Source organism: Parambassis ranga, chromosome 16 (genome assembly GCF_900634625.1).
Source record: "Parambassis ranga chromosome 16, fParRan2.1, whole genome shotgun sequence".
NCBI lineage: Eukaryota > Metazoa > Chordata > Actinopteri > Ambassidae > Parambassis > Parambassis ranga.
Window position 1 is genome coordinate 16,924,247 of NC_041036.1, and position 56,014 is coordinate 16,980,260.

At 41.2% G+C, this 56,014-nt stretch overlaps 5 protein-coding genes across 5 annotated transcripts; 1 reads left to right on the plus strand and 4 right to left on the minus strand.

The window, feature by feature from the left end:
- Positions 1–1,627: 1,627 nt before the first annotated feature.
- On the minus strand, positions 1,628–15,528 carry LOC114448612 (mitogen-activated protein kinase kinase kinase 5). The gene is made up of 28 exons (XM_028425669.1): positions 15,054–15,528; positions 14,819–14,958; positions 13,881–14,068; positions 13,611–13,779; positions 13,369–13,475; positions 13,017–13,187; positions 12,807–12,919; positions 12,414–12,573; positions 12,051–12,201; positions 11,858–11,956; positions 11,542–11,591; positions 11,038–11,133; positions 10,211–10,295; positions 9,863–9,996; positions 9,549–9,676; positions 7,210–7,346; positions 7,024–7,129; positions 6,775–6,932; positions 6,478–6,679; positions 6,164–6,332; positions 5,697–5,862; positions 4,473–4,658; positions 4,275–4,380; positions 3,938–4,184; positions 3,676–3,788; positions 2,762–2,859; positions 2,582–2,658; positions 1,628–2,459 (listed from the first exon to the last, which is right to left on the minus strand). The coding sequence occupies exons 1-28, from the start codon at positions 15,391–15,393 to the stop codon at positions 2,363–2,365; spliced, it is 3,993 nt and encodes a 1,330-aa protein (XP_028281470.1). The 5' UTR covers positions 15,394–15,528; the 3' UTR covers positions 1,628–2,362.
- A 364-nt stretch (positions 15,529–15,892) lies between these two features.
- On the minus strand, positions 15,893–18,970 carry snip1 (Smad nuclear interacting protein). The gene is made up of 4 exons (XM_028426602.1): positions 18,680–18,970; positions 18,338–18,467; positions 16,848–17,389; positions 15,893–16,749 (listed from the first exon to the last, which is right to left on the minus strand). Exons 1-4 carry the CDS (start codon positions 18,832–18,834, stop codon positions 16,494–16,496), a joined length of 1,083 nt encoding a protein of 360 aa, XP_028282403.1. The 5' UTR covers positions 18,835–18,970; the 3' UTR covers positions 15,893–16,493.
- A 1,365-nt stretch (positions 18,971–20,335) lies between these two features.
- Positions 20,336–22,024, minus strand: LOC114448856 (axonemal dynein light intermediate polypeptide 1-like). Its single transcript, XM_028426062.1, has 6 exons — positions 21,882–22,024; positions 21,437–21,573; positions 21,200–21,369; positions 20,919–21,097; positions 20,521–20,685; positions 20,336–20,398 (listed from the first exon to the last, which is right to left on the minus strand). Exons 1-6 carry the CDS (start codon positions 21,957–21,959, stop codon positions 20,366–20,368), a joined length of 762 nt encoding a protein of 253 aa, XP_028281863.1. The 5' UTR covers positions 21,960–22,024; the 3' UTR covers positions 20,336–20,365.
- An 11,894-nt stretch (positions 22,025–33,918) lies between these two features.
- On the plus strand, positions 33,919–35,816 carry LOC114448819 (axonemal dynein light intermediate polypeptide 1-like). The gene is made up of 6 exons (XM_028426017.1): positions 33,919–33,999; positions 34,377–34,513; positions 34,581–34,750; positions 34,853–35,031; positions 35,377–35,541; positions 35,664–35,816. The coding sequence occupies exons 1-6, from the start codon at positions 33,922–33,924 to the stop codon at positions 35,694–35,696; spliced, it is 762 nt and encodes a 253-aa protein (XP_028281818.1). The 5' UTR covers positions 33,919–33,921; the 3' UTR covers positions 35,697–35,816.
- On the minus strand, positions 35,781–43,282 carry gnl2 (G protein nucleolar 2). Its single transcript, XM_028426016.1, has 16 exons — positions 43,066–43,282; positions 42,366–42,450; positions 42,164–42,258; positions 41,586–41,725; positions 40,468–40,652; positions 40,285–40,351; positions 40,030–40,188; positions 39,831–39,944; positions 38,969–39,097; positions 38,202–38,306; positions 37,661–37,819; positions 37,382–37,489; positions 36,822–37,303; positions 36,530–36,612; positions 36,264–36,343; positions 35,781–36,161 (listed from the first exon to the last, which is right to left on the minus strand). The coding sequence occupies exons 1-16, from the start codon at positions 43,127–43,129 to the stop codon at positions 36,018–36,020; spliced, it is 2,199 nt and encodes a 732-aa protein (XP_028281817.1). The 5' UTR covers positions 43,130–43,282; the 3' UTR covers positions 35,781–36,017.
- Between the last annotated feature and the right edge of the window lie 12,732 nt (positions 43,283–56,014).

The following is a 56,014-nucleotide window of genomic DNA, read 5'->3' on the forward strand; positions in this document are numbered from 1 at the left end:
GAAATAAAACGATTCAGCCTTCGTTTAGCGTGCTGCTGAGAGATGAGGGCAGGACAGTGGGGGTCACCTGTCCTGTGGGAGCTGGCAAAGAAGAGGGTGAGCTCAGTAATCCCTGAAGGTTCTGGGCCTCCCAGTGTGGTGTCCTCAATCCCCCCCACCCCCAAAGAGCCTGCCAAAATCCCCCTGACAGCAGTCCTCATTATTTGCCTATCAGTGGTTTAGCTCCCCCTCCAGACAGAAAGGAGATGAAGGGAGTGAGAGTAGAGAAGGATGAACAAAGGGATATGATGACTTTAGAACAATATAAAGATGACAGAAAGACGATAACTAAGCAAAATGAAGGCTGACCACTGAAACAATAAGAGAACACTTTAACCTTCTGTAATCAGATCTGTACTCCTACATTACTCAGTTAATACTAACTCGGTGCATCAATGTCTGTTCAAAGCTAACAGTTTGCATCCTATTACCCGGACAATCCTAATGCTATTGTGTTATAAAGCTTATTAGAATAAGCAAGACTCAGAGGGATGCCCTCCCATTACATTCAATTATCTGTAATAGGAAATGAGTTTGAGGTGACAGCTGCTGCTTGCGTGGAAGCCATAATAGCATGTCGCACATGACAACAACCACATTGTGTCGATTACTTGGAAGATATGTAGAATTCTCTGTGCATCTATTATATATTAATCCATTAAACATATAACAAGTAAGCAGGAGACTGGAGTGGAGTCAACAAATTGAATTTGGTTGATAGCATCTCAGTAGTAAATTTCTCACTGACGACACAAGGACATAGGAGGAAGATGACAGCTTGAGTTACTGTCCCAGCCTCTTTTGATTTGTTCAGCTATTCTGGATTATTGCAGAGATAAATCACAGCTTATGATCTTTACTGTGGAGAGTCCTTATCAGTATTTTGGCCAAGGGTGGAGAGAGAGATGTTGATGAATAAAACAAGGAATGTGTGGGTACCCTGCTAAGGTTGCCCATTTGTCCTTGCAGGTCACCTTTAGTTCTGTGATATCACACACAGCATGTCTCACACCTACCCACATATTTAGTTAAAGTCATGGAGCTGTGAAGGTTGGTTCAGTTTTTAAATATCAGCTATGGCTTAGATCACTGATTCAGTTTTTTGACTGCTGGCATGACATTTGCAATATTTAATTTGCTGCCATTTGGGATGAATTAATTTTTCGCTCCAAGAATAGAAGGCTTCCTGTCATACAGCAACAAGGGTTCAATTTTAACAGCAATCCTGTGATGTAGCCCTGACCAGGCTGTACCCTGTCTCTCGCCCATTGGTAGCTGGGGTAGGTCCTGGATGTCAGTAGGATGTCAGTCTATTTTTTCTGTGTAATAAAATATGTCATTTGAGTTCTCAAAGTTTGGCTTATGTTAGTGAGTGCCATGGTTACTAGGAGCCAAACCCGGTCTCTCAATGAAGTCATTTCCCTACTGACACAGGATAACATGCACATGACATGTTGTAAGCTTCTGTAGAGCTTATCAGAACCAATAAAAGGTGACATCACTATGCAGTGATGAGAGGCTGGAAGAAGGTAATCAGAAGTCTTCGACACACTGGAAAGAGTTTCTGCATTCTTATGCGTTAACCCTTTAATGTTCTGCTCCTGGTTTTGGCCCTGCTTTTGATATCACACAAGACTAAAACTTTAACATCCACATGTATGATGAAGAATTAAAAAACAGACCTACACATAGACCACAGTAACACACAGCCAACATCAGTGTCACTGTTTCTATGGTAACTGTCAACATTGTGAATAACAGATGAGGAAACGCATGTGGAATCTGAAGGCTGTTCTCCACTTCCTCACTTCTTCCATCCTGCGTCACTCCCTTTAAAGAAATCTCTCTGTGTTACAGACAAATGCCTGCATGCAGATAACAATCTGAGAGATTCAACGTGCCTGTTTATTATTTTCAATGAGTTTTGAGTGAATACAGTAGTACACAAAAACCCATGTTTCCCCTCAGAAATGCTCCTAATAACTTAGATCCTGCTTAGTTTTCTGTATAATACAATAAAATATTATCTGAAGAACATTTAAAAACAGAATAAAACTTGTTTTTTTAAGACTCCTTAATACTTCTCAATCAGGCAATGTTATATGAAGAAATATTTACAGTCCCACTTGCAAAAGCCTTGAGAAAATGTAAAAAAGTCCTAAGATTTAGAAGAAAATATTTGGATGCTACCATAAATTCACAGTTGAACAAAGTAACAGAAATCTATCCCTGCAAAGTCAGCAAAGTTTACCACTGCCCTGCCTTTCTCTAGATCACACAGGTCCAGCCTGTCGGTGAACATGATGTGTCACATCAGCAGTCACTAAAGAAGAGTGTCCTCACAGTCCTCATTGTGCGTGCTGAGCTGGGTCTTCCTGTGAGCTTTAATGGCCGCCCAGATTCGACACAGCATGCCGCCTCTGCAACAGCAATTTTGGATGGATTGTGAAAATTTACAACTATTGTCAGGCAACCTAATGCTGCACCCATGGGACCAATCCCCTTCCTGTGACAGATTATGTGGTGTGTGGAGGTGGCTCACCTTATTCCACAGTACATCAAGTCGTCCCTGGAGGCCATGTGGAGGAGACAGTCCAAGGTGAACTCGTGAGAGAGCAACTAGAAAACAACAACACGCAGGTGTGGATTAACAGCAAGGGGGGGTGGGTAATACAAAACCAGTGTCAGGGGTTAAATGAGGATGACCATCAGCTGCTTTTACCTTAGTGATAGTGTCCTGATCAGCAGGGACAGACTTGAGCCAGCGTACTAAAGCCTTTGTCTCTGGTTTAGAGTTTGAATGTGAAGCCATCTCTCCATCTATAAAATACAGAGTTTACAACAATGAGTCTGTCCTTAACATCAAAAACACTTAAATAGTGAGACTGTATAATCATTACCCAACCTGACAAGTCAAGTTTGATCACATTACCTGCTGATCAGTCTACGCCTGACAGAAACCAGTCAGGCAGAATCCACCATCAGCCTGAAGCTGAGGCGTGGTAGGGATTGACTCATACAAATGTTAAGAAACAGTAATGACAAGAGTTAACTGATAATCCAAAGAGGGCTTGGTCCATGGATGTAATACTGGTCATGCTGCAGCGTGTGTGACTGGTGATGACGATAGCAGACTGAGCACCTAATAAATCTTTGCCTTTGTAAATAAGCTGAGGAAATAATATCAAACTGTCACTTTATATGGATTTACATGTTTAAAAGTGACACATAGCCCAGATCAAACAAGTGGCAATACATAAATGTTTGTTTTTACCAGCCTGGAATACAAAGTCAGCAGGTCATATGATGGCTGAAAAAAAGTACTAGATCTCTGAGATCCATCTACTAAATAAGAAAAAAAATGGGGCAAGATGCTGGATGAGGGAGATGTGGAGGTGTGAGGTAGGGATTTCTCCTTTATGTTTTATAAGAAATTCCTAAATAGAGCTGCTTTTGTCTATGTATTTATATTTCTGCTCAAATGGACAAAGGACAGTGTTTCTTTAAAAGATGCTGATTGGTCCATGCTGAAATCCTGATTTTAAATCCTAATCAGCAGACAGTGTATATAGATAGAATAGCAGTGCAATAGATATTCAGTGTATCTGATTCTCAATTTGTTTTCAGAAGTAATACCTTCAGTGACTGCTGCTCCCCTCAGTGCATCTATCTGTTCCTGTTTCCTCTGGACAGAGCTCCTCAACAGCTCCTGGTACTCTGTCTCCTTCTCGTTCAGCTGACTCAGCAGTCTGAAGCACAAACAGCCATCAATACTCAGCAAAAAACAGTGCAGCTCATAATCTAATGAGTCACAGCCTTAAAAGAAATGTCAGTGTTGTGATTATTCACATTTTTATATCAAACATTTAAAACCAGCTGTCAGATAATGTAGTTATACCTCCTGGTCTCTATTCGCATGTCTCTTAGTTTCTCGCTGAGAGGACAGTCACTGTTAAGCACGATGTCTGTGGGGGAAATAGGGCTGGCTGTAGGCAGGATCTCATGTGTGGGAGCTGACTGTTTTGTGTCAGGTGGCGCCACCAGCTGGTCAGGGACAGGAATGACGGGAGTGTCTGGGTCAGCGGACTGCTCGTCAGGAGTACTGTCCTCAATATCAAATGAGGACTGCAGCTGGAGTTTCAGTTCTGTAAGGGACAGTAGGAGCTGCTTCACAACATTTCTCTGCATCTTTCCATTACCTGATATAAATATATGTATATACACAGCAGCTCTACCTGGCAGTAGCACAGGTATGGCATCCTGCACTGCCTGTCTCAGCAGGTTGTCCAGAGCAAACATCCAATGAGGTTTCACCTGCTGCTGCTTCAACACCTTCTTCACCTACACACAGTGAGGATTGTAGTGATGTAAGATGGCTGATTCTCAAAAGCACTTTGAAGATGTCAGCAGGGTAATCACCAAAAGAGACTTACAGCATCTTGGAAGTTGAACAGCACCGCCTGCAGGCTGCTCACAGGTACTGTGGCCGCAAGCAGAATCCCGCGAAGGTCCTGCAGGCTGCTGGTCAGCTGCTTCCTGTCTGGAGAGCGAATGTTGTCTCGCAAGCAAGTGATGAGTTTGGTGATGTGGTCTGCAGTGAGCGGTGATCCCTCATCGCACTTTTGATAGAGAAAAGGAGAATTCAGTATTGATATAACAGGAGACAGTGCGTACTTTGTTCACTGATTATTTAAAGAAGCATTTAAAGGTTAAATTGAGCAATGTATTTGAATACAAGTAAAAGTCATGCATGACACTTTAATTAAAAGTACCACTGCTGTTTGTAGCCCTATGGTAAAATAAATTCAATTCAATTTTAAATGTATTGCATCTTACAGTTACACAAACCAAAGCCTGACCCAAAAGCCAACAATAGCAAAGAAAACTTCTGTTATTTTATCCACTGTGCCAGATATACAGTGGAGTAGAATGTATATTTCCTTCTGACATTACAGTATAAAGTAACTCAAAGCTGACACAATGAATGATTCCAAAGAAAAAAAGGAAACTAAAACAATGAACCATGATTATAGCTGTTTGTTCTACAGACCAAAGATGCTAGTTTTTAAGTGGAGAAAAAAGCCGGTGTTACATTCAATCTCTAGATTATGAACCTGGAAACAAACTTCAGTGATTAAGTTGACCCTCTCTTCAGGAAGACGTGCCTTGCTGCTGGATTTCATGTCAAATTTCTTTGTGCAAAAGAAGTTTGTGTAACATTAAAACTTGGTTAGTCAGGGGGAGAATGGCCTTTTCCCAGCCATGTACACTACACAAAACCAGTTGCATATCTTCATAACTTAATGTCTCCTTTAAGAAACTGGGCAGTGAGTGTGTGTGTGTATGAGATGAGAGAGAGGTTGTGTGCCCGTTAGTAGAGAGTTGTTTGTTGGTGGTATTAAATGTACAATACTTAGTAAAACAATAAAGCTGCAGCGTCTATGCATGCATGGATGTGGCAGAATTATTTATTTATTTATTTATTTTTGGGATGAAGTCAAGGCGGCCACTATAAAGCGCTGCGGGAAACCCTGCTCAGATTAAATCCAGACATTGTAGTCTCATTTGGTGGTTATAGTCTGAATAAATATCTTAAAACTAATTTTGAGGAAAAACCTGTAAGCGGTGCTAACTGTAACTACTGTTTCTTCACCCACCTGAGGCACAGACTCCTGTATACTAGAGACGACATGAGTGATGTACTCTTTGAGGACTCGGTGCAGTGTGGCTCTCCTCTCACTGTCTTTTCTCAGCATAAAAAGTCCCATGTTTTCCTCTGTCGCGGCCGGACTGCTCATGTCTGATGCAGAGTCTTCTGGTATTCTGAACAGCAGAGATACATCAAACAAAAATAAACAAGCTGTAAAGGAAATGAAACTAAAATCCCAGGGCATATTAATGGAGGTATGAGTATTATTAGATATGGAAACATATAGTGTAAGTGACACGGTTAACTATGCACTTTGATACAGTGGCCTTTCTTATCGAGGCAGGATGTAACCTCACCAGTCTGTCGACATGAAACCTCAGTGTGGTTTACCACTGATGTAACATTAAGATGTAAGTGTGCCAGCTGCAGAAACAATAAGGTTTTATTTGTTCTTACGCAACGAGCAAAACTCACGACAGGATGCTGCTGGTGCTAGATGGGCTCCCTGAGATTTGATCTTCTCTGAGGACAGACTGCCTCTTCCTCAAGTCCAGAGAACTAGTCAGATTAAGGGAGCCCGAGTACGAATCAGTGTCTTCCACAAGGATGGAGACAGGCACGGACAGGCTGCGCTGGTAGTCAGCTGTAAAAGCAGAGGTGTCATAACAGATGTGTGTTAACAAGAAATGTTGAGATGTGATGCAATACAAGGAAGCAACTCTAAATTTTAGAACAAGGGCAATTTAGATAAACTATATGAATAAGAAGAGCAAACTGTGAAGCCTCACCTGCAGACAGGCAGTCCTCAGGTTCTGCTTCGCGTGGAGTTTTAGCCTTCTTCCTGGGGGACGACTGCAGGAAGGTGTCCTTCAGCAGCTCTGCAGCTGTGGCTCTCGTGTCTGGATTTGGCACAAAACACCTCATGATGAAGCCCTTGGCCTCATCTGACATGCACTCTGGAACCTTGGGGTGGATCTTAAACATGCCCACCTAGATGACATTATTTAAATGTGAATAAGTGAGATATTGAAAAAGTCAGAGGTCGCTTTTTCAAACACATACTGTATAATAATTCCCTTATTTACCTTAAACATGGCTGCCTGTGGGCTTCCCAGCTCATGGAAGGGTGGTTTGCCTGTTGCCATTTCTATGATGGTGCACCCCAGGGACCAGATATCTGCTGGCTTCCCATAACCCCTAGGCCCCTGGTCTATAATCTCTGGGGCCATGTACTGAAGAGTCCCTATTAAAAGGTTGTTATTTAAGTCATTAAATGCAGTTCTTAGAAAAAAAGGAAAACATACATTGCACCCTCATGACAGTCATCTTGTTACCAGTAAAGGTCTCAGTGCAGGGGTTGATCCCTGCCAAGCGTTTCGAGGTGCCAAAGTCTGAGATCTTCAGCACGCCACTGTAGGTGTTGATGAGTACATTATCACCCTGCAGCAGAGACAAAAACAATCAAACTTTCCACAACATAGAAGAAGGATTTGCTGTGAGTGACAGAGAGCTTTGCTCACCTTGATGTCTCTGTGGACTATCAGATTATCATGGAGGTATCTGAGGCCCTCAAGAATCTGCTTGGTGTAGAAGATGATAGTGGCTTCATTGTCTTTCAGAGGACCCCATTTGGAGCGCAGGAGAGAAGACAGACTTCCTAGAAACAGGAATGTTACATTTCACAGGTAGGCCACACAGAGACATGGAGTCATCTCTCCAAGTTTTCACTGCATGCGTCATATCAAACAAAGGTTCAGATTAACAGTTCACTTCAGGTGACTTTCCTTTAATCATGTGATTGTCTGAAAACATTTTCTCCAGGATAAATCTGCAACCACTCAGTTCTTTAGAACTAGCTCCCAGTTGATGTTACACAATAAGCTGATCATTTACATATCTGAACATGTGACTTCCTCAATGCCAGAAAGTGGATCACCCTATTACAATGCCATGCTGTAAGCAAGGAAACTCAAGAGGCCAGGCCTCCTGTTTATTTTGGAATTTCCAAAGTATCATGACGTAGGCCCCACATAGCACAGGTCCACCTTGTAATCCAATATTACCATCTTACTGTATGATTAGTTTGTTGATTACATGGAAAGAGAATGATCTATTAGGAAGATTTCCAAAAGAAACAATTACATTAAAACAGCTTCCTTTAACCTTTCGTACTATAAACCTTTCAGAAGTATAACACATGTTCATACTGTATATACGCTGCTCAATAAAGGGGACACTTAAAGGTAGGGTAGGAGATTTCTTTCTGATGCACTTTTTGTAAATTAGTGTAACTTCTCTTTGCAATCCGATAGCAACCAAGTTGCTAGTTTGGCAGTTTTGCATTAAAACGAAGAATATTAATCATCTGTGGAAGCTATAAAACGCTAAAAACATCAGCCAATCCTCCAGGTGGACTCTGCACGGAGTATTGGCTGGTTGCCACTCTTTTCAGGCTCTTTGCGCACCAGAGAGGTACGTGCATGATGGTCGAAGTCAAGTGAGAGGCAGTTATCAAGACAAGCCCTATAAAGGAGAGGTTCTGCAGGTGCTGACCACAGACCATTTCTCTGCTCTCATCCTTTCAGCCTGATGCTTTTCTCACTTGCTCTCACCCCTAGAGGCAGCATGAGGCGTGTGTCTACAACCCACACAAGTTGCTCAGGGAGTGCAGCTCATGGCACATCAATGAGAGCTGTGGCAAAAAGGTTTGCTGTGTCTGTCAGCACCTTGTCCAGAGCATGGAGGAGATACCAGGAGACAGGCCAGTACACCGTACTGGAGACGTGGAGGGGGCCGTAGGAGGGCAACAACCCAGCAGCAGGACCGCTACCTCCTCCTTTGTGCAAGGAGAAGCAGGAGGAGCACTGCCAGAGCCCTGCAACATGACCTGCAGCAGGCCACTAATATGCATGATTCTGCTCAGACTGTCAGAAACAGACTCCATGACGGTGGTATGAGGGCCCGACGTCCACAAGTGGGGCTTGTTCTTATAGCACAACACCATGCAGGGTGATTGGCATTTGCCAGAGAACACCAAGATGGGCAGATTTGCTATTGGCGCCCTGTGCTCTTCACGGGTGAGAGCAGGTTCACACTAAGCACATGTGACAGACGTGACAGAGTCTGGAGACGCTGTGGAGAACGTTCTGCTGCCTGTAACATCCTCCAGCATGACCGGTTTGGTGGTGGGTCAGTAATGACATCATGTCTCGTTCCATCCACCAACGCCACCTTGCGCCACAGTCTGTCCAGGAGCTGACTGATGCTTTAATCCAGGTCTGGGAGGAGATCCCTCAGGAGAACATCCGCCGCCTCATCAGGAGCATGCCCAGGTGTTGTAGGGAGGTCATACAGGCACGTGGAGGCCACACACACTACTGAGCCTCATTTTGACTTGTCTTGAGGAATTTCACTCAAGTTGGATCAGCCTGTGATGTGATTTTCCACTTTGATTTTGAGTGTGCAAAATCCTGGTCATCTGCTGAGGGTATAAGGGAGCCCTTCCTCCACCCTTCACTCTCTCTCTCTCAGCCAGCAGGAGCAGAGCCACACCACACCACCTTGTTTATTTTGTTAGTTCAGTTGTAAATTAATTTGTAAATAAATGTAAAAATTCTTTTAATCTTTTAATTTAATTTAGTTGCTACCCCCTGAGCCAGGGTCGTAACATCCACTATGTAATGAGATAAGATTTTCAACTGGATTATTTCATTAATTGAGATCTAGGAGGTGTTATTTTAGTGTTCCCTTCATTTTTTTGAGCAGTGTATTTGTATCCAGGGAGTCCAGTAATATACTGTTAACCTTGTTTGCTTTAGGCAGAGAAATGTATCAGGAATTTAAATTTTTCTTTGTGTACCTCCTGGTACTTCCTCCATGAAGATCTTGATGAAACCATCCTGGCTGACAGAACCCAGGTACTGGACAATATTCCTGTGTTTGAGCCTCTTGTGCAGAGCTATCTCCTCATGGAGGGGCTGAGAGTACCTGGGTCACACAAACGAATAAATGCTTTTTAATAAAAAAAATCCTAAAAACAGAAATCTTCCACAAAATAGGCTAGTTCTGCCAAATCCCTTCCTTTTAAGGGTACAGTGGAAAGAACATTAATGTGAGAAACAGTGCAGCTCTGTAGTCCCCGGTGACTCCCAATAAAAAGCATGTCTGTCTTACGTGCTGTCCTTCTCAGGGATCTCTTTGATGGCAATACGAACTTGGTTGCTCAGGTCCCTTCCAGCATACACCACACCATATGTCCCTTTACCAAGAACCACCTTGTCTTCATTCTCATTGGTCTCATAGATAAACTGTAGAATAAGATAAAAAACAGTGCAAACCAGTGTGCAGTGAAGTAGAAGTGAGGAATTTCACACGCATATAGAGAAAAGTCAAAAGACGAACATGAGCAAAATGTGACCAAATGTTGCTCTGTGCTTAAGAAAACAGTTGTTGCAGATGTTTTTCTACTTATTGAGCCAAGCGAGGCTGAAAATAGAGCGCACACTGCGTCAGAGCACCGACCTCTAGTATTCCCTCATTTAGATCTTGTAGGTCCTCTTGTAGGTCTTTAGGCTGCTGGAGCATTGAGTTCACCAGCTCACAGAAGCTGGTGAGAAAACATTGTAGATTAGTGTTATTGAATGTTTATTTTCTGCTGAAATCATGCATTTTGGGGGTCTAGGGGTCTTTGAGGCCTCACTTAGGCACCCTTAAGTATCACTTAAGACACTTGAGGGGTGTGTGGTGTGCCTGACCTACATGCAACACATTCTCTAGACCTTACGGAAGCACTCAGAGTATGTATATGAGAAACTGAATCAGCTCATGTAAATCACAAAAACAAACATCTCAATATTTACCTGCTGTCTCTGCACTACAGCAGGGAAAAGTTCCAGCAACAACATTTCGGAATAACCATGATGTTGTGTTTTAAAAAGTCCTTTGGCTGTGTATCATGCTAAGATGGCAGCAGCGGTTTCAGCAGAATCAAGGTAGTTCCGGAGGTAAGATATACGTAAATGGTTTTGTGATTTAGGTCAAGTGGCTTTTTTGAAACGAGAGTGGAAAACATTCTTTTTAATGAGTGCATTAAAGGAAACATGACTCATGTAGCGCAGATTAATTACATCACACTCTGTCGTCATGCTCATTGACCGCTCTCTGTCTGAAAAAGTGGGTTTGCCTATTTGCCTGCAGACATCTGATTATCTTCCTGCTCCCTGCATTCATGGTTTGTTTATCTTATCTTATCAGTTGGTCGGCGAGCGAGTCATTCACACGGCCTTACACACACACACACACACACACACACAACCCTGCTGTATCTATGCAATTGTAGTAATGCTCACCCTTTACAATGATCCTCAGATGGGAACCAGAGCTGGAAGTCATCCGAGTTGTAGTGGACGTACAGGAAGCAGCTCCGCTCATCATTTTTTGAGACACTTCAGAAAGAGGAAAAGAATTTGATCAATGTAAGACATGTCCTTTATCTGCTGGACCTTAGTCCTAATTTAAGATTAATCAATGAGGCATAACTGATGGTAAGTTGCTTCCAATCCCTCCTGTTGATAACCACAAGCAGCTGTTTTAGTTATTTGCTGGAAACTTCCAGACAACACAAGGCTAAAGTCCACAGCAGCACTGATCTGTAGCTGCAGAAGAAGTCAACAAAAAAGTCCACAAACAGCAAAGAAGGAAAAAGCCTAAAGCTATACTGGCAAAACAAAAAACTAAAAGCCAGCCAGAGTTTCCCAGGCAACTCATATGTTTTGGGTCCTCTGTCTTTGCTGTAGGCTGGAACACACCCAGAGCTGGGAGGAACTGTCTGCACATGCTGTACTCCACTTTACCTCACTCCCCGGATTGCAGATGCAGGGAAAGTCCACTGATGTAATCCTTTCTGGAATAAAATACAAAGTACAGTTTATGCACAGTTAAATATGTAGCCTATGGTACACATGAAAAACCTGCTTTTATTTGCATGTACATGCAAGCCCTGAGGCAGGAAGGCATTTACTACACACGCTGACTCTCAAAGAACATGCCCACACACTCCTCGGACTCACAGAACATTCACCATTCATGCAGCTATATTCAACATTTGTACGTCTGCAAGGAAAAAAAACAAAGAGGCAAATCAGGTCCGAGAACAGAGGGTCTACATACCTTTAAGGGTGTGACGTGTTTCAACTGGACCGTTTCATCGTCCTCACTCACACTCAGAATAGCTGGCTGGAAGACTTTACTGGGCTCCAGAATCAGGACCTGAAAACAGCAATCCCAAATTCAAAACCCATTGATCCATATTGCTTCATACCTCAATGCTTTCTGTTTCTGGTCAGTGCGCTGTCTGTCTTACCGGGCAGTGGTTAGTTGACACGGTGGGCTTGCAGGTCTGCAAAAGCAGCTCCATCCAGAAATCCACTGTATCTTGTTTAGGGGATCTGACCTCAGGCAGTTTGACAAACTGACGGTACAGGATGTAGGTCTCCATAATGGATGCAATATACCTGAAACAAAGTAATAATAATCAAGAACACCTATATTAACGAAGCACTGCAATGACTTTTGTGACAGAAAGTTTAGGAAACTATTGTTTTATCTAAATTTACTGATGCAATCTACAGCAGCAGGTCAGTGTCTTTGGTCATCGGGTAAGTAGCATTATTAAGTAGCAGTGTAAATAAAAAATAAACTACTTCTTAAATGCATTGGGTCTTACCACACAGGTGCTTCGAGTCTGTAGAGCTTCTCGGAAGCCTCGATAACTTTTCTGTGCTCGTTGGCGAGGATGTTCGCTCCGAGGTAGAAACCCACATCCCAGTAGTCCTTCATTTTTTCCAAATTGCCCTTTCGACCTAGCAGGGTGCTGATAGTCACACCTAGACATATTTATATGTAAAAACGTCACAAACATTGATTTTAACTCTTCAATTTGCACCACAAGGATATTATTTTATTTTTACCAAAATCAAATGTGATTTTAGAAATCAGGAATGCAGCACATTAAGTCCTATAATTTATACCCCAAGAAGATGAGGTGTCATTAATAAGTACAACATTTATGGCATAACAAATCTGCATTCCATTAACTTAATAATGATCAGAACAGCACCTATTTTACGCAGCTCAATAGAAGTCTCAAATTTATGGCCTGCTGCCATCAGGAGGACCACGTTGTTGATGCCTGAGTGAAGAGTTGGCTCTGTCTCAAAAGCTTTTCCATACCTAATATAAAGTACATCAGGGGGAAAAAAAGCAAACCAATCAGGAGCAGCCACAGAGCGGAGAGGTATGTATGACTAAACACATGAACGGTGTGTACCAATAGCAGGCCTGCTCTCTGCTGCTCTGGTCAGTGAACCCTGAGTTTATGAACATGTCTTTGTAAATACGTCCACACAGGCAGTAGACATCTGACGCCACGTTCTCCCCGGACTCTACGATTGGCAGAATTTCTTCCAAAGCTTTTTTGCGATCTCCAGGTTGATTCCTCCTGCAATGGGAAAACGTCATAACACCCATGGTGATGCAAAGCCCTTTTTCTATCTTGTTTACACACAGTACAAAGCTGATAAAGAGCTTCAGGCTGAGAACGGCACAAAAAGAGGAAAAGGAGATTACAATTGTTTAATGATGTTGGGTAAATCCAGATGCAGCAGCAGCTGTGTGGGTACCTGTTTAGAGCAAATATGTAGTGAAACTTGATATTCTGGTGCCTTGCTACCAGACACGTTGGCAGGTTATTCAGAGTCTCCACCAGTTTGATCATGGCATCATAGTCCTGAGAAATGGTATTTTATTATTAATTATAATCAATACACAATCTAAACAGCATTAGATCTTTCAACTGATCAAATGTGTTTTTCTGAATATTTTTTTAAACTGACACCTAGATGAAATCATAATAAATTCACACCTGAACATCCCTGTATGACAGCAGCAGGTTCATAACTACATCAGGGGTGAGCAGATCCACACTATCCAAGCGTTTCTGGATGCAGCTTAACTCGTGACTCAGAGCTTGACCACTGAAGCGCTCCCGTGCCATGCGAATCTCATGGAGGATGGACTCCCGGAAGTACTCACTGTGTCAGAATAAAAGGTGTGACATTCCAGCTTGCACACGAGACAGGCTGTGCTTTATGACAGAAACAGATACATGTAATGATCATGTTTCTGCTCTGACCTGGACTGGACATGCACATTGTTGAACAGATGCACCAGTCTCTCCACCAGCGGGGTCATCAGGGGCTCCAGCTGGAAACTAGGCTGCATCAGCTCATTAATGCAAGTCATCATCGTGGCATCGCAGGCAAACACTTTGCCCTGAGGCGACACTACGTAAGGAATGAAGGTGTAGCTTCCACACTGCTCCTAATGGAAGACAAAGCATGCATTGTATGAGGCCAACCCCACAGACATGAAGTCTTTTTTTAGCCTTATACACATTAAACCTTTAAATATTTGCAATTGTAAAGATTGTAAAGTTTATCCATTTTTGTCAACTAAAGGATTTTAAATGTTCAATTGGGCAACACAAAATGCCTCACACAACCCAGGGATGCACAATATTATACACCACTATGCAACATAGTTGCTGTCGGGTTGTGAAGTTTAATACCCAATTTGGTAACCTGTTATATTTTACTACAGGCAAGGTTGGATGTTCACCTCATTTTGGTAGAAAAAAAATTGCACTGCAAATATATGTCAGCATCAAAAATTGGCTGTATTGAATATTGGCATATTAGATATCTGCAGAAATTCTGTTTTGCATCAGCATTACAGACAATTAATCAATTTGATATTCAATAATTCAAATAAAGTGATAAATACAATGGCCAGCAGTGAAAGCTGCAGCAGCCAGGCTGGATGTACATAGTAGTGAAAGCAAACCAAGCAGCTAAGTAGAGGCGTCCACTGAGTGCTGCATGTTTCTCACTCCATTTAAATCTAATGCGCAGGGGCCCCTAGTAGCAAAGGGCCCTGTAATCTCAATTACACCTGTGAAAGCGTTGCTAGATTTTTGGCCCCTCTTTTCACATGTTACTTAAATGATGCATGATGACACAATGTTAGCCACTCTGTAACTCAGCAGTACCAGTCAACGTGGGCATGTGTTACCTTGATAGCATGTTGGTCACTGTCCTGCTTGTAACAGTACAGAATTATGTTGTTAGTCATGCTGAAACTTTCCCTCACTGCCAGATGGTAGAAAAGGGAAGGCTGGCAGAAGGAGTCACTCATCTCCACCACCGCTACATCTGTGTGAGGGGGGGATTTAACAGGGCGGTGAGTTTGCGCAACTGTCTACGTCTACGGATCCAAACAACCATGCAGTCAGCATGTCTGCACTTGCCTGCATTGTAGAAACTATCCAGGATGTCAGTGGTGCCCATTGATATCCTCTCACATGAAATCGTTTTTAAAGCAGCATTCGCGTCCGCGCAGGCTTCCTTCAGACATGTCAGCGACAGGTTTCCCTCAGTCTGTGGCACCGATGCGTCCTCGTTCACAACGTATGCCACGGATACAGCTCTGGTGCGACTCCGCGGAGAGACGATCTGCTTACTCGAGCCGCCGCTGCCGCTCAGCTCTATCGCCAGCGAGTCCTGCCACAAACTTCCAGCGGACACCCAGACCGGATCCTTCCTCTTCACCTCGTGCAGGCTCATCCGCCTGCGCTCTGTCGTGTACATGTTGTGCTTTAATTCCTCACCTGAGAGTCAGTGAGAGCAGTCTGCGGACACATTAAAAGGCAAAATTACGGCTGCTTGTTCTTGTGATTCCCCAGGTGAGCCACCGCCTCCGCCGCCTTCCACATACCCAGCACATTCCCAGTACTCCTCTTCGGAGGGACCCGCCCAGCTCTCCTCCCCTGTTGCGCTCCGCCCGCTGGCATTTCGGCAATGAAACTTTACTCTTCGCATGCACGACTCTCGTGTGACCTCTGCTGTGGAAAAAAAATATTAAGCAGGCTCACATTTCTGAGTACTGAAGCTGCTGGTAATTGTGTATGTCCTACCCTCAATGGCTCCTTGTAATGCCTGTTTATTTCTTCCAATTATCATCTTACGTAGAAGTAAATGAAGACATGCAGGTATATGAGATGACCTCATTATATATTTATCATACAGACCTACATAATGCATCCTAAGGTGTGAGTCACAGTATACATAAACACAGTGGAAGCCCATGTTAAAACATTTCCAGCTTTTATTTACAGTACAAAAATGAAAATTTACTCTGAATGCTTCTGAACTGACAAAAATAAACGCAGTCTTTAAATACACACTGCAGTGGCGCAAGAAAACACAAGAGCGTCGATTATTTCCCCTGCACTAAAAATAAAAATCCTTACAAGTCTGCAAACTTTACTTTGACAACAAGCAGAACTTGTTAAACATGAACCTAGAGTAATTACACTGACACATATAGCATGGACATCACAACAAGCTATATTTTGTACTCGGTGTTTGTGATCCAAAAATATATAATCAATTATCGATTCTTAAGATATCTTAATCTGGCACTGAGCGCTTCTTTAGTGTAAGCACTGTCTGGTGTGAGATCGGTCATGCGTGACGCAGACATTACACAAACTACCTGAGAATAGGAAGTAGGTCTTCTTCGAGACAGTTGTGGCAGGTTTGAGCAATAGTTTAGTAATTACAGAATATACACTACAAACCGAGCTTGCTCCTTTGTTTCCCAGTTTAGATGTATTGCTCCAGTCCGTTGGTGATGATGATGATGGTGATGATGATGTTGTTACTTGACCAGAAGAGGAACGCATCATTTACTCATCAAGGCCCTCGTCTTCCTCTTCCTGCTGCTTGGTGTCCACCTCGCTTGTGTCTGAAAACTCGTGCAGCAGGACATACTCTCTGCTGCTGAAGCCAAACTTGAGAACATCTTTTTCTTTGAGCTCGTAGTAGCGCTGGGACTCGATTCGCTGGTTGTTCAGGTAGGTGCCATTGCCGGAAGCAAGGTCGATAATGTAGGGTTTTACCCTGCGACCAGTGGTGCCATCGGCTCGTGTAAACTCTGTCAGCCTGCAATGAAACACATTGGTATTGTTTATTATTAACATAATTTGACACATTGGTCAAAATTAAGTTACCATACATAAACTGATGGTTGTTTCTCCTACCTGTACTGAAACACTGCATGTTGCTTGGAGCAGGATGGGTGATCAATGGCAATATCAGCAATCTTTCTTTGTCGCCCCAACAGATAGGCACTCTGTCTGTGAATGTACATGACAGGAAGAGGTTCATCATTCTTAAAAGGGTACAGTCGCCATCTTCGCTTTGGAATGCGGGCCTCAGGTGGCTCATTGTACTTGATCACCACTCCCCGGAATGTGTTGGTGTCTTCTGTGAGTGCCCCTGAAAGTTCAAAGTTTGGCTTCTCTTTCTCAGCAGGGGGAGCATTTGTATTATCGCTCCCTTCTCCCGATTGTCCAAAATCTTGTTCTTCATTTTCTTCACGACGCTGGCGATTTTCTCTGCGCCGCTGATCATGCTGCTGTCGCTCAGCTTGTTGGGAGGCAAGCGCATTTCGTTCCCGGCTTCTCTCTCTACCTCGGTCTCTCTCTCGTGGCCTGTCTGTCTCCCACCTGCTCCGTCTCTCCTCTGGTTGGTCATTTCTCCTTCTCCGGTCATCACCAGTAGCCCTATGATCATCTCTCTCCTGTTAACAAGATAGGATAAATGACATGTAAAGAAAGGAAATTATTAGCCCAAGACAAACCACCAGCATTGTATACTCATTACAGTTACAGAGTATGTACCTCGTTACATCAGTCTGATTGACATTAAAAAGTGTGCCTGCCTTGTTTGTTTCCATCTAGGCAGTTTTCTTCAAAAACTATCTGGAAGTAGCAGGCCTTTTAAAAAACAGTAGGTGACAGGATGAAGCACTTGTTTAAATATAGGATAACTCATAATAATCAGAATACTTCTTTCTAGGAGTCGCAGGATGTTGACTGTTTTACTTAACTTAAAGAAGATTGAAGCAAGACATCTGGACTTGTAGAGTTTTCTTGAAGATGTTTCGCTGCTCATCCAAGCAGCTTCATCAGTTCTAACTGTTTGGTGGGGAAACATGGTTTATATCTGGTTACAGACCTCAGTGGGTGGGTCTGGGTACAACTTAAAAAAAACAATAGCAATAAATGCTTCCATACTTACCTGTGGAAGCATTTATTGCTATTGCAGCGAAACGTCTTCAAGAAAACTCTACAAGTCCAGACGCCTTGCTTCAATCTTCTCTACGTATGATGAGCTGGATGACTGAGAATCTTCATCAACATGTTTTACTTAACTGCTTCTCTATCACAGTCATGGTGATCACAGCCTAACAAACAAATGCTGAACATTCAGCTAATGATGTAAAAAAGAAAATAGTTGCTGATATTGTAATGTCAGTCCTAAATGCATCAGTGGTTCATGAGCGACAAGTCCATAGAAAGCAGCCTCAGTGGTTTGTGGTTGTTGAGTTTTGGACTTTTTTAACATTTAATCTAAATCATGGACGTAACCAATCTATAATATTATTAATGTCACATTTAAACGAAATTCTGGAGCTGTTGTTAAGTGTTGTAAAGCCACATTTCTTAGTAAATATGAATCCAATCACCCGCTTTATTTTGACGTCTCCGCCACGATGAGGGCTACGACTTCTCCTGTTTCTGGGAGATCTGCTGCTTCGCCTGGCGGGAGAGGTCTCTCTTCTAGCCGGTGAACGGTCCTTGGCCCTAGGAGGCGACCTAAATAAGAACACGACTCTAAATGACTGTACATAAAACACACACTTAATATTTCCCATTAGCTACAGCTAGCGTGTAAATGCTAACGAACAAAACAACGTAGCTTAGATTATGATGCCGGAGCGAACAGCTTAGATATTGATATATGTCAAGATAGAAAGTACAAAATACGATTCAACGGGGAGGCGATATGGTGACTCGGTAAATCATACCTGCTCGTTCTTCTCCTCTGAGAGTTGCCGGGGGATCTCGACCTCGAGCGGCGTGATCTCTGTGGCCTAGCAGGACTCAGCTTCTCCTGCTTTATCTTAACTTCTGGTTCGCGCTCCGGAGATTCCCTCCTCCTGTGTCGCTTTTCTTTGGCCATTCTGTAATGATAACACGAACTCCAATGTTGTGTTACTAAACAAACATCGCCATCCGCACAAAACGTTAAAAATTAATCCAAAACTCTCGAATGCAAAAAAAACTTGTGTTGTCGTAGGTCGCACACTTCCGTTTCCGGTTGTTCGCAAAAGAAATATCTCGACGAGCTCGTTGTCCCCTGCACACTTGGTTCCGGCACAAGTAATCGTGTTATTTGTTGCGTGACGTCTTTGTTCTATATGCAACAAATAAAACGATTGAACAAGTTTGATTGCTGGAGCTGAGACTAGACTAAAATGGAGTCTGTAGCTTGAAATTAAATTAAAAGTTAAAAATGCCTAATATTTGAAAAACTATACTTTTTTGAAAAAAACCTTGGAATTTACCCGGAATGTCCTCTGTGAGATGAACACCTCTGACAGAGGTGTGTCAGAGGAGGATGTTGTCCAAAAAAAGACCATACTGGACTGTCCCTCTCACCCGCTCCACACTGTGCTGACCAGCTACAGGAGCTAGTTCAGCAACAGACTCCGACTCCCACGATGCACCACTGAGAGACACAGGAAGTCATACCTGCCTGTCTCAGTCAAACTACTGAACTCTGAACTGTCACAGTCACTCAGACACTGTACATTCATACTGGTACATTCATGTCATGCTCTTTACAACGTAAAGGTTTGTATACAGTAGCAAATATGTTTCTTCTTCTTTAGAAACAACTCAGGGATTTAAATGCTATCTAGGTATTTAGATATTTATTTTATATTCTATTTCATATTTCAATGTATCTTTGATTTTTATTTGTCTGTAACAAACAAGAATTTCCCCTCGGGGATAAATAAAGTAATTCTGATTCTGGTTCTGATTCTGAGCTTCTATTGCTGCATTTCAACACACGAAAAACCAATCATTTTTATCATGTTTAGATTTCACGACATTCAGTCACTGACCTAAAATTTCATAATCTTTCTGCAATTTCAGCTGCAAACCAGAGGAGCAAGAAGAGGAAAGCTGAGGAAGACGAGGAGTCCACCAAGTCGGTCAAACTGACGTCAAAACAGGTATGCAGTGTTTGTTCTACCTGACATCAAACAGGCCTGTCTCAGTAGTCGTGCTAGATGAAGCCTCAGAAGGTCAAAAGGCCAAAAGGTCAAAGCACTAGACTGGAGTGTAATAAAAACACAACACATGTAATAACTCTATGTGTAACCTGATTTAATAAAGTAAAGAGTAAAAGTCGAAAAACAATGGAGAGCTAACTGAGAAACTAATGTATCAAGTGACCACTTGATGCCTTCTCTGGACCTTGGCTGTTTGTGAATGACATGTCGTTCATCATTTACAAGTGTGCTGCTCTCTTGATGTTCAAGAGAAACGTGCAGTAATTCTTTGTAAGTGTACTTGTCAAAACAAATAAACATTTGCATATAATATATACATATAATATATTGCTCATTTTTTTGCTTTGTTTATTCAATATGACAAGATAGAATTCAGCCACTGGGAAATGGCAGCTTGGTTCTTGAATTTCATCACTTCGATGATATTATTCCTTCAAGTTGGGTCTGGAAAAAAGACAAGAGATATAAGGCTTTGAACAAGCAACACAGGTCCTGTTTGAGTATAAATTAATATTTTTCATAAATAATATAATATTTATATCTTGGATTTATTCATAAGTGAATACCTTGAGCTGTTGGTTGGCTCTCTTCAAGAACTGGATCTCATCCTGATGCTTCTTGTCTTCCGCCTGTCGCTTCTCAGCTTCTCTCTTTTCGATTGCATCACATTGAGCTTCCTGCTCGTTCAGTTGCTTCTTGTATTGTTGTATCTCGTTCTCAAGATCTGCAATCTTGGAGTACAACAAAACAGTCACATGCTGTTTGGTTCTGATAAAGGCTCAGTTGTGTTGACAGGCTTGCCGAGGTGACTATTTTAAAGTAAAATAAAGAAATGGTGCTCTCTGCTGGACTCATTATAAAATGACAGCTTTTCTATTATGATTTTTTCCTTTGAAATTACATTTTTTGTGCTCCATTGCTTGTAAGGTATATAAAATTAACATAACATAACTGGAGGCCTTACTCTTTTTTCCATGTCAGCCTTCCCCTTCTCAGCCTGCAGTGCTTTCCTTATGCCGAAAGCCATGCTGCTGTCATAGAGTGTCCGGAAGGCATCAAGAGTCGACTGGATCTCATCTCTGACATGCAACAACAGCAGACCCCTCTCAGCGCAGTTTATGGTGACCTGCCTTATAAGCTCATCTTGAAGACAGAGAAAAATTAAGGTGGATCAGATGGTGTACAAGGATCTGTGGAAATGTACAGATACAATCCTGATCTCTATGATCAAGAAAGCCTCCTCACCAAAGCACTGAGAGTAGAGCTCCCTGCGGACAGGGCATATGCCTGTGTCCTTGGCCTGCCTCTGCTGCATCTTTGTGTCCAGGGCTTTTTCTAACTCTATAACGTCAGCTCTTGTACACGGTGCACTGGACACCTGCTGCACCCACACCTGGCTATCCTTTGCCCATTCCCTGTAATGGCAGATATTACGAAGGTTGCACTTGTTGATCAATGTGATGTAGCAGCATAGAGCTATACCTGGGTGGAAGGATGACATTCAGGATGTTCTGCATTTCCCGATCGGCGGCTTCAGCAGCGGCTGATTTGGGTTTGGGAGGTACAGGTAGCACAGGTGAGTCCACAGGCGGCTGAGGGCTCACTCTCAAAGACCGTCCCTGCAGTCAGAACCATTTCATGTTTCAGGAATGTGTATTGTCTACAACACCATCTGAGTGGGTGCTTTTTGTGAATTTACATCAGTGCATACTAAAATAATTATGTCCTCCTTTGTTTAATGTCATCTGGACTTCCAAAAGACTCGTGATCATTTAGCAGCAGGGATGGAATAAGTAATAAGAGCATTTTGTTTTATCAATGCAATGTAAACATACTGCAGTGACTCCTGTTCTCTAGCTAATGCCATATTAGCTAAGTAGCCCAACATTAAATGAACGTCTCACGACAGCTGACCGTGTAGACTCACCTTCGGTGTTTTTTTCTCTGTGGTTTTAATCAAAACTGGCCTGTCATATTTCAGCAGAGAGTCGACTGATGGAATCATCGTGGTTTGTGATAACAAAACAACAACAACTACTGGCTCCAAACAAGAGTTTCCTCTCGCTCAGTTTAGAGTTCTCTGTTTACGTTGTCATGGCAACGGCGTCTAGGCAACAGAGGCGTGGACTCGCGTGGCTAATTTGATGACTTACGACTTGACTTGATAAAATGTAAAAAGACTCGCAACTCGACTTTGACTTGAACGTCGGTGACTTGGATGTGAGCCGCATGACTTCTAAGGACTCGATACTTTACCCAAAACCTGAAGGTGACAAGTGTGATTAAAGGTGTAGACTAATCAATTCATGTCGCGCAGCGCTTCTCTCTTACTCGCACCTACGTGTGTGTGTGTGTGTGTGTGTGTGTGTGTGTGTGTGTGAGAGCTGTCAGCGCAGCAGTAAGTCAATGAATGCAGGAGGAGCTGTGGATCCTCAAACAGCTGGCTTATCGCTAGGCCTTTAGCTTATTTTCACAACACTGCATGGATGTGCTGTGTGTGTCATCCAGCTCATATGTTGCTGCCAAATGGAAACAGAGTTCTGCTGTATGGAGCCAAATCGGGGTCATAAGTTTTGGGGCCAAACCGGACAGACAGCAGAGCTGCAGGCAGAGACAGAGGACTGTAGTCTGATGCTGGACTGAGAGTCTGATGCTGGACTGAGAGTCTGATGCTGGACTGAGAGTCTGATGCTGCGCGCTGTGTTTTCATAACGTCCATCCATGATGCTGCTCTGGCTCGTCGGTTAGCGAACAAGTTAAGTCCATAAATAAGTCCGTCCATCAATGACAGGCTGATTAACGGTAAACTAAAGTTAGAATACTGCTGTCAGCTGGTTTATGAGTTAAATACAGAGTAAAATGTGGGAATGATTATTTTTCATCCATATTTATCAAACATTCACTCGATCCACAGCCTGGACCATCACACAGTCGTCAAAATGACTAATTGTCCAAAGTGTTACACATTACAACCTTTATGCTGCTTATTAAAATCTGAAAGCACCATCATTGCTAACAAAGAATCATACTTATGTATAAAATGCAGTCCTATGGTAGTACAGTGAAATATTTTTGTCTAAATAAGAAAGGACATGTGTTTGATCCAGTCCAATTGTTAATTAAAAAATATAGACAATGGGGAATTTATTTTTTATATCATTTATCATCATATTATTCATTTTGCAACCTGTCATGTTTGTTTTCTCTCTCTCCTTCATCTCTGTCCTGTTTCCCTCCCCTCGCTCACAGGGGGTCTCGCCCGGGGAGTAAATCAATGTAGAACCGCCACTGACCATGGATGATCCAGAAGGTCCAGCAGCTACTTAGAGAAAGGAACTCTGCATTTAAGTCAGCAACAGAGACCAATACAACACAGCCTGAGCAAACTTAAAGAAAAGAGAGCCTTCAAAGAGGCCAAAGCAGACTACAGGAGGAGGGTTGAGGACCATCTAGGCAGCAACAACAGCCGGCAGGTGTGGCAGGTAGTAAGTAGGTAACATCAGAGGTGATCTCGCACTGGCAGAGGAGCTGAACATCATCTTTGCCCGCTTTGACGCCACGACACCTGAAACAGCACAGCCCCACCAGGCCCACAGCAGCATGATCCTCACTCTTGAGGAGCATGAGGTGAGGCGCACATTGCAGGCTGTCCAAAAAGCCCCACATATCCAGCCTCAATGACTACAGACCATTAGGGGAAGATGATGAGGGATGAACTCCTCAGGCCATGCATGATGATGGAAGTTCAGATAGCAGTGATGCAGGTTGAGGTCAGGGCTTCTAGACTGGAAAAAGAATTCAGATTAGCCCAACATGCTATACAACGGCAGTGTGCAACATGCGGTCTTCTTTGGACTCCCTCAATTTATTTTGAACTTCCTGTTTGTTTCCTTTTCATACTCTTAGTTTCACTTCCTATCTATGTTGTGGTTGTAATTCTCACTGTAAAAATAACATTTGTCATGATTGCAAACCAATTATAATCAACTGAGCACATATCATCCACCAGATGGCGCCAGAGGAAAAGACAAGAGCTCACCAAAGTTAACATGAGTTAAATGATAACACAAGATGTAAATACATTGCATTTTATGTAGAGTGTCATGTCTGTAGCAAAAATAAAAACATGTGGTTTTTACATTATAATTTTATTTATGACAGAGAAGTTTAGGACAACTTTTCTGAAGTGCTTCCTGTCAAAATTTGCAGCAGCATGAGAGAAAAAAATCATGAACCACATCCACAACACACACTTCCTGAAAAACACAAAGATGTTTTTAAAAGTTTACTTAACCTCTGTGGAAATCCAGCAGTGGGTGAAAGAAGCTGACACTGAGAAACTGTCAGTGGCTGAGAGGGTGAGTGTTACAGCCCCTGGATACGGGGAGAAATAATAAGAAGAATGTAATCCCAGCGTTGTCTCATCAGGAGCTTTATCAGGAGCTGTACTTCATTCACAGATGTCCAACAAAATAAAACAAATGCATTTTCTTGATACAAACTAATACTAATACTATGCATATAAACAACAGTACAATTCCCCCGAGAGTCAACTCTCTTTAATATATATAATTTAATATAAACACTCCACAAATCCAGCAACAATGTGCCACGCCCCTCCTCGCTTCACGGAATGATGGACATGCGCCGTGCTCACTCACTCATAGGTGATCAGTAGGTGATCAGCATACTGATCACATACTGATCACTGTTCATTTTATTAACAGTATGCTGATCACAGTATCGTCCACTGTGCGCAGTAAGGACAGAATCTCCCCGTCTTAATCCAAGCATGAACTAAAACTTTTTAATTAAATCTTGTAAATGAGTCATTTTCCGATGTGAGCAGCAAAATGGTTAGGTTAGGCTACTTATAAACAGTTCATTTTTAATTACAGCAATAAAATGTATGTCGTAATAACGAGAAAGCGTCTTATCACGTTATAACAATAGCGTCTTATCACGTTATAACGAGATAGCGTCTTATCACGTTATAACGAGATAGCGTCTTATCACGTTATAACGAGATAAGTTTTGACGTCATAACGAGATAATATGTCGTTATAACGTGATAGCATTTGACGTTATAACGAGATAGTGATGAAATTGTTTTTCTACTGTGGCAGTTCAGCGCTTCCGTAGATTTTACCTGGATAAGGGGAGAAATAAAAAGAACAATGACATCACGGTGTTGTCTCATCAGGAGCTTAATCACGAATTGAGAAACTACCGCGAGTCCCCACCAGGGTCTGAACCAGACCAAAGCAATATATCAGGATTTCTAGTCGAGCACAGATTGCAGGTGGAAAGTAAACAATGATTTTGCCTTCCACCTCTCTTTTTATAACCATTTTAGCTTTTTCTTTCAATCAAATTTTAGCTGTTTTATAGCTTTATTATTCTAAGCACAAGTTACTCAATTTAAGCAAATGGTTTTATCGTCTGTTTCTGTGCAGAGGACAATTTGATGATGTGTGGTCTCCTGGTTGATATTTAAAGGACTCCTGGTTGTGTGCTTCTGCCTCCTGGTGGGAGGTTCTTTTCTCTGAAGCTGCTAGGATGAGCAGTGAAACACCTTCAAGAAAACTCTTCAAGTCCAGATACCTTGCTTCAGCCTGGTTAACGAATTTGCCCTGGATGACTGAGAATCTCCATCAGCATATTATTATGAGGACAGCATAAATAACCAACATGATATCACTGTAGGAGAAGAAAGAGGAAGAGGAGGAGACCATGTCCAAATCCGAAAAACTCTCAGATCAGTCATATCTGTTACATAAACACAGACATGATAACATATAGAAGATATTTTTACATTTACACTCATTTTCACAGTAAGATGTTTCTATGAAAAATGTTCATTGTTTTCTGGACTCTGAGAGGCACATCACTATGAAAAGCAAACCTACGGGATTCCCCTGAGATGTTGTTCTGATGTTGATCTGTTTGGGATTTTTCATGCTTAGATGAAACACATAGCATGAGTTTCTTCCTCATTCTTCAGCACTCCCAGAACCAGTTTATCTGCATTTCTCCAGATAATCTCCATTTATCAGATAAATCTAAGCTAAGGTCACAGGTGCAGCAACACATTCTCACAGAACACACCTCAGCTGAGCTGATAGCTGGGGGTGCTAACAACATGCTAGCTAAGGCGAGACCATCAGTGTAACGTTCTGTAATTCTGAAACTTAAACATCCTTCATTTGATGAGGCTTCAGTTTTTATTCTCAGTTGGGCCTGTCTACTCAAACACTGACTCCCTGCACATTCTTTAAGGGTGTAAAGAAATATGAAGTGTTGCTGCCTCTGTGCAGTTCCTCCTTCACTTTAGAACTTCAGGCTGCTTCTTCATCACTTTGTGGAAAAAAGAATACAGGGGACCTCAACATAAAGACAAAGACCATTCTAAAGACGTGCTAGGTTAATTGGTTACTCTAAATTGCCCGTAAGTGTTAGTGTGGATGGCTGTCTGTCTGTGTGTTGCCCTGTGATGGACTAGTGACCTGTCCAGGGTGTACCCCGCCTCTCACCTGAAAGATAGCTGGGATAATCTCCAGCCCCCTGTGACCCTGCACTGTGGGACAAAGCAGGTTAATAGAAGATGGATGGATCGATGGCTCCAATTGTGGTAACTCTCTTGTTGCTGTGCAGCTCGAGTTGCAGTTTTCTAGTGTGTTTTTTGAGCCCAGTCACTTTCTTTCCAACTACCTAAATGGACTTTTGGAATTACCTTAGTCTTTGTGTAATTAAAATAACCTAAAGCCTATCCCCTGTCTGCTTTTGGGTCCTTCAAAACTAAACATAAGACAATTTAAGGCGGTAACATTTGCAGTTGGCATTATTCAGGTTGCAGGAATCCTCACACACCGTCTCCCACTGTCCATCAAAGGAGAGATCCACACTGGAGCTGATTCTAGGATTGGTTGTGTCCACCTCTATTGACAATGAAAATAATAAAAAAGGAAGAGAAAACTGTTTGATTTAGAGAACAACAGCTTATTTGCATTGTCAGGGAAATGAATGGATGTTAGAGATATTTGAAGTGGAACAATACCTGCACAGTATGTGGCGTAACACCAATTTGTCCGCACAAGTTTGTAGACATAGAAGTTTCCATAGCAGCGTTTGACATAGATGTCACTTAGTATATAATTGCTGTTATTCCAGGCAGAATACACATAACGACTTTCAATTTCACTGTACTGTGTGGGGTGAGGTCCTGCTATCCACATGGGATAAATAGTTCCACATCTGTAGATTTCCACAAACCTCGCTGGAATTTGAGCATTATCTTGTCCCAGAAACAGACGATACCAGCCAGATGCAATGTTAGAATCACAGGGTGTGGTAACACCATCATAGATATAATTTGTTGAACGCCACGTATCATTCAGTACAGTGTAGTGCTCACATGGGTCAGCACATCGGTCAGACCCATTAATACTGATGCAGTCCTCGCCTAAAGGACAAATGCTGCTCCCACAGCTCATAAGAAGCCCATCTGCCAAAGAGAGGAGAGAATGGATTATAATTATGAGGCATGCAGAGTCACAGTTATGTGTATTTTGTGCAGTTTTGTCACTGAAATTCCCAAAATAAAGTACTTTGGTACTTTAATTTGGGAATTACCACCATCACCTTACAGCTATAAGGTGGTGGTGCCAACAATGAGTTAGTAATGTCTGTAGCTCTCAGTGTTAAAATGTCCAGCTTTACAGAACAGATAAACATGTTTACATATAATATTCAACTGTGTGGGGGTGACTTCTTTGTATAAAACTGTTACATTACATTAAGAACTATAGGTTATGCATCATTAAGAGTGCCTCCAAGTCTGAGCCTTAACATGCTCAGAAAACCTATGGGTGGAAAACTTGGAGATCCTGGAGTGGTAAAAGATGGGTGTCATTACTGGAACCAGTCTCTGTGTGTGTCTATGTGTGGGTCCTTGTTCTTATTATTCATGATGTAATTAAATAGAATAATTATACATAAAAACTGAATCAAGTGGTTTATAATTGTTGTGGCTTAACTACGTTGTGACTTTGACACACATTTATTTTGTCATGAATTTTAATTACTGTTATAATAAGATAATAGATGAAAGGCCACAGCTGAGTGTGTCTGTCTATTATTGAGATGCTCTGAAAATTTCATGAATCAAATCTATTCAGGCAAGCTCATGTCTTCATGTATTTCATGTTCAGAATATAACTGCATGCAATTGTTCCAATTAAAAAATGTGTAACAAAAACAAGAAACGTTTAGGAGAACTTACCTGAAGTGCTTCCTGTCAAAATGTGCAGCAGTATGAGAGAAAAAACTCCCCAAGGAACTTCCATCATGAACCACATCCACAACACACACACCTTGAAAAACACAAAGATTTTTTTAAAACTTAGTTTTTTCTGATGCTGTCTTATTCTGCATTAATGTACATACTTAAGCTCTGTGGAAATCCAGCAGTGGGTGAAAGAAGCAGACGCTGAGAAACTGTCAGTGGCTGAGAGTGAGGACTTTATAGACCTGTTTCTGTGCAGAGGACAATTTGATGATGTGTGGTCTCCTGGTTGACTTTTAAAGGTAAACTCCTGGTTGTGTGCGTTCTGCCTCCTGGTGGGAGGTTCTTTTCTTTCAGAATGGTTGGGTGTGGTTTCCTGGTGGCTGGCTGCTGGCACACCTGAGCCTCATTCATGCATCTCCACTGCTTATATGCTTTGACATGGCTATAATTAGCACTGTCACCTTACAGAATGGAGGTTCAATTCTGACTGGGGCTTTTCTGTGTGGATGTTGCACGTTCTCCCTGTGCCTGTGTGGGTTCTCTCCGGGTACTTCGGCTTCCTCCCACATTCTAAAGAAGTTCTAGGTTAATTGGTCACTCTAATTTGCCCGTAGGTGTGAGTGTGGGTGTGAATAGTTGTCTGTCTGTGTGTTGCCCTGCGATGGACTGGTGACCTGTCCAGGGTGACCCTGATGGCTAATGGTTTGTTGTAATGATCCAGGCTGTCTAAATTTTAAAGCATCTGTATATATTAGGATGATACACATAGCATGAGTTTCTTCCTCATTCTTCAGCACTCTCAGAACCAGTTTATCTGCATTTCTCCAGATAATCTCCATTTATCAGATAAATCTCCATTTATCTGCAGTTCAGAGAATAGAAGAAAAGAAGAAACACCTCCCTATTAATAACCTTAGGCTAAGGTCACAGGTGCAGCAACACATTCTCACAGAACACACCTCAGCTGAGCTGATAGCTGGGGGTGCTAGCTAACAACATGCTAGCCAAGGCGAGACCAACAGTGTAACGTTCTGTAATTCTGAAACTTAAACATCCTTCATTTGATGAGGCTTCAGTTTTTATTCTCAGTTGGGCCTGTCTACTCAAACACTGACTACCTGCACATTCTTTAAGGGTGTAAAGAAATATGAAGTGTTGAAGTGTTGCTGCCTCTGTGCAGTTCCTCCCATCTATTTTCTGCGGTTTATCTGGAATCAGGTTGCCGTGGCAGCAGCTTAAGCAGGGAAACCCAGACCTCCCTCTCTGTAGCCATCTCCTCTACCTCTTCTGGATGGACACCCTGGTGTTCTCGGGCCAGCTGAGAGATATAATCTCTTCATCGTGCCATGGGTCTGCCTCAGGCTCTGCTCCAGTCTGGACATGCCAATTGGAGGTGAGGTGTCTGAGCTACCTCAACTGGTCCTCTCAATGAGTCCCTCCTGGACTGTTACAGCTACAATCAACTTGCAAAGCTTGCACTCTGACGCTGTGCAGGTCATAGCAGGGGATTTTTATCATGTGGAATTAAAGGCAGCACTCCCTAAATTCCACCAGCATGTCAAATGTGCCACTAGTAGTGTGAACACTTTGGACATGTTTACTCCAACATCAAACTGGGCAACAGGGCTAAACCACTACCACACCTGGGCCAGTCCAACCATCTGTCTATGCTTTTAATGCCCTCTAGAACAGCGGTCCCCAACCTTTTTTGCACCACGGACCGGTATCATGTAAAACAATATTTTTACGGACCGGCACAGAAAAAAATATATAAAATAAAGTGCATACAATGACAACTTACTCTTATGCTTAATTAATGGGAGCCTTTGAGCTTTCTCAGCAATGAGGCGGTCCTATCTGGGGATAATGGGAGACATGACACCCGAAGCGTGTTTCTTATGTCCAGTCCACTCCGTCATTTTGTCATTTATTGCTTCTGTCCTTCTTGTTCACATTTTCTTCTTTCAAAAAACTCCATGGCTTGTCTTTTAATGCAGGGTGCTTGGTCTTAAGTGCCAAAGCAGTTTTGAAGGCTTCGCCACATGTCACTCAGAGCAGACTTGTGTGAGAATCACCTGTTGTAATAAATCTGTACTTTAAATAGGACTCCTGATATAGTCTTTTAAATGCAGGTTTCTTTTTCTTTGAAGGGGTAGGCTCCTCTTCTTCTGTCTCCTCGTTAGGTCTTTCCCCTTTCCGAAGAAGCTCTCCAAAGACGTTTGTTTTTTATTCATGTTTGCTGCTTTAAGGCTTAATTTTGGGGCCGTATCCCGTGACCGAGACCAGCGTCTGCAGGTGCTTAAAGGCACAAGCGGATGAATCTGATCGATTTATAAATGAAACAGCTTTCAGACTCAGATAATGATTAATATATTTTTTTGCTCAGTCGTTCTGTGCGGCCCAGTACCAAATGACCCACGGACCGGTACCGGTCCCCGGCCCGGTGGTTGGGGACCACTGCTCTAGAAGACCGCACCTACCATTACAAAGACTGTTGCAACCTGGCCGGAGGGTGCCTCCCAGCAGCTGCAGGACTGCTTTGACCAACCTGGAGGTCTTTGAACACCAGGATCTGGAAACATTCACAGACAAGTGTATTATGCTACATCAAGAACTACCGAAGGTGACCTCGCACTGGCACAGGAGCTGCACAACGACTACTTTTTTTGAGAAACTGGTCCATAGATGCATCACAGCAGCCCTGCCCCGTAACCTTGACCCCCACCAGTTTGCATACAGAGAGAACCAATCCACCGAGGATGCCGTGGCCACAGCACTCCATGCTGTTCCTTCACACCTGGAGCAGCAGGGATGCTACGTGAGAATGCTCTTCATGGATTACAGCTCTGCATTCAACACCATCATCCCACACTAACTGGTAGTCAAGCTAGAGGACTTGGGGCTGCCATGGACCATTTGCATGTGGATCAGCAGCTTCCTCACCGACAGCAGACAGAGAGTCAGGGTAGGCCGCCACACATCCATGGCCATAAGCCTCAGTACCGGATCACCTCAGGGCTGGGTACATGATTGCACCCCCGTCTATTGCAGCAACACCATTGTGAAGTTTCCAGACGACACTAGAGTTGTTTGGCTCATTGTGGGGGAGATGAGTCTGCCTACAGAGACGAGGTAAAGCAACTGTCAAGATGCACAGCCAACAACCTCCTCCTTAACTCTTCAAAAATCAAAGAACTAGGGATGCAAGTTATCGATTAATTAATTAATCGATGGTTGAATGACCTTAATGATTGATTAACGAATAATTGATAAGCATCGATTTTCCTGGGCCTGAATTTCCCTCAGTTTCACTAAGATTGAATAAAAACTGCATGTCATATTCCTTAATGAATGATTTATTGTACCATTGAGGATACAGTATACACAATGACATTTATGTAGGCTAGAATAACAAAATCAATTGAATAAAATATGGCTCAGCTGTTGCATGTTAATGGAACATAAAATAAATCCTGAATAGAAAGATAAAAAAAATATTCTCTTTTATTAACCTAGTGGGCTATTTACAAGAAAAACATCAGCAAGGGGCATATAATCTCCTTTAATCTGAGAAAGGTGACAGTACATTTACTGCACAAATGGAAATGCTGATTATCACGCGGCAATCTTCTACTTTGATCTATTTTGTGACTATATTCTGATGGAATGCTACATGCGCACAGAGATCATGCAGCACATGAAAACAAATTCCATCAACATACCAGCATGGCTAGACTGCTGATAACTTTCCAACAGATAGCGTGTGGCTTGACGCAGATTCCAATGCACGCTCTCTGTCCGCTGGTGGGAGTGTGCCCACATGTATGTGCGCTCACCTGTGTGTGTGTGTTGGGGCGGAACTCCTCTGTGCACAGTACAGAGAGCAGCAGAGAAATGCGCAGGCATGTAGAGACACACCGAGCAGAACTGAGGCTGCCACTCGTAACGTCTTAAAAAAATCCAAAACTAAAATACTGCCGGGGCGATTAATTGACAACTAATTTAATTTTAAATTTAAAAGATTAAAAAGACTATTTAAAAGACTAATTTAAAAGAGGGGGAGCACGAGCGGAGTAAAGGGGGGTGGGTGTTCGTGGAAGCAGGAAACTCGCGCTGTGATGCTTCAACTGTCTGTCGCTCAAGTGGCAACGGCCATAATTATGCGTAATCTTAAGTCCGTTTATATTTAATTCAACCCCGTACAATTCACATTAGAAGAGAACTTATCATTTGAGACCAGGGTAGTTTTTTGTACCAGGCTGTAAACATGTTCATTTCTGCTGTGAAGTCGGCCATTTTAACATGGGAGTCTATGGGAAATAACTCGCTCCTGGAGCCAGCCCCCAGCGGTTGCGGCATGAACTACAAGTTATGACACTACCGCATTGGCTTCAAGTTTGAGCCCCAAAGGTTGATATCCATCCATGATGCGGTGCTAGAGTCTGGTAACATAAGTCGTTAAAACTAAACTGCTCACTGTCAGCTGGGTTTATGAGTTAAATACAGGGTAAAAAGTGGGGAATGATTATTTTTCATCCATATTTATCATCCATTCAGCAGCCTCTCTTCACTCAGTGCCCACAGCCTGCACCATCACACAGGAATCAAACTGGTTATGTGTACACATTACAACCTTTTATGCTGCTTATTAACATCTGAAAGCACTATCATTGCTAACAAAGAAATATATTTATTTATAAAATGCAGTCCAATTTTAGTACAGTGAAATATTTTTGTTTTGTTCATTTAAAAAATATAGAAAATGGGGAATCGCCCGGGGAGTAATTCAATGTAGAACCGCCACTGGGTACAGACTAATTAATGCAAGGACAAACTCAAAAACAGTTTCTGTCCAACCGCAGTGAGAGGTCTTACCGTTAAGATCATTAAACAACACGGAAGTTTTGTATGGAGCCAAATCGGGGTCATACGTTTTGTCAACCTGAAAAAATAAAATTCATTCAAACACTAAAACTTGAAACTGAAAATTTATGTTTGATGTTGATTTCTTTCAGTTAGTTCCTTACAGGGTCCGCCAGGAGGACTGCATGCTGTGTTTAGCGTCTTATCGCTTTCACAAATTATTAATATTCTCCATTTTGATGCGACACTGTCTACAACAAAAGAATTTCAAAGTTGATTCAAAAAAAATTTGAACTGAAAAAATCAACATCAAAACATACATTTTCAGTTTCAAGTTTTAGTGTTTGAATGAATTTTATTTTTTCAGGTCAACAAAACTTATGACCCCGATTTGGCTCCATACTGCTGCTCCTGTGCCCCACATCACAGCCTGAAGGATGCAGACACACAGACAGATGCTTGCAGAGGACACAGTCCTCTGATTAGTCTACACTTTTAAAAACACTTGTCACCTTCAGGTTTTGGGTAAAGTATCGAGTCCTTTCAAGTCCAAGTGAAGTCTCAAGTCACTGACGTTCAAGTCAAAGTCCAGTTGCAAGTCTTTTTACATTTTATCAGTCAAGTCGTAAGTCATCAAATTAGTGACTTAAGTCGGACTCGAGTCCAAGTCATGTGACTCAAGTCCACACCTATGTTGCCTAGACGCTGTTGCCACGACAACCTAAACAGAACTATAAACTGCACAGTGAAGTGCAGCAGGCACAGAAACTCTTGTTTGGAGCCAGTTGTTGTTTTTTTTTTATTATCGCAAACCACGATGATTCCATCAGTCGACTCTCTGCTGAAATATGACAGGCCAGTTTTGATTAAAACCACAGAGAAAAAAACACCGAAGGTGAGTCTACACCAGACCTGGGCAAAGCACGGCCCGCGGGCCACACCCGGACCTGCTTGCGTCTTCAATGGGCCCGCGGACCGTGCACACAATATTAAACAAAGGCAGCAAAAGTCAGTTATTGAGCATGGCATCACCGGTAACATCTTTCCAACCACATTGCATTTACATTGCATTGATTAAAAAAAAAATGGTCTTATTACTTATTCCATCCCTGCTGCTAAATGATCACGAGTCTTTTGGAAGTCCAGATGACATTAAACAAAGGAGGACATAATTATTTTAGTATGCACTGATGTAAATTCACAAAAAGCACCCACTCAGATGGTGTTGTAGACAATACACATTCCTGAAACATGAAATGGTTCTGACTGCAGGGACGGTCTTTGAGAGTGAGCCCTCAGCCGCCTGTGGACTCACCTGTGCTACCTGTACCTCCCAAACCCAAATCAGCCGCTGCTGAAGCCGCCGATCGGGAAATGCAGAACATCCTGAATGTCATCCTTCCACCCAGGTATAGCTCTATGCTGCTACATCACATTGATCAACAAGTGCAACCTTCGTAATATCTGCCATTACAGGGAATGGGCAAAGGATAGCCAGGTGTGGGTGCAGCAGGTGTCCAGTGCACCGTGTACAAGAGCTGACGTTATAGAGTTAGAAAAAGCCCTGGACACAAAGATGCAGCAGAGGCAGGCCAAGGACACAGGCATATGCCCTGTCCGCAGGGAGCTCTACTCTCAGTGCTTTGGTGAGGAGGCTTTCTTGATCATAGAGATCAGGATTGTATCTGTACATTTCCACAGATCCTTGTACACCATCTGATCCACCTTAATTTTTCTCTGTCTTCAAGATGAGCTTATAAGGCAGGTCACCATAAACTGCGCTGAGAGGGGTCTGCTGTTGTTGCATGTCAGAGATGAGATCCAGTCGACTCTTGATGCCTTCCGGACACTCTATGACAGCAGCATGGCTTTCGGCATAAGGAAAGCACTGCAGGCTGAGAAGGGGAAGGCTGACATGGAAAAAAGAGTAAGGCCTCCAGTTATGTTATGTTAACTAGTTTGATTGCCATTGCTAGGCAATTGCTGGAGAATCAGAGCAATTCAGAGCTTCACATCAACATTTAAAGCAATGCTTCAGCTGCAGCAATCAAACTTGCATCTTCAGGAATTTTTCTAGTTTTATATACCTTACAACCAATGCAGCATAAAAAATGTAATGAAAGGAAAGCTGTCATTTTATAATGAGTCCAGCAGAGAGCACCATTTCTTTTTCATTTATTTTACTTTAAAATAGTCACCTCGGCAAGCCTGTCAACACAACTGAGCCTTTATCAGAACCAAACAGCATGTGACTGTTTTGTTGTACTCCAAGATTGCAGATCTTGAGAACGAGATACAACAATACAAGAAGCAACTGAACGAGCAGAAAGCTCAATGTGATGCAATCGAAAAGAGAGAAGCTGAGAAGCGACAGGCGGAAGACAAGAAGCATCAGGATGAGATCCAGTTCTTGAAGAGAGCCAACCAACAGCTCAAGGTATTCACTTATGAATAAATCCAAGATATAAATATTATATTATTTATGATATATATTAATTTATACTCAAACAGGACCTGTGTTGCTTGTTCAAAGCCTTATATCTCTTGTCTTTTTTCCAGACCCAACTTGAAGGAATAATATCATCGAAGTGATGAAATTCAAGAACCAAGCTGCCATTTCCCAGTGGCTGAATTCTATCTTGTTATATTGAATAAACAAAACAAAAAAAAGCTGAGCATTATATGCAAATGTTTATTTGTTTTGACAAGTACACTTACAAAGAATTACTGCACGTTTCTCTTGAACATCAAGAGAGCAGCACACTTGTAAATGATGAACGACATGTCATTCACGAACAGCCAAGGTCCAGAGAAGGCATCAAGTGGTCACTTGATACATTAGTTTCTCAGTTACTTTATTAAAACAGGTTACACAGAGTTATTACATGTGTTGTGTTTTTATTACACTCCAGTCTAGTGCTTTGACCTTTTGGCCTTTTGACCTTCTGAGGCTGGTGCTGTGATTTTTCTGTTCTTGTTCTTGTTTTTCACATTGTGTGTTTCATAATAGCGTACACCAACTTTCTTCACCCTCTGAGCACGATCCATTGCTCTTCTCTGTAGCGATGGATAAAGAATAATGTTAGAGGACCAGGCATTCGTCTAGCACGACTACTGAGACAGGCATGTTTGATGTCAGGTAGAACAAACACTGCATACCTGTTTTGACGTCAGTCTGACCGACTTGGTGGACTCCTCGTCTTCCTCAGCTTTCCTCTTCTTGCTCCTCTGGTTTGCAGCTGAAATTGCAGAAACATTACGAAATTTTAGGTCAGCGACTGAATGTCGTGAAATCTAAACATGATAAAAATGAGGATATATAATCAATCAGTTTTTATTAATTCTAACTTTAAATTTGGTTATTCGTTTCAAATATTAACCACAGAAAGATTATTTCACCATACACAGTCACAACAAACAGCTACCTTTCTTCTGTGCTTGCCTAGCCGGTGCTGCGCGTTTAGTCTCGAGGTCGGTGAACACTTTGTCAGAAAGTGCTTTAGGTATCCTGTCCAAAGAGATAAGAAGTCAGCTGTTACCCAACAAAGCAAACAATTTGTTCTGTTGAGATGTGCTGAAATGAAAGGTAATTAAATTAGGCTCAGAGTAGATAAATAGTGGACTTGGTTCTTCGTGTGTTGAAATGCGGCAATGGAAGATGCAGATTAAAGAAGACAATAAGATGCAAAACATTATGGGAAAAGGCAGCAGACTGACCGGATTGCAGAGAAGTGCTTGGATTTGGCACGGTCCAGGAACTGCTTATACTTAGCAATCTTCTCATCCAGTTCACGGACGACCTCCCGTGAACTCTTTTTGCTATTTGCCTTGTTGCTCTCAGAGGTCAGGGGATCAGAGACCTCAACCTCTCCATCAGCTGCTTCAACACCAGTCTCTTCTTTGTCTCCACCCTCATCCTCCTCTTCTTCACTCTCTTCCTCACCATCAGTTCCACAAAGGTCAGGCATGTCCAGGTCTGGCATCTCCACAGGAATCATGTCTTCCTCACTGAACTCTGGTGCCACGTTTATCTTGCCAAAGTTTTGTCGGACATTAGACAGAATCTTCTGGACCTGCTCCTTCTGCATCTGCTGCTGTTCCTTATGCTCCTCTGAGATGGCATCTGAACTGGTTGGCTGCTCCTCCTGCACATTCTCCACTTCTTCTGATACTACATCAATTGGCAATAGCTTGTCATCCTAAAGAAATTCCAGAAATAAAAACACATAATGAGACCATTTACTGAAAAGGACTAGAAAAACTTAGTTAACTCTTACTTCTTGATCTCCCTCAAGTCCAGGTGGTTTCACAAAGAAGGGAATACGTCCTCTCTGCCAATCATTCAGCACCATTTTGGAGACTGTGGAAAGGTCTGGCTCACCCCCCTGCACAATAAAAAAAATCAAACTTAAAAACGAGTGGCTCACTTCACTACTTAAACTGACAATGTATGTGTACTTGGCAATTATATTTTTTGCTAATTAGAATCTTACTGCAGATAAAAGCTCAAATAAATTCAACACATCGGCTGTAGAGGAAAACAACGGAATTGAAACCTTAAGAAGTTTCCCAGTGCGAAACGCCAACTTCTCAAGAAAGTCTTCAGCTGAATTCCATGTAGGGATGCGGTAGGTTTTCTGAATGTATTCTGGTTTGGCTCGCTCCAGCACGGCCCCAATGTGCTCCTCTGGGTTCTTGATCTTCTCCACTTGGACCTTTGGGAGTAAAAGGAAGAAAAACGCTGAGCAATTTAAAATATGAACCTGCAACACTTCAGTTACGGGGACTGTTTGGGCTAAATGCTAAAACCTTTGATCCCCCAAAAACGTACCCTGAGGGTCAGAGATGGAGCTAGGCATTATCATTATGAAGCTCAATCCACCTTAAAGTCTTTGTTTATTGCACTCTGGCATGTTGGGGCTGTTAAATAAATGCCACATTAACAGTTGGTGGATTTTCCTAACACGGTTTTATGCTTCAGTTTTTCAGTGAATATTATTTCACCTCACCACAGTGAAATTCATTATCTGACTATTTCATCAGAGCGTGCAAAGCATCTAATCAGACAAGTCAAATACACAATGGAAAGAGACTTACCACTCCTTTCAAGACTATATCACTTTCACTGTCTTCTGAGGGGTACACAACACCAGGGCAGTCGATGAGGAAGATGCGCCTCATCAAAGTGATGTACTGCCACACCTTAAAAAAAGCAAATATGTGCAGTGGGGAAGCAGAGTTATTTTTAGGAAATGTATTTAACCTGGTCAGTACTGAAATCAGTTATGGTCCACATACTCCATATACAGTTACCCTACAAGAAGAAAGATTTAAATGGATGAGAGACAGTCACACCAGTACTGCAGATCACAAGCATGTTTGGCTTTCCCTGCTGTCACGTGTATAGCAAGAATCAAACATAAGACGGGGAATAAAGGGCTGCTGGCCACAGACCAATCATATTCATTAAATAGGTGTGCAAAAAAATCTCTCATCTGTTTTGGTCCAAGTTTGCAGCTTTGGCAAGCATGTAAGCGAAAAGATATTTCCCCTTACTCTCCCTTCAACCCTTCTTTAGACATTGGGGGTTTCAGATCCTTGTTTATTTCCAAACAGGATAGGGGAGAGGAAATTAAGGATACAAATGGTTGTTGTTCTTTTTGTTGGCTCAGGCTTCACTTACATTTTTATTTACATAGTTAAGAACACAGAGCTGACTACATTTGTTCTAGTGAGTAAAATGCATCCTCTCACCTCAAATCACCTCCCCTCCAAATCAAAATCAGTTCAGGCAATCCATTACACAACACATTAATCAGAGTTAACATCTAGTTTGTGCAAGAGAGCCAGCGCACTGACAGTACCTTTGTTTCTCCAGCGAGGGGTGCCACGTTGCAGACCTTCTTAGACCGCAGTGTGTTGATGATGGAGCTCTTTCCAACATTAGGATAGCCAATAAAACCCACACTTATCTGCTTCTTGTCTGTGTGGAGCTGTGGGAAGCAAAAAATAAAGCCAGTGCTGTGTTTCCTGCTCAGTCTGTCTTCAGTTCAGAGATTACATTTTATACAGGCAGTGGTGGAATGTAACTTTGTACTTCTTTACTACACTTAAGTAACTCTTTACATATCTATACTTTATACTTTGTCTATACTTACTTAAGTCAAAATATTAGTGCATACTTTAGACTTTCACGCCATTAACTTTTGCAGCTATTATCTTTTCTATTCTATTCTATTTTCTACTCCACTACACACAAACTACTACTCACCACACAAAAACACAAACTTAAAAGGCTTGTATGTACACAACACTGAAAAACATTTACATTACAATAAAAAACACAATCATCACATCATATTGCAGTATCAGTTCTTGGATATAGTTTTAAGATATATCTTATCTTATAAGGTATGCACAGATATAACAATAACAGTTATCAACAAGATAAGCCAAGCTGCCATGAGCAACGTCTGGCTTCAAATTCCAGTGTTTCGAGAACAATAAAGGTATTTTGGCATGACTTTCAGACCTTTAAAATCAATGTATCTCCATTGTTAACTCACAACTACAGATATTGATCCAGTTGACAAGGAAATGATGGAATACAAACCAAAACACAGAATATTACATCACTAGCACAGGAGCATGCAAATTTTACTTGATCTTTAGGATCATGACAAATCCAAAATGCTTTGATATTCTCCGTTTGAGGCTTGTGCTTACCTTTCCAAACTGCCTGAGCAGCTGGATGAGAGATCCTTTGCCAAATGAGTTGGTGAGGCTTGCATGGAAGGCCAGAGTGGGATACTCTTGGGACAAAACGGCTACCCAATGTTTCTGGGTCAAAAAAAAAGAAGAACGGTTGAGCGTGCAAGTACAGTCAAACAGTAAACCAAAGATAAACAGGCTCTAAATATCTTACCGTGACCCAGGTGGGAATGAGGTCGCACTTGTTTAGAACAAAGATCAGATGTTTCCAGGACTTCTCTTTCTTCAGATATGACTCTATGCTACTGGAGCGTGTTCCCATGGGATCACGGGCATCCAGTACTTGGATGATGACATCAGATGAGTCAATCACCTGTTACAATAAGATTGCAAAGTAGACCGACATTGAGACATTACATTAACAGAATGCACAGTGCTCAGAGGAAGCAGAGAAGGAAGAATATGATACCTTATACAGTTCTCCCCAGATCCTCTTGGACTGACCCTTTTTGAAAATCTCCTCACGAGCTTCATCCCTGGTGCAAAATGTAATATTGAAATAATATTTTAAAAGCTATTTTTGCTTCAGCAACTCACCCCATGACAACTCAAGTGTAGTGCGTAGTAACACCAAACCCAGTGAAAGACTTACCGGACCCCTGTGTCCTCAGTTACCAGGTTTTTGTCCTTGTCGGCACTGTAGCTCAGGGCTGAGGCCTCGGCTTGTTCTACAAGGTCCTTCACATCCCCCACAACCAGACTGGGCCTCTTCCTCTGGGCTTTGGGTCCAAATGTGGTCTCAAAACCCTCTGTGTCTAAAATGTGTACCTTAGAATTCTGCCATCAGAATGAAACAAACTTTTAAAAAAACATTGATGGGAACCTATTGAGTCACCGTCTGTGCAACCTCTAATTTTCAGTACAGCCCCGGTGATGCATCTCTTCCATTCACTTGAGACAGAAACACAGAACAAATACATACAGTAAACAGAGCACTGAAATATGCAACAACAAAGCCAGTAAAACATTGAAGACTCTGCCAGCACTGATCAAGTCTTCCATAACCCATTCCATACCCCTGTTGCAACACTGACAAGAGGGGTGGGCAGCAGGTTACAGGAACAATGCTGTTGATAGATTCAGGTTGCCTCTACATGACTCCCTGCTTCTTTCAAAACATAACCCACACCAAACCACAAACTCCTTTAATTCATCTTTCTTGAAACAACAAAACTCCACTGGTCATTTAACAGTCAGTCATTTAGACTGAAGAGTAAAGTTCTTCACTTACTAGAAAGAGTAAGGTCAATGCAACTGGCGACAGGTCAGTCAATAACTAGATATATCTGTCTAATTCAGGGGAAGCTAACAGTACATGGCACAAAAAAACAAGAAGAACTTTGATATCATTTGAAATTGCGTCAGTTATAGTGGAAGAGTTAGAGCCTGGAAGAAGCTAGCTTTCATGCCATGGTTGATGCCAGTACTCAGTTCACAGTGGAGCAGAGTTAGAACAGACAGAGAATTTAGGTGAGGCCTCATGTTCATCTCACCTCATAAAATGCCAAGAAACAAGCTAGTCAGGAAAAAGAACAGAGCCAGGATCCAAGTACAAATGTCAAAGCTTTATATGTCAGAACACAAAGAAAACAACTTGTAAAAAGGTGTTAATTTGCATAAACAATGCACATCTCCTCCTAAAAGCCCCTCTAGACCAACAAAGACAATCAACAAAGCTGCACAGGATACCAAAACAAGAGGTTTACTCACATGAGCCTTGACTCTATCATGCAGGAGGGACATAGGCAGTTTGCTTTGTCTCATCACCACGCGGTACGGGTCCTTCTGGACTGCTCCCATCTCTTCCTGGAACTTTTGGAGGGAAGACTGCTTGATCACGCGAGTATTTGCTGAAATATACAAGATGTAGTCTGAGTTTAGATTAGCTTATCTTTGAACACATGCAACTCCATGTTTTATACAAAAAAAACACACACACACAGTTCATTTAAATCGGTGGTGTTTAAATATCTACATAAAGTTTGATACGTGGCACAATTTTCTTTTTCTTAATTTTCTCACATAGGTTGTAATATTTGCAGCATGGCCACACTTCAGTATAAGAGACAAATCACTCTCAGTCATCCAGGTGGAGTCAACCAAGACACTACTTTGGGAATCCTCAAAATATCGCTCAAACAGTTAAACAATCCATGTTTCCACTTGGATGCAATTTTATCATGCACTAACAAAACACCTAAACATGAACACATGTAATAATAATTCACAGCAATCATCTGCAATATCTGCTGCTGTCACATGGACTAACAAAAAGAGTGTATACTCACCAAACCATTTGATGTTAGGTTCAACTCTGGCTACAGTCCCTGGAGCTACTGTGGATTGGTACTGTAGAGGTTTGATGACTTTTCCATGTTTATTACTGGAGACAAAACATCAGCATTCAGCATGGAAAAAGCACTTGGAACTTAGAACATCTATTAATCAGTTCTCATTAGAGTGAGAAAATGTTTTATTATTATTAATTACCATCTCTGCTTTTGTCTGTACATATTCAGACGTTTTATAGTGGCTCGATCCCTCATGTTGTTCCCTCCAGCACCCTTTGGTCGATCTATTAAAAAAGACACGCAATTTATTTTTTAAAATTCTTCAACAACACACTGCTAACACACACCTGCTAATGCCAGCTTGGTATTCAATAATAAATATATGTATGTTATATACTAGATGATAATTACAGCTTATGTATACTATAATATTGTATGGTATAATATATAAATGCGTACCATATATATTTGTGTGTGTATATATACACAATATATATACACAATAGTACACATGAAAAAAAATATCCACATGCAATACATTTTTTGTTTAGACAATCATTTTAAAGACCGTATTAGGGGGTGCTTATGTACCAAGATTTTTAAGCAACATTTTTGCTGTAGAGCTATTAATACAGACAGTCAAAATCTTAATTAAACAGACATTTTCCTTAAGACTGAGTGGTTGACAGTTTAAGGGCAAAGTCTGCCCTTACACTGTCCCGTAGCGACAGATGACTGTTGTCTGCTTAGTAAACACTCCGACACTTAACAAATGCAGGCAATGTTAATCAGCAGTTTAATACCAAAGCGTTAAATATCCCAGATAAGGCTCTCTTATATCGGCTAGCTGTTAGCACTGGGTGTAAACAAACGCTGTGGCTAATGCAGGTTTAGCTCACCGGGGTTGCTGCTGGACGACGAGGGGTTTATCGTGCTTTTCCCCTTAAACCGAGGTTTTACCATTTTGACCACTTAGTTGATAAAACCTTCCGCGGATAAAAAAACAAAAAAAGTTTGAAGACAACAAGACGGAGTGTGAAAGCTGAAGGTTTGTTGCTGTTATTCGCCTTCAACTCGCTGCTGTACACACTACACGTGTCTCATGCTGAACCCGGAAGAACGTCATCAACGGAGCGACAGCAACAACAACCAATCAGAGAACGCCCTGCGACCAACAGGAGCACCGAGCAGAGGCTGTTGTAATTGTGGCTCAGTAAAATACATCTATGAGTTATGGTGTAAACATTTTAAAAGTAATTTATGAGGTGAGACCGCATTAGAAATGTGAAAAGGGGGCACTGTAGATTTATTTTGACAATTAACGGTATATTTACAGGAAAAACGAGTGAAAGTGGTGTCATAAAATATATCAAGTCAAACGGCTGTCACAATAAAACTCAGACAAGCTGGATAAAACAAAATGTAGACCTAAATTATGACTCTTCATGTTAAATGCTGCATTGCTATACTCTATTTATTCCAGAAGAGGGTGCAACATAATTTGGATTAGAACACTGCCACACACCAACATGACCTGCTGAATACCGAGCCCCATGCTGACATCAGAACTTCTTTACCTGAGCAGCTGCTGTCTATGCTGAATGATAAGGGTCACGGGAGGATAAGACCCATGAATTTGGGGTGCTTTAAGGATATTAGGCATACACATGTGTACATGAGTGCAATTTATTATTTAATATGTGTTTATTTGTATATTTTAAATGTTCTGCCCCCACCCTGATGTGAAGATCTAAAATAATTCATCATTTACACACTTTCAGAAATTACTTACTTTTACAATTGCTTTTTAAAAAAATCTTTCATAATTGTCCTTATAGCTGACTTCACTGTATACAAAGTAATATTATCATATATTTATTTTAAAGTAAATTGACTTTCAGGTCATTCTCAACCATTTCACACTGAAGCCATGTTAACACAGAACCCACCTGAAACCACAGTATATGTTGAGCCTATAGGTGTGATGATGCTGCCTTCACGGTGTGTACTGTTCATTACACAGGGGTGGCTCAGCGCCAAAGGTAGGCAAGTTCATAGAGACTCTTGTCTGGAGAGGCGCCATCCAGTATTCAGTTTATACAGCAGGGAGGCTGAGGAATGTTCTCTGTTCATTTTCATACGGATGAAATTGGAACTGACTGCATCACCATCCACTGCAATAAATGATTTCTTTTAAAAAAAGGTAATTTATTTTTCTTCTTTGAGCTGACGTCCAAGGAAACAGAAACAAAGAAACTGTTTAGTTTGCAAACTTCCATTTTAAAATGCACATATACTGATTTCAGTGATGCTAATGATAATGTCCTTGTTATTTACAACACAAAAATAACAGTTTAAAGTAGTATTTTTTAGTTTAACTGTTAACGTTGACTCTTCAATTTCTGCATGTACAGCGGCTTTTCACTACCTTTTGCAGCTTAAACATGCCACTGAATATGAATGTGTAATGTCTTCAAACAACATATCATTCTGAAGAACTGGTTAAATTTGACTAAAAATCTAAGTTTTCTTCATAATAGCTGTCTTGTAATGTAGTTTCCCCTCATAAAAAACCCATCACCAGCTCGCCTCTTCAGTCAGAAGAAGTGCTGAACACAGTGTGTACTACGTACTCTCACTCATCTTTCATCGGAGTGAATATAGGCTATATTTTGTCTGTCCTCACGCACGTATTTGGTGGTTGTACATTTTACAGCTGCTAAACCAACAGGTTGGCTGAACTTCATGTGACCTCCTTTCTTGTGATTTGCATGAAAATGTTCTTTAGCTTAAGTTGGGCAAAGCACCATGCCACCACAAAGAGAACTAACAGATTTTGCATGTAGGAATTCAGACAAGGATCGACCATGCATCCACCATCTGTGACAGACTAACCACAATTTATGTGCAGCAGGGAAAGCAGCATACTTATGCAAAAGCTTATAAGCGAAAGTACAACTAAAAATAAAGTCTATATCAGTCCTAGGTCAGGACGTATCCACTCATTTTAGTAACGATTACATCAGCCATTTATAAATTACTACCTGAGTTTATTGAGAGCGCATTAGCAGTTTGTTCCTTTTCTTTTTTTTCTATTTAGGGAGCAGTTTTTTATTTCTTTGTTTTTACAGCACACAATTCACCAAATTTTATAGACCAATATAACAGGAAAAATGTTGAAAACCCTGCTGGAATAAAAACAGTTGACACAAAAGGTGAAAATTTACCCTTTTGTCTCCACTTTTTCCTTTTTTGTGGAGCAGGAGCACTGGTGAGAGCCAAAGGTTGGAGTTTCAGCATCCATCTTTAAGGCACATATTCAATCAGCCCATCAAACTCCACAGTTTGTGACTGACAGCCCTGGAGATAGGGAGCACGGTGTCAGCAGTTAGCACCAGAACACCACCTGTGTTTAATATGCTTACGGCTGAACCTTGTGCAGATTCATACCTCGGCCCCAGCATGTGTCTTACAGATTGTTATGTTTTCAGCTAGTTTTTCATTCCACAATGAAGTAAATGATGAGATGGGAAAAAAGACATATTTTTTCAACATGATGATATAAAGAGCATCAAAAGGAGAAGAGATGTTTTAACTTTAAACCAGGAATAACACCTGCTTAAGGTTTATTGATGTTTTTGATTTATTGAATGATTTTTCTCCACAAACACATGTATTAATCTCAGGATCATCTGCTGCTTTTGGAATAAAACTTAAAAAAAGAGGTGCCATAAGAATGAAGAGAAGAGGAAAAATGTTTAACGGAAAACTGTGAAAATCTAACAGTGGGCTCACAACAGTACCAAACTCACAGAGGGTTGTAAAACAGCAGCACCAAAAATATAAAACACATAAACAATACAATTAAGCTATTACTTCCTCACTGTAGCTCTCTGAGGCTATAATATGCTGTGGCAGGAATTACAAACATTTGCTTTAAAACCCACTCCACCCCACATCCACCAGATGCAAAGGATTTTGAGTGGGTAAAGTAAGACAGCAATCAGTAAAACAGGGTTAGTGTGACGGATCTTCAGCTGCGGTGCGTTGAAGCCTCCACGTAATTGCTCACGTGAATGTGTGCATCTGTGGATTATATTTCAGCCTGGCTCACTTGAGGCGTCTCTGCTTTGAGTCAAAATTGGAACACCGGCTAGATGATAAAGTGCAGACTCCGGTGGGTCTGACTAAACAACAAGAGAAAAATTGATGAAGGCCTAAAGGGCGCTCCTCCTTATAGCTTCACTGTTGCAATAGAAAGCCGACATTTGTGCTGAGAGGGTTGCAGAGCAGCTACTGAAGGCCAAAGGCTGACACCCCCGGAGTCATGAGTCATCGATACATTCTGCGAAAAAGAAAAGAGGCTGTGATAATGCAGTCTCATAACTCCTCAGTAAAATGTCCTGTGACAAGGCAAGGCAAAGCAAGCTTTATTTATATAGCACCATTCATACACAAGGCAATTCAGAGTGCTTTAGATAAGATGAAATCACAGAATAAAAACATTTTAAAACATCAAATTAAGAAGGAAATTAAAACCATAAAAAGAATAGAATCATAAAAAAATATCAAATAAAATCAGGATGATTAAATGAGAAGAGTGCAGTTAGGACAGCAGTCAAGAAATTAGAAGAACGCTGCAGTAAACAAATGTGTTTTCAGGCCTGACTTAAATAAAGTGACATATTACTCATAAAAATAAAATATATAAAAACATCTAAAGGTTGCTCTTGTCACTGGAAAAAAAAAACGAATCTCTGCCTAATTTTTCTCACAGTTTGCTTTAAAATTATTATCTATACTCATTGTTTTCATCAACACACTTACTTAAAAGAAAAAGTGCAATAAAACACAGACAAAACAAAACAAAACGTCCACCATCTTAGCATGTTAGCATGCACAATTCCTAGAGAGTCTTTGAATGTGAGTCCAGAAGACATTTTGAAAAATTAAGATCCTGTTTACAAATTTTGGAGTCTGAAGAGCAAAGCCCTCCTAGCAGCTCTCCTAGCAGCTCTCCTCTTCAGATAACACCCACACCTCATTTATAAAATCTGAATTGGCGATTAAAGAGAGAATAATGACAAGTGAGAACTATGAATCATGAGACAAATGAAAACCTAATGTTGGAAAAACCCAGCTGCAGATGAAGTGATGGAATATGTTGTTTTCAAACAGAGTATGCTTCACTAATGCGTAATATCCTCTTCATCTATTTCCACTTATTTAACTCACAACTTGTCGTGGCCACAAGTTTCACACCACATAAATCATAGCATAATCTGTTGGCAGGGACCCTTGGGAGGCGCTCGCAGAGCCCTCTAATTAATGGTGTTTATGTGCACTAATCTGTGGCATGTAAACCACCATTTTAGGCCGAGATAAGCCACAATAAGGTTAGAATTGATTTCTGTGTGATCTGTGCAGGTTGTACACTCATTGAACTTGGTTACATACATCAGTTTGACCTTTTAATTTGATAATTTTCTAGACGTCACTGAGAACCTCAACATTAAAACAAATGAAAAGACTTTTACAAGATTTAACTTAGGCATTGCTCCGTTTATAGAGATTTACGCTTAATCACTTCATCCATAATCACTTTGCAATCCCACTGCCAGGCCTCCAGGTGAAGGTAGTAACTCAACGTGGTTTATGGAAAATGGAGTTTTACAAGAAGTCATTTGGTTACCTGAAACTGTTTTAAAAACACTTTTGGTTAGTATTTTGCATGATAAGATTGATATCTCTTGCAAAACATCTGGAAACAATTGGAAGGAATTAGACCTAAAAGGTCTAAATAACCACAATTTAAAGAGATTTTAATGGAACAACGTTAAGGGCTGCTGTAATGGTAAACCACAGCACATGACAGACCCAACAGAGACAGGCTTGTGTCTCCCAGTTTCTATGACAACTACAATGAAGAGCTTTCCCACACTTTTAAAAGACACAAAAAAGTTGAGGCTTGTCTGTTTTCCTGATGCCTGAAATCATCCTTTTCTGGTGGTCTTACATGTCATATTAACTGCACAAAAAGGCAAGAATGCAACTTATCCTGTGGTGTTTAACGGAACAATAAAATGATTACATTCTGATAACAAAAATATGTGTGTTAAGAGTTTCTCAGAAACTTAATACTAATCTTAAGTGAAATGCAAGAATGCTCCCCCTTCTGTAATCTTGATGTACCAAACCCTCTTGGTTGCTGCTTGAGCACTTGCTCAAAGAAGCTGGCAACAGGTCTGTCTCTAGTTCATCCAAGTTAAACACACTCCTTTCACTCCAAAGTCCAAAGATGAGCTGCCATGGAGTCCGGGGCCTTCTGTGCAACATGCCTGTGCATCTGGTTTGCAGCACCAGCTTGACCTTGCCAATACAGGGTGTTTGTGAAAACAAGGTTTTTACTGCTACTACACTCAGCGTCAGAAACAGGACAATGGGCTCACCGTGATGTAAACTTGAAGGGTCAACTAAAAATAAGTGTTGCATGGCAAGATTTGGGTGGGCTGTGTGCCACTGTCCTTCTTGCCAACAATTTTCCCCACTTGAATCGAAATAGTGTTCATTGGAGGTGGGCACCACCATGGCTCTCTCTTCTCGCTGCTTGTTTTTCTATGGCTCACCAAGGCAGCTTGTCTCTTGTGTTTATCTGCTGCCCTTTCAATTAGATAGGGACAACAGAGAAGCCTATTTTGACAGAGGTCTGTGTCACCTCAAGGCTATGGTTGCCACTGCTGAGGTCATGCTATGAAAGGGAAATGGAGCACTACTGTTTCCCCTGAGCACTCTGAAACACAAGTGATTACACTGACTGATCTGTCAAAAGGATCCTGGTTGGAGAGGATCAAAGGCAGCCTGGAGACCACCTGGAACCTCTCTTGGCAGTAGAGCTGGCCTGTAGAGGAAGGAGACGGTCTGGGAAAACGAGCAGAAGCTCTGTGCCTCTCATTCCCACCCTGATCTTCGTGAGAACACTGGTACTTTGAGTAAAGGAACTCCTTTACTTCCAATGTGATTTTCTAAGCTTTCAGTGTCACATTCAAATAATTGAAGATTAGTGATCGGGGAGAAGAGGCTTCATTTCAAAGACAAATTGGAGAACCCAGGAAATCTTGGCTTCACTGATCCGTAGCCTTACTCTGGCGATGAAGGTTCAACAATTGATATCTATGGCCTTGGCATTCTGGTAGGTCCTGTTGGACCCTCATGAAAGGTGGACAAATTAGTTAGGACTTGGCAAAAATTAAATAAATAAATAAAAATTACACCCCACATACCCAACATAATGTATTCATACTTCTAACTTCTATGCATTTTTTTCACTGAAAACAACAATATTCCAAAAGTATAAATCACAGCTCAAAAAGAAAAATGGCATTTCCAATTTCTCCACCCTGAAGTGCATTAAATGCTGTGAAAAAGAAGAAATATGGAAAATACAGTAAATCGCAGAGGGATGTAACAAGAGTAAGTAAAATGTTGGATCAATTAGTTTCTAAATTCCTATCTATGGGCCAGTAGTGCGGTTTGGCGGACACATTACTCCTCTCTTACCCTATGACAAACATACCCAAATGTGTACTCAGCACAACAAGACACATTCGGTGCCGAATCGCAGGGTGGGTCTAAATCGCAACATTCAACTCTTTACATACTTGTCAAATAAAAACGAAAAGATTGGGATAGAAAATCCTCTCAGTGGTATAAAAATATGTCTACACATAAATTGATATTGCATGCACAGGCAATATTTTGTACATATGGCAGTGATATACATGGTCTTTACATGTCCATGAAAAATCTATTTGGTGTGCTTATTAAGGTCATACGCAAACTGTTAAGCAGCATACTGACTACATTTTATTTTGGTTCAATGCCTTTTTTTGGGGTCTGTTGCTACGCATGAAGTTGTGTTCCATATTTTCTGAGCAAAGACAATAAAAGTGAAGCAGCAAGTTCATTAATCCATGAATCCAGGAAAAAGTCAGTCTACCCAAACTCTATAAAAGTGAGATTGCTCAGACTAATAGTTTTGTTTGTGTCTGTTTCCATTGCATCCACCCATGACTCTGTGGTAGATAGTGAGCTAGGTTTGTGTTACTGAACATCAGCGGAAGTAAATGCATAATTTACTCTTGAATTACCAGTGGAAAACGACATGGTGATATTTGTTTCCATTAGCTTGGGTTTTTAATTATCTGTGTCCCACATTGTTTTTGGATGTAATTGTTTCCTAACCGCGTGTCCTTGGCAGAAAAGAAAATGTCAAAAGGTTCAAATGTTACCTTTAATGGATAAATCAGATGAGAATAAGCATCGGGGCAAGTTACCACTCCAACAAGTGGCAACCAAAAGAGACAAGACAAGGCAGCAAGTCCGGTGTAGAGTTTGGTACTAAAGTGCTGTACTGGTCCTGCATGCCTATATATATATATATATATATATATATATATATAAAAATATATAAATAATATTTACTCTACACAAAGATGTAATGATATTCACATATGTGTCAGGAGTATCTATTCTGCATAGACAAGAACTGCACACTATCAAAAGTAATAATATTGCTATCTTAAAAAATGACATATGTATAAGTTCTGCATAAGATTTATACTTCATTTGTATGTACAGCTTAGTCAGAATGTTACGTGGCATTAAACCTGCAGAGTTTTCTCAAGTTTATCATTATGCAGTCCAATTGTCAGAAGCCACAGCTCTTCTGCTTTTCACGGGATAAATCTGGACTGACACGCAATCTAAAACATCATAAACAAATTTGTGGCATGCTTGGCTGGAGCTCAGAGTACGGTCCACAAAAATGCAAAAACAATGATTTATACAGCCAAGGCCCCCCGACCTGAGGCCAGAAACAACTTTTTGGCACCTAGTCAGATTAGTGAAATGGCAGTAGAAGAAGGGTAGATTAAATTGGAACTTAAGTATGGTGAGAAAACCTCACTTGGATTTTAATTGACTACTTTGTGTTGTCAAAAATAGTTTTAACCATGATAAGCGGCTCATTGCTGGCCCCCTGCCACAAGCTATATGAGCTCTGAAATATTGGCTTTGACAGGGGAGAGTTAGGATAAAGAGCCAACCTGCGTCTGTCTCCAGGAGGAACTAAACCTGAGTCTGAAGGAATGTTCCAGACCATAGAGAGATTCTGTAGTGCACATCAAACATTAGACGAGTAGACCACTGTGAAAGGATTATTAGTTCCCATGTAGGTCCATGTGGCCCCCCTTTTAATTCTCTGTATTTGACTCTACTCCTTGGGTCCAATGAAACAGCACAATTAGGTTTTGCTCTTACCTACATGAATGCAAAAGTTGATTGCAGATGCTCTCAAGAACACTGAACTGGACATTGGTTGTTTAAGAGCCTCGTCTTTCCTCTCTAGTTGTTTCAGTTTGACCTGACCTGATGAGAATAGAACAATTTGGCTGCGGTTTTGGTGCTGAGGCAGTCCTATAGCCAACCTCAACACTCTCTCCATGGTGGGCTCGAGGACCTGTAAATTACACAAGCTTGCCCAAATCCCGTTTTTTGATGAATTGACCGACTCTAATGGCAGACAAACAGTGGATTTGGCATCACCCTGTCTCACTGCGCAGGGTCCCATAAATTTTGCACTAGTTTTTGCTGTTACTGAGGTCAATCTGCCTTTCTCTTTCTCCGTCTGTCTGTAGGATGAGGAGAGATGAAGGTACTCAGCTTGCCTTTGTGTTGTTCTGCAGTGGGGCAATGTTGCGTTGAAACCTTTCCCAAATCCTGGACCTTGTAGCCTATTTATGGGCTCTTTCATGCCTCACCTACTTTCAAAAACATTCCATCATTTGTGCACCATTAAGTTTGGTGTAGATGGATGTGTGATTCCCTAGATCACTTTTTCCAGTCTCCCAAACTTGGATGCAATTTTGACACGTTTGTGACTGCACTTCTCCTTTGTGGTCACGCGATTTGTTAGCAAGCTAACACAAGATCAACAAAATTGACATTTTTAGACAGGATATGCTTATTATAGCTGTCCATATACTGCATGATTGGGGAGGACAAAGAAGTTGATGTTGCGGGAAAATACAGCTGAATGGCCAGACAGTCATAAATATCATCTACTCTGGCGCATCATCTGTTCTTAAAATCTGTGTCTTGAAGCTCTGCAAACATTTTTACAACCATAAGGTAGAGGAGGAAATGGGTCTTATTTCATGACCTGAAATACACTTTGTTTATGTTGTTTAGATCCAGTCCCTGGAGTCACTTAATGCAGGGGGATGGGACCTTCTAAGCAGTGTGTCTTTTTCTTGGGTCTTTTCTAAAACCACACTTGGCCTGCTTCACTTAACATGCGCCTCCATTGATTTGTTTGCCATTTCAATAGTTAAACAGCTGTCCATCCAAATAAGTAAGTTACACTGCCCAGCTCCCTGGGCGGTGTACATTGATAGCTTTGGCCTCGAAACTCATAATTATTATACTGTGGCATTCATTTTTATATACTATATACAATATTATACAGGGCCTCTGGATTAGTATTGTTGTTGTGACTATGGGGCCATGAGCTCTTCTCCTCCTCCTCTCATTTTGCAGATATTCCCACTGTTCATTTGCTCCAAGGTCTTTTGAAACCAAATGCAGCAAATATGCCCAGAGGTTTTCTGTGATTGATCAAGATATGGCAGGTCTGCATTTGTTGTGACAGTAATTGGACCAGGGGCACAGTTTGTGGTTCTTCAGTTGCTGCAGGGTAGATTTTTTTTCTCTCTAATGTATTTTTTTTATTTTTAAAACGAGTCATCTGAGATCTCTACAGAATTTCAGAAAAATGTTGGACATGAATTTCCTAGACTCTGATGGCGGGTGCCTTTTTGTGCAAACTACATCATTTCTGTACTAAAATGAAGAAAAGTCAGAGGAAGGAAAGCTTTTTGAATAAGAAAAGGGATGAGTTTTAGTGTGCGTATATGGATTGGTGCGTCTTTGCCTCTGCTTCCTCATTCCCATCCCACTAAAACCACATCTGGAAGGGATCAGCTGGAGACCATGAAAAATTAAGAAGCACTTTAAACAGCAAAATATTTAAATTGAGCGAGCAGATAGGATGTGTGAACTACACCTCCTTGCACTAGAGGAATGTGGAACTGGAGAATCAGTGGAATGTACATCCCTCGTCTCCTCTCTCTCACTGCATCGCTTGTACAGTACAGGATGTTACATAATTTCAAATCTGCTCCCCAATCTAAATGGATATAGTGTGCTCCTTTTATATATACATTTTATTAGTATGTTCCAAATATAGTCATAGAGGTTTTATTTCTACATTTATGTATCTCACCACTTTCCACAGTTATCTTAAACAGCCAATGTCTGAGTTCTAGCACAACAAATGTACCGGTAGATTTTCTTTAATAATTAGTTTTATCTGTGAGAAGAGAAGCAAAACTTTCGTACATAGCTTATTAGTGTTTTTTTTACTTATTTTAAATTATTATTATAAATATTATTATTATCAATTATTTCCAAATTTGAATTCTGATTGTTTAAGGCCTGAAAAATGATGCCGTTTCAATGTTGGTTTAAAGGTGTGTTCTTTGCACACTACGATTTCTCTGGATTGGCCGAGTCCATGATTTGTTTCCAGTTTACCTCAGCAGCTGTGAGATGCTTTGGGTAAACAGCTTTTAGGTTTAAGGTACAACAAACATCAGCCCTTTTTCATATTTCTAAATGATTTCTTAAGATTAAAACTAAAATTTGAAAGTATAGGGGAGAAAAATATAAATATAGCAAGCCCAACCTTTAGGTTTCCTGTTGAGAAGAGGCTATAAAAATTGTCAATTCCCCAACCATTTTCCACCATGTTTTCATGTCCATATTAAACTAGAATATTCAGATTTAACAGTTGTCCAAAATGTATTCTTTTAGCGACCAGAGGAAGAGTGGAATTCACTGATGCATAGCGACCACCCTACAGATAACATCAGTCCTCATGTATGCTAAAGGAAGCACAGGGTCAAAAGTCTGCATACGCAACATGTAAGATTGCTATTGCAGTCTATCAAACCCACGTTACAGGATATTAAATGTTGTCTTTAGCAACAAAATAGTGGCTCCGTTTGAAACAGCTGGGATGAATTTGAGGAAACCAAGATCAGCGTCCTATTTGTTGTTGTTCTTTTGTGTGCTTTTCATTGATGTCCCAGTCTTCTTGTGTTCCTCCTAACTCAGTTTCTGCATTGATTGTATCTGTTCAGTCCTATCTCTCAAACAAAAAGTCCTCTATAGACGGCTGTCACCCCACTCTATATGTGAGGCATGTTATAATGACCACAAACAATGTTTGTTCAATCTGTGAACAACCATTCTTGGGAACATTAAACAAGGTTACATGTGTCTGAAGTGGCCCAAAGTCTCTTCAAATTTATATCTGTAGAAAAGGCAAACATAAGAGCTGACAATAAGGTATTTGTCTTAAAGCACAAAGCAACAGGGGTGCATCAAATGTTCTGTGCTCAACATCAAATGTTGCAACCACAGCGATGGCATCCTTCCTGCATACTTTTCCCAAACTTTCATTTAAAACACACTCGTTTTGATTTATAGGAATTTCAAGCCTGTAACATATCTTTTGTTACACAAACTGATCTTTTGGTTCCTCAACAAAGCTTCACTGGAATCCTCAAATTCTTTTCCTAAGTAATCAGTTATTTGATCCTCCATAGGGTCTGTCTCCTACTGCAGTACTTGAGCTCAATTATTGGGCTGTGAGCAATTTGTAGACAGTTTAACTGACTCTTGAGCCCTTTGGGGGAAACTGAATCTTGTCAGATTTTTTTTGTTCCACTTTTCTTTTCCTTCCCTTCACTTGTAAACTTGCATACAAATCAAATCAGTCATTTTTCTGAGGGGTCAATTAGGAGTTGTTACGCCAAATGTGGCGTGTTTGTTAAAGGGTCTTGGGGGGGTACGTCTGTGTGATGTGTGAGGAGTTCATATGGGGTTTTGAATCATTGTGTTTATTGCACAGTGACATGCTAAATTGCTAGAACATTCTGATTTCCAACCTTTGTTTTACTTCTACAGGTGGAATCCAATGAATGACTTTGCTACCATTGATCTTTTTGCAGGAGACACATACATGTTCAAAGAGTGGGTCTGCAGTGTATGGATGACTTATCTATTTCTAAAAACACTTACACACATGTGTGTGCTGCACTACAACACATCTGGTAATAGTTTTCCTACTCTGCCCTTGCGTGACACACCTGTAGCTTTATTAAAAGTACCTTCTTATACAGAAAGATATGACTGTGCATCTAAATGTAAAGACAATGTCTGGTGGTGCTCTTTACTTTGTCTTTACACAACAGGAGTGGATTTATTAGGAACTTAAAAAGTCTGTTTGACATGTCCAACCCATTCAAAAGAGAGAGAAGCCACAAGACAACAGTACAGAAGAGGGAAGACCATGTAAAATAAAAGACAGAGAGGAACTTTTTCCCCTTCACTGCCTGAAGAGACACCACCACCAATTACAAAATTCTGTTCTTGTTTAACAGTGGCCGAGAAAATCGTGTAAAGAAGCTATTACAACCATGTTGAAATAGTATTGGAAAATTTCAGAATGTTAATATTTCAGGTCAGGAAGGACCAAATGAAGTCTATGAGGCAAAATGTTGAACAATAAGCAAAGTCTTTTTTCGAAATAAACCTAAAAAAAATACAAAATACAAAATCAACTAACTAAGGCAGCAAAAGTAACAAAACAATACAAAGAACTAAGTTAAAGAACACAGAGAGTACACAGACAAGCCAAATGACATGTGAGACCCTGGAGAAAAT

Coding starts and splice junctions, on each gene's coding strand:
- LOC114448819 (XM_028426017.1), top strand. CDS start 33,922: ATGATTCCATCAGTCGACTCTCTGCTGAAATATGACAGGCCAGTTTTG. Junction 34,514..34,580: donor AATGTCATCCTTCCACCCAG/GTATAGCTCTAT, acceptor CTGCCATTACAG/GGAATGGGCAAAGGATAGCC. Junction 35,542..35,663: donor GAGCCAACCAACAGCTCAAG/GTATTCACTTAT, acceptor TCTTTTTTCCAG/ACCCAACTTGAAGGAATAAT.
- LOC114448612 (XM_028425669.1), bottom strand. CDS start 15,393: ATGTACACGACAGAGCGCAGGCGGATGAGCCTGCACGAGGTGAAGAGG. Junction 13,780..13,880: donor AATGTGCATGTCCAGTCCAG/GTCAGAGCAGAA, acceptor ATTCTGACACAG/TGAGTACTTCCGGGAGTCCA. Junction 2,659..2,761: donor ATCAGGACACTATCACTAAG/GTAAAAGCAGCT, acceptor GTTGTTTTCTAG/TTGCTCTCTCACGAGTTCAC.
- LOC114448856 (XM_028426062.1), bottom strand. CDS start 21,959: ATGATTCCATCAGTCGACTCTCTGCTGAAATATGACAGGCCAGTTTTG. Junction 21,574..21,881: donor CAGAGAAAAAAACACCGAAG/GTGAGTCTACAC, acceptor TTCTGACTGCAG/GGACGGTCTTTGAGAGTGAG. Junction 21,098..21,199: donor GCTCTACTCTCAGTGCTTTG/GTGAGGAGGCTT, acceptor TCTGTCTTCAAG/ATGAGCTTATAAGGCAGGTC.
- snip1 (XM_028426602.1), bottom strand. CDS start 18,834: ATGGCCAAAGAAAAGCGACACAGGAGGAGGGAATCTCCGGAGCGCGAA. Junction 18,468..18,679: donor CAGAGGAGAAGAACGAGCAG/GTATGATTTACC, acceptor GTTCTTATTTAG/GTCGCCTCCTAGGGCCAAGG. Junction 17,390..18,337: donor GAGACGTCAAAATAAAGCGG/GTGATTGGATTC, acceptor TCTTGTTAACAG/GAGAGAGATGATCATAGGGC.
- gnl2 (XM_028426016.1), bottom strand. CDS start 43,129: ATGGTAAAACCTCGGTTTAAGGGGAAAAGCACGATAAACCCCTCGTCG. Junction 42,259..42,365: donor TACAGACAAAAGCAGAGATG/GTAATTAATAAT, acceptor TTTTGTCTCCAG/TAATAAACATGGAAAAGTCA. Junction 36,344..36,529: donor TAGGCAAGCACAGAAGAAAG/GTAGCTGTTTGT, acceptor CTGCAATTTCAG/CTGCAAACCAGAGGAGCAAG.